The 72089-nt window shown below is 48.2% G+C and overlaps 1 protein-coding gene across 1 annotated transcript; it reads left to right on the forward strand.

Annotated features, from left to right (window-relative positions):
• The first annotated feature begins 9628 nt into the window (after positions 1 to 9628).
• On the forward strand, positions 9629 to 54945 carry UBE2QL1 (ubiquitin conjugating enzyme E2 Q family like 1). The gene is made up of 2 exons (XM_059916078.1): positions 9629 to 10863; positions 53579 to 54945. The coding sequence occupies exons 1-2, from the start codon at positions 10066 to 10068 to the stop codon at positions 53708 to 53710; spliced, it is 930 nt and encodes a 309-aa protein (XP_059772061.1). The 5' UTR covers positions 9629 to 10065; the 3' UTR covers positions 53711 to 54945.
• The last annotated feature ends 17144 nt before the right edge of the window (positions 54946 to 72089 follow it).

The following is a 72089-nucleotide window of genomic DNA, read 5'->3' on the forward strand; positions in this document are numbered from 1 at the left end:
TACGTTCAAAAATGCCATCCTGGGCTTCCCTGGTGGCGCAGTGGTTGAGAATCTGCCTGCCAATGCAGGGGACACAGGTTCGAGCCCTGGTCTGGGAAGATCCCACATGCTGCAAAGCAACTAGGCCCGTGAGCCACAACTACTGAGCCTGCGCGTCTGGAGCCTGTGCTCCGCAACAAGAGAGGCCGCGACAGTGAGAGGCCCGCGCACCGTGATGAAGAGTGGCCCCCGCTCGCCGCAAATAGAGAAAGCACTCACACAGAAACGAAGACCCAACACGGCCAAAAATAAACAAAAATAAATAAAATAAAATAAATAAAATTTAAAATTAAAAAAAAATGCCATCCACTGAAAGATAGAATAAATTTTATCTCACATTGCTTTTGTAGATATTCGTTATATATCTTAAAATCTCTTCTGTTGTTCTTTGAGCTTTGTTTCCTTGGATGTTAGTTCTTTGGTTAGGGTTGCTTTTCCTCAAACATTTGGTGGTGTTTTATTCTCTGTGCATGTGGGATTGCTCAGGAATCCCTGCTCACCCCCTGGGGAAGGCTGATTCTGAATTTGTTTTCCATGATTGAGAGTGAGGGGCACGCTTCCAGAAGGAGTGAATTGGTACTGGTCATCCAGGGAAGCAGCTTCCAACTCATCCTGGGATCTCCAGCTGCACCCATGCTTTCTCCTAACTCTGGGTGCATCTTCCAATGTTGCCTGTTGTGGCACAGCCTGGGTCACCTCAGTGACTGTCTGGAGTCCCCATCCTGTCCTTTGTCTTCATTCAGTCTGAAATAGTTCCAGCCTCTGTGGCAGAAGTTCCACGTGTGTGTTCACTGAACTACTTTTCTCTGACAATCTTCTTCAATCTGCTATTGTCTTTCAAGGATGCCTCCAAGTTTCATGTCCACTAATGATCCTCTTTCTTGTTTTCTAGCAGTAATGCTGGTGGGAGTGTAAAACAGTTCAATCAACATGGAAAAGAGTTTAGAAGTTTCTTGCAGAGTTAAACATATGCCTAGCCTTTGACACAGCCATTCCACTCCTTGTTATAACCTGAGAGAAGTGAAAACATATATCCAAAAAGACTCGCACCTCGGTGAGCATAGAAGTTATATACACAATATTCAAAACTGGTAACAACCCAAATGTCCTTTGACAGGAAAATGGATAAACATATTGTGGTATATTCATGCAATGAATAGTACTGATCAATAAAAACAACTACTGACACATACACGACATGGACGAATCTCACCATGAAATCATATACTGATTATATATCATTGACAGAAGTCAGATATAAAAGAGTACATATTGTATAACTCTATTAATATAAAGTTCAAAAAAAAAAGCAAAACTACTTTATGGTGATAGAAATCAGAACAAAGGGTGCCTTTGGTGGAGGGTTAGGGTAGGCTTGACCTCAAAGAACATAGGGGAACTTTCTGGAGTGATGGAAATACTCCATATCTTGATTGAAGTGTAAGCTACACAAGTGCATACATTTTTCAAAACCCACTGAGTTGTGCAATTAAGATCTGTGCACTACACTGTATGTAAATGAATCCTCTATTTAAAAATTTTTGAAAATAAGATACTATTTGAGTACCAAATTTGCAGAGTTCATTTTTAATTATATTTTTCAAAGCTGACATGAGAGCAATAAGACATTTATTGTCATACACTGCTGTTAAGACAAATAACAAAAAAGGTTCAGAAGATTCCATTATACTCTAACGCTTTGAAAATTCATGAGATAAATATAATACATGTTCTCAGTTTCACCTAATTACAATATTTCACTCACCACCTCTCAGCTTGCCAGGAAGCAGAACTGACTTTTCTTTCTCAGAATACTATATTTGGACCTATATTTAGACCTAATATTTAAGGTAACAGTGAGTAGAGACACCACCTTGACACACAATATCAGCTGTCATTTCACACTTCCACACAACCAGAAAGTAACTGTCTTTGCCTCAAGCAAAGATGAAAAGGACAGGAAAAACGAGATGATTATCTCTGGAAATCTCTCCAGGACCAAGCAGTTTCTTCTTCAGAAAAGAATGCATGACTCATTTCATCGGTCAAGCATGCCTTCAACTGCCAGAGAAAAATCTAAATTCCGTTATTACAAAAGCCATCTTCTCCACTCCAAAAGCTAAGTAGAGCCCAGGAGGAAGCCTTCAGAGATCGTCATGACGACAGTTCACACGGGTCCTCCAGCAGTCCACACGCTGACCCGCCTTTGGACCACCTGACTTTTGGAAGTCATGAATGAACAAAGGGGTCAGGATGTTCTGATAGCTCCTGAAAGTCGCTGCAGAGGGGAAGCAGCAGCGGGCCGAGGCAGCACATGGGGACAGCACACAGCACCTCTACAGCCATTTCTGGCACTGATGGCAGTTCTGGGAGGTGAGCAGCTAAAACCTAAAGGCAGTACCCTTCTTTCTTTTGGCCTCCTCAGCACCCCTGTTTCTTCTTTTGTTTCTCAAACACTTCAGTGGCTTTGTAACCAATTATCTGGATTAAATATCTCCTGTTGAGAACACTTAGCATAGCTCTGTGTTCCTGATTAGACCCTACTAATATAGGGCTTAGGACCAGGAGTGGGTCCAAAGATTGAGATGACCAGCTAATGGCTTTGACCTCGAGTACAATGATGGAATCGATGCCGGTGGAAAATGGAAAATTGGTAGTTAGTGTAAAGCAGCATCACAGTTCCGTAATGATCACCACCTGTGGTTGCCTGAGATGTGGGACATACTTGAAAGGAAGGTTTGGGGAGAGCAAGTAGCTGCTGCACTTGACCATGACGGTAGAAACGCTGATGACAGCGGAAAGGCGGAAGATGAGCTCCTCTGAGCAGTGGAGAGAGAGCTGGCAGAAGGAAAACAACAAGCTCAGAGATCAGAACACTCGGTCCAAGAAGAGTCAGAGCAGGCAGGACACTCCACGATGGCCCCATGAGACTGTCGTAACCCTTAGAGTGGCAGGACTGGTACAGTGCAAGACCAGTCCCCAAATTTGATTCTTGAGGATGCAGAATTAGGATGTGCATTGAATTCACAGCCTTGCCAACGCTCTGATGTGAGACTCTGAGCATCGATTGGGAAGAAATAGCACCCTGAGAACTGAAACGGGCCCATTTGGGTGACTCAGAAAACTTTGAGAACCTGCAACCCTGACACTCCTTGCCTGTGAAAGTAGTCTCTCCACACCTGAGTGAAAATACTAGCTCCTTTGCCTGAAGACCCCATACTGATCTTGCCCAAGGGAGTTGCCTTGCAAGGGAAGGCCTGTTCTCCCCAACACTCAGACACCACCCCTCACTGCCACCAAAGCAGAGCCCAGCTCACCCTAAGACAAAGGCCATGTCTGACCCAAGAGGAGAGAGCTTGTACTCCAAAGGAACTGCAAAACAGTGTGAGCTTACACCCAATCCGAAAGGCAGAGTGAAGAACTGCTCAGGTGCAGGCTAGAGAAAATGCCCGATAAAGATCATGTGCACACATGATCTGAACTTCTTCACTTTGGTTTACTCTCCTAACCTAGCTATTAAGTACAGGTGATAAGGACTTCTACCTGACCCCCAGAATCCATACCTCCCTGTTTCTTTCTAGTGAGTTTAACCTGGCACATGCTATCCAGTGAAAAACGACATCTCCCGTGCCGCCTTGGAGATGGGTGTGGAATTGGCTATGAGTGGTATATGGAATTCCCAGGACATTTAATTACAGCTACATCCAGAATGAGCAAAAGGCAGCAGGTGAAGCCACCAGGGAGGCCATGTGGCAACTGTCTTGTCCTATTACATACAAGAGAAATAAACTTCTTATTCAAGCCCCTAGATTACTTTTTGTTAAAGCAATCTAACCAGTGCTCTACCTAATACAAAACATATTATTTCAAAATAAAAACACTGCTATATATTACTTAAATTTTCATGTGAATTAGTTTGACCGAAGTGTTTTTCTTCCAGAATCCTTGAAGTTAAGTCCAAGATGGCCTGCTATGTGGGATGACACCCAGCCCCTATAGCAGACGTCCTTAATTGATGACCACATTCTCCTCTAAGCCCAACATCAATCAATCCTTCTCAACGCAGCACCTCTGGCAACTCCTACTCATTGATCCAAGTTAGAGAGGAGATAAAACCCATTGGCATATCTGAGTTAGGTTTGGATGGAAACCTCAGACTGGGGTGGTCACTGAAGTGAAGGCTTTGAGAAGCAAGAGCAGCATGAGGGTCCCATGAGTCGGGGAGTGATGGATGGTAAGTCAGGACAAGCACTCACAGAGCACATGCTCTGTGTAGACGTGACTTCCAGCAGGGGCGTCGACATTGGAGAGAAGTTGTATAAGCCAGAGTTCTTGGTAACAAACAACAGAGTTCATCAACCAAAAAGGAACGAGTAGATGTCACTCGAAGAATCTCCAGGATGATCAGAAATTTGATTTGAAAAATAGATAACTCATAAGGACCTACTGTAGAGCACAGGGAACTCCACTCAATACTCTGTAATGGCCTATATGGGAAGAGAATCTGAAAAAGACGGGATGTATGTATTTGTAGAGCTGAGTCACTTTGCTGTACAGCTGGAACTAACGCAACATTGTAAGTCAACCAGACTCCAATAAAACTCAAAAAATAAAGAAATTTGATCTGGAGGCCTCACAACCTGAATGACATATCAAATTATACCACTGAGCCACCCCAAGCAAGACCCTCCTGCTCCACCCCAGGGGAACAAGCATTATAAACGGCACCATGACCCCTGAGCTCGGAAGCCCCATGAGGAGTCGTTGCTCCTGCCTGAAAGCTGGGTCACTAGGTCCACTCACCAGGACCAACCTCTATGGGGCCTCCATCTTCTAACCTGAAGTTCTGCTCTGATGCGTCGGATTGGCTGAGACCAGGTCCCCTGTCTGTGCCCGGCTGCAAGGAATCTGGGAAAGCATGTTTCTGGCTTCGAGGAAGTAAGAATCAGAACGACTTGTACTGTATTGGTTATCTATTATTGTGTAACAAGTTGCCCAAAACAAGATGGTCTACATCAACAGTGTTCCTTCTCATCCCTCACGGTTTCTTTGGGCGGGAAAATCAGTCAGGGCACAGTGGGGGTGGCTGGTTTCTGCTCCTCAGTGTCTGGGGCCTCAGCTGGAAGGCTCAAAGGCTGGGGGTCAGAACCGTCTGAAGACAAGTTCACTCACGTATGGTCCCTGCTGCTGGCTGTCTGCAGAGACCTTAGCTGGGTTGATGGCTGGACACCCACACGTGTGGCCTCTTTAATGAAGGTTGGGCTTCCTCAAAACATGGCGGCTGGGTTCCCAAGGCGAGCATCCTGACAGAAAGCAGCCAGAGTCCTGTCCTCTTATAGCACAACCTATGGAATTTGAAGACTGCATTGTGATAGCACTGGATGAGGCATCAGGCCTGGGCCTCCGGGCTCCCTCTCCATCACCTCCTGTGACTCTGGGTAAGATCCTCACTGCTGTGACTTCAGACGTCTGTGCTGTAAAATGAAAGGCTGAGTTTTCAATTAAGTAAAATACATCTGCATCCATTGTGGGTCTTGAGCAAGTGCAGAGGTGAGTATGGAACATTCCTTGACATCCTCAAGCTCTTTCCTTTAGAGCCTGCTAGAGCAATTCTCTATAGAGTGCTCAGAGGGTGATAAAGACATCCTCCCCAGAACCCCAGCTCCAGGAGGGCAGGGTTTCTTCGCTGCTGTCTCTGCAGTGATGACTGCATGCAGTAAGTGCCCACAGAGCAATAGTGCAGCACCATATGAAACTGCCTGGGCTTGAATGCTGGCTTCACTGAACATTCACTGTATTACTTTGGACTAGTTACTTAATTTCTCCGTAAAGTAAGGCTAAACATGGTACCTACTTAGAAGTTGTTATGAAGATTAAGTGAATATCTATATTTATATAACATATATATAGTGCTTGGGATGACACTTGAGATATGAAGTGCCATCTAAGCACTGGCTTTGATGATCGACGAACGAATGCCATAATAGGTCAGGTGACCTGGTGACTTCAGAGATCAACACTATGCTTCCTGGCAGTGAATTCTAGCAGAAAATGTTTTTGAATTTTGATAGTGATCTTAACACCTTCGTTCAAGGGAATAAACAATGTGTATGAATTGGGGGCTGATATTTTGAGCTAGTCTGGTTGATGCCTTTATGAGACTGGGGCTCCTAAAGAAATAGGACCAACTGGAAAAAAGTGGGATGCAGTCCTTTGAGACAAAGGATAAATGGGCAAACCCAGTTCTGCATCTCTTTATAAAAACTGCCACTGGAGACAGCTGGCCCCTGGCACCATTGATTCAAATGCTCATGGGAGCATCACTGGCAGGTACAACACAATTCCCAGACGACAGACAGACAGACGGCTGTGATAACCAGCTGCCCTCCCTCCCTCCCTCCCTCCCTGCCTTTCTCCCCTTCATGGCAGATTGGCCTCAGCTCTCTCTGCAGAGATCCCCTAGCCATTCCCCTCCCCGCCTCATCACTACTTGCGAAGGGAGGAGGAGATAGAGACCCACAGCTGTCCTTAGAGATTATTTTATTTTGCTAAACGCTCTCAATTCAACTGTCTTAATGTTGTAAACTTAATCGCCAATAAGCTAATTTTTAAAAACTTGCTAACAATGTTTTTCATTGTAACTGCAATATATTCTTTTTCAGAGTGTTTGAAAATCAAATAAAATAGAATAATTTTAAAAAGAAAATGCAACCTCTACACATTGCTAAGCTGGGTAGGTGCCCGTTCATTCCTCTGGTGACGTGGAAATTTCTAGAATCTCCTGGGACAGGAGAAGGAGGGGGCCCTTCTTCTCACTGCTGCTGCTAGCATCCCGTCACTGAAGCAAATGTTTGAGTCCATGGACTGGAGAGTTGAGGAGGGGGTATGTTGAGAATACCTACCTGTACCAACGTAATAATTGTTACCATTTCAGTTTTCCTCCTTCTAGTGTTTTTTCCTACACATAGTTTTATGCAGTTGTAGCTATAGTGTGTATACAGTTTTGCACTCTGCTTTCTTACTTAAAACTATTATGTACATCATAAATATTTTCATTTTTCTATATAATCTTCATAACTGTAATGTTATTGCTGCGTAATATTCTCTCAAGTGGATTAGGTATGATTTACCTTCCACTTACCCTATTGTTGTAAATTTAGGTTGTTTCCAATTTTTAACTAACATTTGCCTTTAGCCCTTTAAAGAGTGGATCAGAGATGCTGAAAGTGTGACAGGTAGATAATAATTAAGATAATCTTTATCTCACCTGTCAGTCTGTCCTGCTTTGGCCTCTTGTCCCAGCATCAGTATTAACTGTGATCCTTTCACTTTTAAAAAAAAAAACAAAAGCCCTGCATTCCAAGAATAAATTAAATGATCACCCTAATAATACTTCCAATCAGAATTAAAGCCCTTACAGATGGCTACCTGGGATTTCAGTTAAACCATTCCCAAACCACACTAGATGACACCCCTGCTTCAGGTAGGAAACGTTTCTCCAAGGCCTCCCCCTAGGTCAGCTGGCCTGTGGGGATGGCAATCACACCTGCGGACACTTTCTCACCTCCACCTCCGGGACTGGGACTGAAAACCAACCCCGGCAGAAACCCTGCAGTGCAGTGTACTGTCTGGGGCAGCTGGTCAACCTCATCACAGGGCTTGGGGGCACAGGGACCGGGATGTAGGTCCCAGCACACGGCTGAGCTGGGCTAGCTGCTGAGCTTCTTTGAAACACAGTTTCTTCACCAGTAAAATGGGTCAGATAAAACCTGAGATGGCTTCTGTGGCCGTGAAATGATAAAACATGTAATGCCTGCCTGTCCCCACCAGTGTCACCTCCCGATCTTCTCACATCCCCTCTTCCCATAGGTTAAGTGAACTCAGGGTACTTTACAGACAGACGTTGTCATCTTCCTGCTCAGCCTCTCTTTAAAAATCAGAGCTGGACAGAACGGGTCACAAAAAAGCCCATGAGACCAGGACAACTAGATCTCAGTCAGTTGCAGCCGAGATTTGGTCACCAGCCACTGGTCTTGCCCACCCACTGGAAAACAGCCTCCAGGGAAAGGCACCTTTATATATAGTCACCGATCCAGGGGACCACGTCCCAGGGTTGCATGCACAACCGGTGTGGATTGGCGGGCACCTCACTCTACGGGGAAGCAACTCTAGAAAACCAAACCACAGGCCCATTACGTCTGAACTTACTTCCGCAGTGATCTGAAGAGTTATTTTTCACAGGGAAAATTTTTAATAATTTATAAAAAGTGAAAATGGTAAAGACGTTTAAAAACGATCGTCACGGTGACATCAGAATGAACGCGCTCTGCTGATGAATTTAGAGGCTCCTCAAGATGAAAGCCAAACCAGGAACAGCGGTGAAGTGTGGAGTCAGTCCTTGGCCATTTGGGTTTTCGGGGTGATTCCTCCTATATTGCGGGGATCATCACCGCCCCTCCCCGTTGCGCAGCTGGGCCTCACACACTAGACCATGCGCGGCAGCGCGATTCCTGCCAACGTTGACTCTTCACGGCTTCCCCGGTTGTTCCAGCTTCTGGGGCTCTGAAAGTGCTTTTTGCTTGAAATTTCACCAGATAAAAACAAGTTTCAATGAGTTAAAGGCAGAAAGGGAGGGGAGGGATGAGAGCGTCCAAGTTGAAGGAGGATCCCCACCCCTTCCGCGGCCAGTCCCGGGGTCACCCGCGGGCGGGGACTCCGGGGCCACAGAGGGCCCGCCCCGCGCCCTGAGCACCGGCTGGCGCCAGAGTCGGATGCGTTTCCCCGCAACCTCTTGGAAACGACTCGAAAGCCAGTGCTCCGTGGTCCCTTCCGTCCTCTTTCGGAACGCAGGGACCCCCTGGCGTGGCGGGGAGGAGCGGAGCCGGGCCCGGTCGCAGGGGTGAATTCGCGGAACGGTCTTCCTTTAAAGTCGGGACTCGAGGGGTTCTTTAGGGGGTTGCGGAGAGCACGTTTCCCGCATCCTCCTCCCCAGGCCCTGATTCGTCGATCAGTCCTTAGGAGAGCACTGGCTCCGCAGACCCCGCTCCAGGATTGCGGTGTGGACGCCAGGCTCCACCTGGTACTCACGGGAATCAATAAACAGCTTGCTTTCCATCCTTCTCCGACGCCCCCTCCCCTCCAACTAGGTTAAGTGAGGTCGGAGGCTCGGGCCGGGGGCCGCCGAGCCTGGATCCGGGCAGAAGGACCCGGAGCCTCTGAGACCCTCATCAGCGCGCGCACACACATGCCCCTTCTCGCCCTGCTCCCCACCCTCGCTCCGCTCCGGCCGGCCGGTCGGCTCCGCGCGCCGCTACCCCGCAGCCCGGCGCGCGCCGATGTCTCCCCCCAGCGGCCGTGCGCGTGTCGCCGCGGGAGCCGGGCGGCTGGCGGGCGGCGGGGGAGCGGCGCGGCGCAGGCAGTCCCGCGGCTCCGCCCCGCGCCCCCCTCCCCGGCCGGCAGGACCGCCCCCTCCGCGCCGCGCTCGGCTCAGACTGAGCAGCCGCCTTTGCAATGTCAGCAGCCGCGGCGGCGGCGGCGGCGGTCGGGGCCCCGCGGTAGCGGCCAGCGCAGCACGGCCCGGCGGGCGCGCACGGCGCGAACCCGCGGCCGCCTCGCTGCCTTCGGGGCGCTGCGGACGGCTCGGCGCGCCCCGAGGCGGCGCTCGGACTCGAAGCCAGCCCGGCTGCGGCCGGTCACAAAGGACCGCGGACACCAGGCTCTGGGGGGCTGCGCGCAGGGACCGGCCGGGGGACGGCCCGCCGCGGCGCGTCCCCTCCACGCTTCCCCTCCCCGGGCGGCTGGAGCCCGAGCCAGAGCGGGCCCCGTCATATGACGGCGGCGACCCAGCGGCCGGCGAGCGCGCGTGCTGCCCACTCGGCTGCGCCACGGCCGCCGGCGCCAGGGGTGGCTCGCGCCGCGCCCCGCTGAGTGGTCGCCGGTCGCCGCCGCCCCGCGACCCCCGCGCCCCGGCTCTCGGGCTCCGGGGGCAGGAGCCGAGGGGAGCCCCGCGCCGGCGCCGAGCCTAAAATGGCCACGCTGCTCCGCAAAATCGGGCTCATCCGCCTGCACAACCGGGACACCGAGGACCCCAAGCATCACCACAACCACCGCGGCGGCGGCGGCGGCCAGCAGAGCGCGTCGCTGCGCGGCAAGGGCGGCGCCAAGAGCGGCGGCCACAAGCCGCAGCAGCAGCAGCATCCCGCCGGGGGCGCGGGCGACGCCAGCCCCGGGCCCGGCAAGGGCAAGGGCAAGCGCGCGGCGGAGCTGGCCCAGCGCGACAAGCCGCCGCAGCCGGCGGCGGGGGCGGCGGGGGCGGCGAGCGGCGGGGGCCCCCGGGAGCGCGCGGCGGGCGCCAGGGCGGGGCCGGGCCCGGCGGCGGCGGCGGCGGCGGCGGCGGCGGCGGCGGCGGGCGGCAGCCTGGTGCCCGCGGCGCGCCAGCAGCACTGCACGCAGGTGCGCAGCCGGCGGCTCATGAAGGAGCTGCAGGACATCGCGCGCCTCAGCGACCGCTTCATCTCCGTGGAGCTGGTGGACGAGAGCCTCTTCGACTGGAACGTGAAGCTGCACCAGGTGGACAAGGACTCGGTGCTGTGGCAGGACATGAAGGAGACCAACACCGAGTTCATCCTGCTCAACCTCACCTTCCCCGACAACTTCCCCTTCTCGCCGCCCTTCATGCGGGTGCTCAGCCCGCGCCTGGAGAACGGCTACGTGCTGGACGGCGGCGCCATCTGCATGGAGCTGCTCACGCCGCGCGGCTGGTCCAGCGCCTACACCGTGGAGGCCGTCATGCGCCAGTTCGCCGCCAGCCTGGTCAAGGGCCAGGTAAGCGGGGAGGAGGCCGGGGGCGCGCGGGGCTGTATCTCTGCCCCTGCCTGCCGAGGGGAGACGTTCCCGGGCGCCTCCGCTCCTCTTTCCTGAGCGTTCTCTTCTTTCCCTACTTTTCCATCCCGTCTCTGCGGGTCTCCCGCTTGTTCCCGGTCGGTCCCCATCTCTCTAGAATTCGCTCTCTCCCTCTCCGCACACCCACTCTTTTCTCCTCTGTTCCTTCTCCCCTTTGGCTCTGCCCCTCTACCCTCTGCCCTTGTCTCCTAACCCGCTGTCCCCGTGCGCTCCTCCCTTTCCCCCATCTCCCTCTCTCCCTTTCCTCCTCCTCCGCCCCCGCCCCAGGCTTCCGCTCTCTCCTGCCCCCCCTCCCGTTTCCCCCCTTCTCCTTTTCCTTGGCTTCTCCCCACCTCCTGACCCCATAATCTCCCTGAGGGTGGAACTTCACGTGGACTTAGGAATCTGAGTATCCAGCCCAGTTTATTGCCCCCTTCCCCACCACACACACAAAGTTCCCCCCCAACAACAACTCAGGGGTACTCTGCAGGTGGGGGGCTCTGCAGAGGGCCTGCTGCCTGCTGGTGAACCTGCCCCCCTGCTCTGCTCCCTCCTGACCAGCATCTAGCGCAAAGGTGAGAATTTTGCTCTTGAGAAATTTCACTGGAGAGGCAGAGGTGTGGTGTGAGTGTGACAAGGCCAGATGCCCTCAAGGAAATGCATGGTACCTGACTCTTTCCAGGACCATCACCTCCTGGATAGTTGTTCAAGGTCTTGGTCTCTCTCAGACCTGTTTCTTCCTTCGGGTTCCCCCTGACCCGGGGGGTTAAATCCATTATCAGAACTAAAGATTTTTAACTAAATACTGAAATCAGGGGCAGGCTTGGTGCCTGAATCTTCTCACCTATTGCACCAGACGGCAGCTTTACCAAAAGAAACCCCAGAGAACTTGAGAGCAGAGAATGAATGAATCTTCTGAAATTTGTTCCCCCGCCAGCTGCAGGCAGAGGCATGATGGTGTTATCTTCCCACATTATATGCTCCTGATCACGTTCAAGTTGGTTGATGTTTTCCCAAATCGCTATTGAACATTACTTAATACAATTATAATTTTATATGGGTGTCTTTTAGATTTATGAAGAATCCCTGTTTTGTTTAGGAGACCCAGAATGACCTTGATTTGATCTTTCTACAGCTAGCATTTCAGAAGCCATCAGTCCCCTGTCACCTGCCTCTGTCCCTTTCATGGCAGGATCTTTCACACTAATCAAATAATGCTTGTTCTGCCAATTTCACTAGAGGTGGAGCCCCTGGGATTCCAAGCAAATCGCATTGTGACTCCAGTGGAGAAAGGCACTTAATTCTTGACTGAGGGCTGTTGTTACCAAGGACTATCTTGCTAGTCCATCTTTTCTGGTGTTTAGCTTCCGCTTATTTCTCGCGTTCAAAATAGGAGGGACCTGGCGGCTCTAGAAAGGTGAGGTTTAATGCTTTAACATCAGAAATTCACTCTGAAGCCTGTGGTTCAACGCTGGCTCTGATGGGAAGAGGCTGTGATTTGATACAAGCCACGGGGGTGGGAGAGGGTCCCGGTTTATGTTATTATCAGGATTTATACAAGTGATGGGGAAAAATATTTTGCAGAAATGCTTCTGTTATTTTTTCTGAAAGCACTGCTAATCAGAACTCTCTGGAACACTCTCTCACCTTCTTTCATTCTTCACAGAGATGACTTTGGGGATGAGGGGCAGAGGAATATCATTTTGCCTTATAATCACAGAATCATAGCATTTAGATTTGGAAGAGATCCTAGAGGTCACCTCAACCACAGCCTGCATTTTGAAAGATGTAGGAAAGTAAAGATTTCAAATGAGAAATAAGGACTTTTTTTTTTTTAGAAGAGATATATCTTAGTAAGTTAAATGTTTTCCACGTTCACATTAATGCTGTGAATGATAATTCTCTTGGTGCCCCTGCATTTCTATTAAATTAGGCAGGTCCTTGTGTATACATTTCTTTTCTTTGTAATCCAAATTGAGAGTCTTCATACAGTCAGCAAGTCAGAGACCTTATTGTTGAAAGTAATTATCAATATTTTTTTTATTAATTTCAAAATCTTACTTAGATGAACTCAGGGCCCTCCACCTAGCATATTGTGTTATATCACCTATTCTAAAGTCTAGTTATGAAATATCTGAAAGGAAGGTGAGCACTCAGCAATTTATAAAAATACCAATTCAGTTTCTTTGCACTTTTCATGCTGACTTCAACATCCAAAAGAGAGTCGTGTAGGAGATACACAAACAACTCGAAACGCAGTGTAAGAACGGGAGAAATGAATGTTCAGCAGTGTTTCACGATTCTGTGCAGGAAAGGGTCCTAATAGTGTCTCAGGGCCCTCAGCGTTATGGTGCCCTTCCTGCTTTTGTAAATTTCCTACCTACAGGTTGTTCATTGCACTTACTGTAGTTACCGAATTATTTCCGTAGTTAAAGGTAGTTAAAGGACTTTGGGAAAGCAATCAAAATACCTGATTATGTATTCAGAGAGAACCAAGAGTGCTACCAAACCAATAATTACTTTAAAAGGCAGAACCGTTCCATTCTAGTTGCATTCCTCCATCTGTTGACGCTTTCGTTTTTCTTAAGCAATGAGATTAGAAAAGGCTCGTTTTCCTCTTTCATCAACTACTAAGCTTAACTTTCTGAATTGGGGATATCCTAAGTTGATTTTGTTTCTCTGCCTTTAGAGAAATCATAAAATACTTTTAAGGGTTTCATTGGTAATATTAAGAAAAGATCTGCTTAACCATTTTGTGTATAGTATTAATGTTGGCGTTTATCTCACGGTGTGACAGATTCAGTCATTTCACGAGACCTATACCTGACTCTTGGGGCCCATGTTATCAAAATCTCTCGTGTGCTACCTTATGGATTGTGGTGGTTTTAAATTAACTTAAAAATTTCTTGTATGATATATTCTTTGTAGAGATAATGACATACATACCTTGCCTATTTGTTTATTACCGAATCCTCTTTTGACTACAAAGAGACATTTTAGGTAACTCTTGGTTCCTGCAATTAAATGAAAAATCCCCGTACCTGGGAGGGTCCTGCCCAGGCCGGGCCTCGGCGTTCACTGGCGTGTGTACCAGGTCTCGCACCTGGGATGATAGATGATGCGACAGAGACCCTCTCCTTGCAGCTGTGTGAGCAGAAGATGCCCAAAAGTGGCTTGAGGGCGCACTAACCCAGGGTTCTACTTTCACATCAGTTCGCCTCCTGAGTGTCCCCTTTTTAATTAGTTAGACATCGCCAGGGACAGGGAACCAGATGACACTTGGAAGACGGTTCCTTACTCCTCCTCTGTCCCCTCAGTGCCAGCCATGCGCCTCAACCCGGCATGAGGACGATGTGGCAATAACAGCAGCGGCATTTACTGTTTGCTCCATGCCAAGCTCTGGGCCAGCGAGGCACTTAGGGTGTGAACCTTACCTGGTTCTACTGTTTCAGTGGTCACCGTACAGGTGAGGAAACCTCAGCTCCACACGGTCAGGTGAGATTAATGCAGCCTCGTGTTCTAACACTAGCAATGAGTGCGAGGCTTTGAATACCAGTGCACATTAGTAAAAGTCAGCGACGGCAGAGTCACGCCCGGGCCACCTGAGCCCCTGGCCGTCTTCAGCCAGTGGTTGGCGGTGACCGGTGTGATCATCATTTGTGTCCACAGAGCACAGGTACACAGTCAGCTGTCAGCAGAAGAATGAAAACAACAGGACTAAAACACCTTCAGGTCTTAGTGTTTGAATTAAAAATTGCTAAGCGATTCCAGAACAGTTATGTTTCCTGACAGCACTAGTTTCTGGAATTTTTGAGCACAGAACACTGGCGGATGTTGCCACGTGTCAGTGTGTGATGAAGAAGTAACAGGCTCTGCAGATCAGCTCTGTTTGATGATAAAGTGCATCTCTGAGGTCGACTTTAGGGCTTAAAGCGTTCTGCGCCATGGGTGTCACTGAGAATCTTGCACACGGGTGCACACACACACACACACACACACACACACACAGAGCCTGTCTTCAGAACCTCTTCCAAAGTACTAGGCCTGGAAATAGCTTTTTCCTTATGGCTACACAATCTCCAGGTCTTATCAGAAAAAAGTAATGAAGATAAACAGCCCTGTGGGTTCCTAAAGTTTATTGGCTTCTGAACTATTATAATTCACACAACATTTTTGAAAGCCCTGTGTGAGTGTGCTAGGGCTGCTGTCACAGAGTCCCACAGACTGGGGGGCTTCAACAACAGACATTTACCTCTCACAGGTCCGGAGGCCAGAAGTCTGAGCTCAAGGTGAGAGCAGGGTTGGGTCCTTCCGAGGGTGTGCAGAAGGATGAGCTCCAGGCCTCTGTCCTTGGCTTGCAGACGGCCGTCTTCTCCCTGTGTCCTCACCTGGTCTTCCCTCTGTGCCTGTCTGTGTCCTAATCTCCCCTTCTGGTGAGGACACCAGTCGTATTGGATCAGAGCTCCATCCTCATGACCTCAGTTTAACATGATCACCTCTGTAAAGACCCTGTCTCCAAATACAGTCACCTTCTGAGGTGCTTGGGAGTAGGACTCCAACGTATCAATTTTGAGGGATCACAGTGTAGCCTATAACAAGCCCAAACAGGAATTTCTTAACCAGTTCAACCTCTCATTTCTCTCGAGGCTATTGCTGGTTTGCAGAGTAACATAAATGATGTCCATCCGTGTGAACACAGGACCACACTGACGAGACCCCAGGAGGGCCTACTTGGAATAGAGAGATGGTGGCCGCTTTAAAGGGAAGCTGGGAGAACCTAGCGTGTGAACAGTGACAGCCAGGGGGTGGGTCCTGCCATGTGACTCACCGAGGAGAGTGGATTTGTGGAGGAGTCTTATGAGTCACCGTGTCGTTGTGTCCTGTGCCCGTGTGTAGGTGACTCGTTGTGTCCTGTGCCTGTGTGTAGGTGACGGAGGTCATTACCACCCAGGATGAGTCTGCAGCTTGAGGTCTCCATGTGCTCGACTGTTCGGAGAAAAAAATAGCTTGTTCTGGTATCAAGTAGGACGGGCAGGAGGACGCAGACAGGACTCTGCATCCTAAAAATAGTCCCACGCCAACTTGGCAAAAGCTCCCACACGCCCGCTCCCTGGCGACTCTGCTCATCCCATGGCTGACGGTGCAGTTAATAATAGTAGTGGCTTACTTTACCCAGAGTTGTAAACCTTTGAGAATGTAAACTTGCAAAAAGAGGATGCAAATGCATTTCTGTTTACTTTTCTGATTTATAGTAAAGGGTGTGAGAGGATTGTTTTCCTTTTTAGGGGTCAGGAGAGTTTGGGGAGGTTGTTTGTTTGTTTAATGGAAAGTGCCAACATGAACACTAAGTGGAAGTTTGTTTTAACCCAGAATCCTGCCCTTTCTCATCCTCACGAACAGGTGTGTATGAGTCCAGGTTTAGAAGGAAGGCAGCCTCAGTGGAACCACTCTGGGGACAGCTAAGGAACCAGCCAAATGGCTTTCATGGTTTTTGTTTTAAGCAGCCACTAGTAGTGGGTTCTTTGAGCCACATTTCAAATCTCCTGAATCCTAGATTTTTGCTGTGTTGATAGGGTCGTGGGGAGATGGGGCGGAGGATGGGGAGGGGGTAACTCCTTTCCTCTCTGCCGGTGGTCCTCAGCCCCAGGTTAATTAGATGCTTCGGGGAACCTTTAAATTATTCCAGTGCCAGGCCCTTATCCTCAAAGATTCGTACTTCTTGAGGCTAAGATGAGGCCCTGGTAGAGGCCTGTTGGAAAATCTCCTACGTTGATTCTAGCAGACAAACCAGGGTTGGAAAAACCACCCTGGACCAGAATTACTCATCACGTCTACCATTTTCGGTACATCCTCCCACCAACAGCCAGAAGAGGGAGCTTCAGGTGATGGTGGGTGTAATGAACCCCTTACCTTCCCCCCTCCCACCTTGGTTGCACTCACTGTCCTGTGTCCACCCCGACTAGCCCTCTGGAAGCCCTACTTTTGTAGAGGAGGTCATCATACAACCCGGTCCTTCCTCCCTGGACCAAGAGGGAGTGTAAACCCTGAAAAAGGAAATGTGCTCAAGAGAGTTCCTCACCCCCGGATCGGACACAGTTGTGAGGACTTAGGGGCACGGACCACCCAGAACTGTGGATAATTAGCTAGTTCACACAGCACAAGTACTGAGTGTCCACTCTGTATCGGGCACACACTGGGCACACGTTGGTGAATCAGATTCACGGAAGGTGCCAGCCACGGAGAACTGACTGTCTAGTGGGGATAAAGTGAAACCCACTCACATTTGTCTGTGATGTGGCAGGCAGCTCCGCAGTTGTCGCTTGCTTAGTATTTGGGTGAGTGCCCGTTCACTGGTGCGAGCGGACTGGACACCAGGCAGTGGCCTGCCTGTGTGCCAGGGACTTGAGAGAGGTGGGGTCCTGGGGTCAGCAGGGTCTTCAAAACTTCTGGGTGACGTTCCCAGAAGGAATGCTCATTGCAGGAATGCTCGTTGTTACGTGATTGTAACACTGAGGGTTAGCCTGTTTTTCTGAACATAGTTTCACTGCTAATAAATGGGAGGATCTGGCATTTCCCAGAACAGACAAAGAAGTCATTGTAATGGCAGAAATATTTCCAATAACATCTACGCTTTCCTACCCAAGGAGTCAGCAACCTAAGATAAGGTTTAATTGTTTTTTTTTTTAATTTATTAATTTATTTATTTATTTATTTTTGGCTGTGTTGGGTCTTCGTTTCTGTGCAAGGGCTTTCTCTAGTTGCGGCGAGCGGGGGCCACTCTTCATCGCGGTGCGCGGGCCTCTCACTATCGCGGCCTCTCTTGTTGCGGAGCACAGGCTCCAGACGCGCAGGCTCAGTAATTGTGGCTCACGGGCCCAGTTGCTCCGCGGGATGTGGGATCTTCCCAGACCAGGGCTCGAACCCGTGTCCCCTGCATTGGCAGGCAGATTCTCAACCACTGCGCCGCCAGGGAAGCCCAGGTTTAATTGTTTAATTCCCCATCATCACACGCTTCATTCCTTCTTTCCCTCCTTCATTCAGGACCCGTTTGCTGAGGGTCTACCATGACTTGGGCACTGAAGACACATGGTCTTCAGCATTCCCGTGGCGACCTTTCCCCCTTTTGTGTGTCACCCCTGGTCCTCCTCCTGGTCCTTTCCGCTAAGGGCAGGAGGAAGCAAGCCGAGCGGGAGGACCAAGGCCCCCAGATCGTGAACCTCTAGGGAGGAAGCAGAATTGGGACCAACCAGGTGGCAAAGGCTCGGGAGAGGAGGGCGGGGTGGGAGCAGGGCGCCGGGGGGAGTGGCCGGAAGGTGCCCTTCCCCACCCGGCAGGCCTAGGTGTGGTCACGGAGCAGGACTAACCGGGCCTCCTCGTTCACGTTCCCAAGCCTGGCTTTTCCTCTCCTCCCTGTCCTCCTGCCTCCTTAGAGGCTTGTCATCCCCTGCTTGGATCCCTGTGATGCCCCCGTCCAACCTCTCTGTCCCTTTCCATCCTCCCTGCTGCCACCTTCCTGGGTCCTCTAGATGCACACCTGGCTTTCTCACACCCTTGGTTATGACGGTGACGGAGTACATCCGAGCGCCCAGTCGCTGCCCAGCCTGGCTGTGGCGCTTCCACCTTCCACAGCCCCCAGGAAGCCCTTCTCCCGCCAGCCCCTCCAGCCAGGGCACACCAGCAGGCCTCCACGTTTGCTGAGGTCACAGGCCCGCCCCCATCGGGGAAGCACCCCGTCATGCATCAGTCGGGCCCTGCCATCCCTCAGAACCCTGCCGAGCCGCCTTAAGTCCTGCAGAAGGCCCCGCGATCACTCCTCCGGTGGGGGCAGTGGCTCCCTCCTCTAAACACCTCTGCGTTGTCTGGAAGCTGTTCGTTTCACGCTCATCCTGCTAGACTGCATTTACCTGTTTATGGCTCTGGTTCCCCTTCCCCTCGCCCAATGCCCAGTACATTGTATGTGCTGAATAAATGTGTCCGCTGTGCAACTTGCTCAACTGCACACACACCCCATCCCCTCCTCTTGTCCCTATTTGGAATACGGTAAGATTGTGAACTTACCAGGTGCTTACCGTGGGCCAGCTGCTGTGCAAAACACTTTAGTGGGTCATGTGATTAAATGCTTTCAGCAGCCTATGGGGTGAGTGCTGTTGTTATTCCCATTTTACAGAGGAGGAAACCAAGGCTCGCTTAGCCTGGGGAAGGCAGAGCCCTGCCAATCTGCGGGTTAGGGTCTCCGGGAAGCCCCTTCCTCCAGTGAATGCCTGAAACTGACACAGATGAGCTAGCTGCCCACAGGGGCCACTGTGATCCCTCCCCTCACAGAACGGCTTGTTTTTCTTTTGATCACCTTTATAATGTATCCTATGAAGGATCATCATCTTAGAGAGCTCATGAAAGACAAAGTTTCTCTGACTATAGGATCAACCAGTAAAATTACATAAAGCTTAAAGGAGGTTGGTTTAATTCATAACTAAAACTAATCTAATAAAAAGTGACTTTGAATTCTGCTGGATTGAATTACAGTGATTTTTGTTTTAGTAATTTTATTTAAAAGAGGATCCCGGCATCTGCCTTTTCATAGACAAGAGAGATGGACGCCTCTTGGTCATTCTCGCAGATCCGAGAAGAACCAGAGGCCCCTTCCTGCCACCTCTGACCCCAAAGGCCACCCTCAGCATCTGGGGACATCTGAAGACCCCTCCTCAGAATAATGCTTTTAAACGCACAAAATAAAATTCATAGGCTTTCAAAGGAAAACAGTCATACTTAGAAATAGTTATTGCTATTTTTAAAAAGTGATGAACTAAAATATGAAATTAAAAAGCATGTCTTTAACACATTTAATATCAAGGTCTAGTTACTGCCCTAACTGGACATAGGAAGGAGAACTGATGACATTTCAAGTTGTCTACAACAACTGTCATATGATTTTTTAAATGTCTGGGGTTTCTGTTGGTGACAAAATCAAGGCAATGCTAAATCTCTGCTTTGTTACTTCCAATCACAGTTAAATGAAGTGCTGGACTACAGTTAGAGTTAATGAAAATAAAGACATTTTTTTTCCATCCAAGTTTGTGTTCCCTGGGGACGCATGGCCCCAAGAACCCCAAGGTGGTACGTAGCTCTAAGTGTTGACAGCTGTCTTGGGAAAGAACTTAAAGTTTATCATGCAGCTCATGGCCAGAACCTCTGGGAACGAGGTTTAGGAGCCCAACATACAGCTCAGTCCTACCGTGATCTTGTTGGGTGGGGTTAGGATAAAGCCATGGACCTCGAGCAGGGTCAGGGCTCCAGTACCACGCCTCCTCCCAAGCCTGCTTCCCTGCTGGGCAGGTAGCCGCCTCCCTGAGCCTCAGGTGCCTCATCTGAAGATGAGGAGCATAAACCCACTTCACGGATGTGTCGTGATGCTCAAAGGAAATGATGTGTGCAGGTGCATTGCATAGAGGAGATGATCAATAGGTGTTCCTTCTTTTTCTAAAAGTAGAATTGTATTGAAATAAATGCATAAGAAAAGTACGACCAAAGACCCAGAATTGGGTTTACGTTCAACATTCATTACATGAAGCGTTCTGCTTTCGTAACTATTAGTATTTCAGAGCAATACTGACATCCAGTTGGCTCAAAATTTTTTTATACTTGACCAGAATTTTATAAATATTCACAAAAATCACAGGGTAGCCTCCTCTTCACCCTCTCAGAACTGCCACCTCTCCTTGTGGACTCTTGTCATCACCTCTGTTGACTCTCCATCGTCAAGTCATTTTGCACCATCAGGTGTCAATTTCAGATAATAACCGCGATCATGTTATTGACCAAGCACAGATTTGAGAGCTGTTTTGTCACCTGTACAGCCTTGGTCTCTAAGAATCCTATTTGTTAGCAGTATCTTTAAATTAGCTTAATTTTTTGCTGCTGCCAAGTTAGAAAATTACATAGAAGAATATAATTATTTCAAACATTTACCTTTATCACCTCTCAACACACACATTGATACTGTTCCATATTGTTGAGATTCTTTCTGTTTTACAGAACACAGTGGCCACTTGAAAACTTTTGAGCTACCATTCTGTTTCAAGATGAAAAGCCGGTTCAGAAATCAAACGTAAAATTTTTTTCAAATGCTGTGGATTCCATCAGTTATCACAGGTCACACAGAATGAACACAAATTGCCTCAGTACAACTGAAAGAGAATTTCACTGAGTCAGTGATCCTTTGCCTGACTGATAACCTTTAGGAAAGTCTTTTTTCTGTAATGAAATTCAAGAGAAATCTAGTTGAAATGTTTGACCTACATACATATATATGATATTATGACAATTGGAGGCTAATCAACAAAGAACACCAATCTTCTCTTATTGCTTAGCAGTTAAGGCCCTGAGCATCTAGGGTAAGGCTTCCCGCATTTGGTAAGAAAGTGACTAGATGTCTTCAGGGTTCTTTCCAACTCTTAAGACTTAGATGAATGGAGCCAGCATTCTCACAAGGAGCGGGAACAGTATACAGTTCATTGGTCCTCCAGGATTTTTATGCTGTTTTTGTGGTACGCTCACTGATTTCCCCACAGTTTAGCAATATTGAAGTCTGGAATTCCACCTCTGAGATCACTAGAGACATGAGGCATCCTCCTGTCCCCCGGGGTTCTCAGCCCGCAGTGTGTATCATTCTGAGAAGCGGTGTTATCTTCCTCGTGGAAGTGCAGTCTGTAACAATATCTAAATCAGTGCGTGGGCCTGGGTGGTGTTGCCATAACTACCACGTTAGCTTGGTAAAGTTTTCAGCGTCATAGTCAGCAAATAGAAACGTTCTACCCAGCACTGCTCAGATTGTTTTCTTCACATTTATGTATGTCTCTTTTTCCCACCTGTAAACTAATTATTTGGCTGTCATCAAATCTTTTGATTGAGATCATTTCAGTCGCCCTACCCTAAGAAAAACATCCAAGGCCCTCAGTCTGCAGCTTGGCCCTGACCATGTACCACTTAGAGTCTCAGAGGCTGGCTGGTCGCCCCATTCAGATAAGGATGCGCCCAGCAGCTGTTTGTCCACACCTGATCGGATTGCCTCTGGGGCCAGGATGCTGCACAAGAACAGGTGACCCTTGTTTAACCCTTTCAGGCCATTTGAAGAAAGGATAGATGGTCTCACGCCATCTCTGTGGCCAGAAGACCCCCGGAGACTTCAGAACTGGGTCTTGGTCAGTGCCCAACCCAGAAAGACACCCATGGCCCAGAACTCTAAACCCAGATGTGGGAGGAGATGTATGAAGGATGCAGCCAGTGGCAGGACGTAAGAGGCATGGGTGTGTATGGAGGAAGGAGTGAGGGTGCTGCCAGCAGGTGCTGAATGGGGGTCTGTGATTGAGGTGGGCAAAACAGACCCCCGTCCTGGAGCAATACTTGCATCCACTGTTGCTGCTTACAAAGCACTTTACTTGTGTGGTTTCCTGGAGGTCCGAGACAAGGGGGAGTCCAGCTGGGGAGCAGGGCAGGCTGGCAGCCCGGAGGGTACAGCAAGTGCCTGTTTTCTTGAGCTCCCAAGGGCAACGTGATTGAACCAGACCATTATTCCTCAAGTAGGAACTAGGGGCTTAGTGAGAATTTCCAAGGGGCATCTTCTCTCCCTATTGTCTCATTCTGTAGCATCATTAAGTAGAAGTTGTTAAATATTCAAGTCTGAAGGACCACTAACTAGAAAGAAGACAGTCCACCCTGAAGGGCTGGGCAGAATGAGCTTGTTACAGAACTCGGGGAGGTAAAAGAATGCCCTTGCTAGTGTGCGTTCAGGACAGAACGAGCCTCGTCCAAAATTCCTGGGGACAGTCCCCAGAGAGTCAAAGAAAACTTACATACTGTGCCATTAAATTAAGTTGCCCCAAAAGGCTGAGGGAAATGTTAAGATTTCTGCTGCAAGGAAATGCTTCTGACATGTCTGCCTTCGAAACTTATAGTGAATTTTGTAATTTGTTTGGTCTTTAGAACAATGCAGTGATACTAACAAGTCTTATAAGTCAAGCATAGTTTGAGTGAGTGATAAAAAGAAGGGAGAGTTTTTCATAAGTAATCTTACCTTTCAGACATATGAGTGTCTAAATCATCCATTTATTTGCTACTTAGTATTTTCCTTTCCTTTTCATGTTATTTTCTTTACATAATTACAGTGAATATTGGTGCATTGTACCCAATCTTCATTTTCTTCATTTCTTGCCAGTCTCATTTATCCCACTACTTTCTGCTACTCTTCGAAGTCAGTAAGTCACAGTATTTACAGATCGGTAACATTTTAGAAAATTTTAGAATGTTCTAGAAGGGTTTACTCTGAGGTTGAGTGAGTGAACCCTTTAAAATGTATTTCTTGCAAACCTTGAGCATGTACCATGTGTTAAATTTATAATACAGTGATTCCAGTAATTTTTTTACTTAAACAATAAGACTTTTACTATTGCACAAACCAGAGCCATGTGCAGCAGACAGTCTGGAGAAAGAATACGGGTTTAGTAGTGACTGGAAGGGAAAAGAAAGCCATCAATGAGGAGGAAGGTAGTGTTTCCTCCGTGCTGGGCCTTGGGTGGGGTGCCCCTCCATTTCTCTGCACTGGTGTAGACTGCAAAATTGTAGGCCTGCAGTGTGGCCATTACCTGCTCCCACACTGCCCGGGCCTCAAGCCATGGTCAGGCCATAGAGACCAGGTGCCAGGCCTTGATCCAAAGATCTCCCCAAACCCAGTTAGGCTTAGCATTTGTGCTATGATTTTATACTGAATTTTTGTTCCAGAATATGCTAAGGTTTTTTTTTTTTTTTAAACGAATTTGTGGAATCTTGGGATTAAGCAGAGCTAGGGAAACACATAAACCCAGATTTCAGTGATGCTTACTGAGCTGTGATAACATTGGCATTTCCTTGCCATGCAAAGCAAATTCTGTCCCCAGTATAGCATGGTTTAAAATCCTGTGTTAGGAACACCGAAGCTACAAGAGATTTGAAATCCTGCACCACACAAAATTCCAAAGTCAAGGTGGTGAGTTGTCTCATCAGTGAAAAAGAAATGGGAAATAGCCCCGGTCAGTTCCAGGAGAACTGTTTAGCACACAGATTCTCTGTTTGTTTGTTCATTTGTAAGGTTCTGAAGTCCTTTATCAGAAGTAGCTGATTTCACTCTCTCATGTGTGAGGGCCCTTGTCCACTTCTGGCTGCTTTTCTCAGCTACAGCTGGACTGGCCTGGTTATGTGGAGGTCAGAGAGAAAACAAACTCCTACCAGCCCTCCCTGGGGCTCAGAGGGTCTGGGGTCTGGGAAGGCCGACTTTGCAGGCCTCACTGCTGGGCTGCACAGCCCTGCCCCGAGTGCACACACAAGCCTCCGGTCACAGCCGGTGGGATGCTAGCACCTCCCCGGGAGGAGCATCTCCCCACAGGGGGAGCAACTCCCCATGGGGGCAGCAGTTCCCTGTAGATGGTGCACCTCTCCTGGGGCGGGGGGGAGAGCAATTTGGTGGGGTGTGTGGGATCCAAGGGGACTAGCCCAGCCCTGGACCCTAGTAGGCAGTCCACAGCTGTTGTAGAATGAAGTTGAGTTGATGACCTTCAGGTACCGCAAGGCCATGAATCATCAAAGAAAGATTAAGAGTGATGAGTGCACTGTAATTGCAGTGTTGGGAAAATGGACATTTTTAGCAAAAGACACTCAGTCAAGATGGTGTTTTCTGGTTGATGCTAAGTACCAAAATAATTTTACCCTCTGCACTGTGTCCATCCCAAGTGATTTAATTTTTTTGTTTTTCTCTAAACACTGAACTGATTGATCCTGGTGTCTTAGTAAGTGAGAATTCATTTTATGGGGTGTTGTTTTTGATCATGTGCCCTTGAAATGTCATCATTCTATTTACCAGAAAAGACAACAGGTGAACACTGGATGGAGGCTGGTACTTAGGGTCCAAGAGATAGTGGATGAGGGATCATGCCCGCTGCCCTCAGATGATCAGTCCACACGTAGGGTTCCGTGATTATTTTGTCAAGTAATTTTAATATGAAAGAGCTTCCCTGTAACCATCTCTTTTGTTTCTCTGTGGTCTTATCCTGATTGGAGGTTTCCGTGTTGCCATGTAAATTCATTCTCTCCTCTCTCCCTTCCTGTCTCCCTCCTTCCGTTCAGCTTACCGGAGCCTGCAATGGCCTATATTATTATTGGAGGGCTCACACCTAGTCAGGGTGGCTCAACAACAGACATTTATTTCTCACAGCCCTGGAGGCTGGAAGTCTAAGATCAAGGTGTCGGCAGGGTGGGTTTCCTCTGAGGCCTCTCTCCTTGGTGTGTGGATGGCCGTTTCTTCCATGTGTCCTCATGTGTTCATCCCTCTGTGTGTGTCTGTGTCCTAATCTCCTCTTCTTACAAGGACACCAGTCAGACTGGATCAGGGCCCCCTCTACTGACCTCATTTTACCTTAATTACCTCTGTATAGACCCTGTCTCCAAACAGTCACATTCTGAGGGGTTAGGGCTTCAACATACAAATATTGGGGGGCACAATGAAACCCATAACAGATTCTTCCTTTCAAAGCGTGTGAGTTTTAGCCATTTGTTTTCCTCTCCTGACATTGATCTCCGATTTCCCATCTTCCCGTCATTGTCCCGGGATCTGGCTACCTCCAGGCCCCTTGACTGAGTCACCAGACATTTCTCATCTAAGCAGCCCCTTTCCCTCCTGCCGCATCCACACGTTCCTCCCCATCAATGTTAGGTTTCCCACGTTTCTTTGTTTTTCCTGGCATTTTCAGAATCTTTCTTTTCTACTTTTCCCCAAAGACGGCAATTGCCTTTGCTTTTTCACGCTTTCCTTTTCTTCTCCACCTGAAGGATTTCTTCTGGCTTTGTTTGCTGTGGGCTTCTCCCCCTACTTTTATTAAAGCCAGTGATCAGGGGCCCCCCGTCTTCTCCGGCGCCCTCCCCCAGCTCCCCCTTTATTCCTGCATGCCTTGTGATTTTTGCTCCACTTTCCATGTCACAGCTCCTATAAATCTCCCCACTCCTGCCCCCACGCTGCTCCTCCCGTTTGTCCACGGTTGACCGGAGTGTTCTTTTCTCTCCGTTCTTTGCAGCCGTCACTGTCTCCAGTATCCCCGTGCACACTGGACCAGCCGCGCATCCTTTCGCCTCTCTCTGGTTCAGTGTTTCCTCTCCTCTGCTTCACCGGGGTTCTGTGCCTTCTCCTCCCCCCAGTCATCGCAGCCCTGGGGGCAGGTGGCTGAGAAAAGGGATGCTCTGCTCTGTGCATTTTCCTGGGGGCCTGCAGACAAAAAGAGGACTCTGGGCAAAGCCACGTTGCAGAGGGGATGGTGTCAGGCAGGCAGTGTAGACATGCCGGGTGGACCAAAAGGGAGAGATGCTGTTTGGTTGACGATTATTTCAAACAATGGCTTGGGATTCAGTGATCCTGGAAGGCTGCACTAATGGACCAGTTGAGGTCAAAATTATAGTGAATGTGCTTTAATCCAATTGATTTTTATGCTGATACACCCAAGCTGATGCATTTTTCTAATCAAAAGTGATTTTTATCATTTTAGATGTCTTTAGATGTAGGATGCTTTCTGAAAGCCTCATTTCCATTCTTAAGGTAATTTTATTCATTCAATTTAGTTATGTAAGAAAACAATTCTTCACGGGTAAATTTATTGATTATGTCTGAAACAAGCACTTAAGAGTTTGAGGGATACTCAGATCGCAAGGTTTATAAGGGAGAACAGTTTTATTCTGCCATTTGCACTGTGCATGCATTCTTGTTTTATTGAAAAGTAGAGGAATTCATTAAAATATCCCACAGTATCTCCACCAGCCTGAGAACAGGCTAGGACAGCCCTTCATGATGATTCCCGGAAGAGGCGAACGTGATTTATACACACAGCCATCCTCGTCTCCTTCCAGCGTCCTTGAACTCCTCTTGTTCAGCTCCAGTCCACCTAAACGATCCCTCCTATCTCTCTGGTCCTCTTGGAACCTGGAATTCTGTAGAGCAAGACATGCTTGGTTTTATCACAAGCCTTGACAGAGGACAGTAACACTGTTTGAGCCCTTCCTGCATCTCTTCAATCACAATTTTGTTATTTCTGTGGGTCCAGACGAAATGCTTTGCAGATGACACTCAGCATCTTTGCCACGATTGATTGCCAAGGCCAACTGACCCCAGATGTTACTTGAGTGGAGGGATTTTTCCATAAACTTCACAAATATCAGAGTCTAACAAAATATCATAAGACTGAGCCCTTAATACATATAATCCAAGGTTTCTTATAAAATAAAAATGCATGTTTAAAGTATTAAGGTAATTTTCTTATTCAAACAGCATACACTTAGAGGTTTACATTTTAATTTCAGGATGATATCGCTGACTTTCACAGGATCATAATTAAAATGATCTGTGGGGTTTTTTTCTTCCACTAAATGCATTTAACCACAAAAAAGCCAGTTAAATGAGAAATAACAAATGGGTTTTCTCTGTTGCTGCTGACTTTGATCTTCCCCCATGATGATAATGATTTATTAGAGAAGTAGATGGCTCTAATTCGGTTCAACTTAACAACAGTTATTGAGTTGGAATCAAATGCCCTTCTGCGATGAAAGTGAGACCAGGAGATGTTTTATTTTTTTACCTTTATTTTATTTTATTTTTAGTTGAATTTATTGAAGTATAGTTGATTTACAGTGCTGTGTTAGTTTCTGCTGTACAGCAAAGTGATTCAGTTCTATATATGTATATATATACATATATATGTGTATATATATGTATATATATTCTTTTTTATATTCTTTTCCATTATGGTTTATCATAGGATATTGAATACAGTTCCCTGTGCTCTACAGTAAGACCCTGTTGTTTATCCATCCTATATATAATAGTTTGCATCTGCTAATCCCAAACTCCCACTCTATCCCTCCCCCACCCCCCTCCCCTTTGGCAACCACAAGTCTGTTCTCTATGTCTGAGAGTCTGTTTCTGTTTTGTACATAAGTTTATTTGTGTCGTATTTTAGATCCCACATATGAATGATATCATATGCTATTTGTCTTCCTCTGTCTGACTTACTTCACTTAGTATGATCATCTCTAGGTTCATCCATGTTGCTGCAAATGGCATTATTGCATTATTTTCAATGGCTGAGTAATATTCCATTGTGTATATACCACATCTTCTTTATCCATTCATTTGTCAATGAACACTTAGGTTGCTTCCATATCTTGGCTATTATAAATAGTGCTTCCATAAACATAGGGGTGCATGTATCTTTTCAAATTAGAATTTTCATCTTTTCCAGATAGATGCCCAGGAGTGGGATTGCCAGGTCATATGGTAGCTCTATTTCTAGTTTTTTTGAGGAAGCTCCATACTGTCCTCCATAGTGGCTGCACCAATTTGCATTCCCACCAACAGTGTAGGAGGGTTCCTTTCTCCAGGAGACATTTTATGATAGAGACTCAGGTAAGAGCCCGCATTGGTCCATGGCCATCACAGGCCAGCAACGCCAAGGGGAGCCGAGGTGCAGGTGTGTTTCTGTGCAGCAGCGCTGAGTCCAGAGACTCGAAGGTCCTTAGAAGGAAGCACGTGGTGTAATGCCTTTGTCCCCTAAATGCAAGATGGTCCCTCAGAAGACTGTCCTTCCCAGAGGGCAGTCCGGGAATGGCCTGTGTCCACTCAAGGCAGGGATTGTGATGAGATGGTTATCAGATGCTATTACAGCTTTATCATCATCATCATCATTAATTTTTTCAATTCCTACCATGACTGTCAGGGGCGCCGGATTTCCTGAAGGGGCCACGAAATGCATAGATTTTGTGGTAATGTACAAAATGTTAATGTTGTATGTTATTCTGTTTAATGTGTAAAAGTCTTAAGTTTTTTCTGATTATAGAAAGTAGTACATGCTTATTGTACAAAATTCATGCAGTACCAGAAAGTACAAAATAGAGAATGAAGAGATCCGGAATTCCACCTGCCAGAAATAATAATTTTTCACACACACACCCCACACACACAATTACACCAGTGTAACAACTTAAACAGTAATGGAATTATGCTCTGCGTGATGGTCTGAAGTTTGCACATCTTTTCTCGCCAGTGCACTGTGGATGTCTGAATATTAGGTCAGCTGATCTAGATCGAGGTCACTCTAAAAGGCCACGGAGGACTTCCCTGGTGGCGCAGTGGTTAAGAATCCACCTGCCAATGCAGGGGACACGGGTTCGATACCTGGTCCGGGAAGATCCTACATGCCACGGAGCAACTAAGCCCGTGCACCACAACTACTGAGCCTGCACTCTAGAGCCCATGAGCCACAACTACTGAGCCAACGTGCCACAACTACTGAAGCCCGAGTGCCTAGACCCCGTGCTCCACAACAAGAGACGCCACCGCAGTGAGAAACCCATGCACCGCAACAAAGAGTAGCCCCCGCTCGCTGCAACTAGAGAAAGCCCACACACAGCAACAAAGACCCAATGCAACCCAAAATAAATAACTTTATAATAAATAAATAAATAAAAGGCCACCGAGCACCCTGGGTGTGGAGTCGTGCATTCCTGGTCCGTCCTCTGGGCAGTCTTCCTTCTTATCTTTCCTGTACATCACAGTCACTCACTTGCGCTTCTGCTACCATGAAAGACACTCCCAGAAGTGGGTCACTGGATCACAGGGTGTGGACCCTCACATACTGATGGGAGAATGTTGTCAAATTGCCTGTCATCAAGGTTATGCCAGGTTACATCCCATCAACAGCATGAACTAGAAGTCTCCCCACACCCCGGTAACTATTATTCCAATCGTGCTTCCTAATCTCATTGACAAAACAGATCTTTTATTTTCTTAAACTCTACACTTAACTGCCTCCCTATTTATTTATTTATTTATTTAATCTGTGTATTTGTGTTTTTTTAATTGGAATATAGTTGATTTACAATGTTGTGTTAGTTTCAGGTGTACAACACAGTGGTTCAGTTATATATATATATATATATATATATATATATATATATATATATTTTCTTTTTCAGATTCTTTTCCCTTCTGGGTTCTTACAAAATACTGAGTATGGTTCCCTGTGCTATACAGTAGGTATATAGAAGTGTATATGTTAATCCCAAACCCCTAATTTAGCCCTCCCCGCCTTTCCCCTTTGGTAACCATAAGTTTGTTTTCTATGTCTGTGGGTCTATTTCTGTTTTGTAAATAAGTTCATTTGTATTTTTTTTTTTAGATTCCACATGTAAGTGATGTCATATGATATTTCTCTGTCTGGCTTACTTCACTTAGTATGATAATCTCTACGTCCATCCATGTTTCTGCAAAAACAGATCTTATTTTTAAACTTATGTATTTCTTATTTTATTGAGGTATAGCATCTGTATTCGTTTGCTAGGGCCACAATAACAAAATACCACAGACTGGGTGACTTAGACAACAGACATTTATTTTCCCACAGTTCTGGAGGCTGGAAGTCCAAGATCAAGGTGTGGGCAGGGTTGGCTTCTTCTGAGGCCTCTCTCCTGGGTTTGTAGATGTGTTTCCTCCGTGTCCTCACATGGTCGTCCCTCTGTGTGTGTCTGTGTCCTAATCTCCTCTTCTCATAAGCACACCAGACCTATAGGATTAGGGCTCGCTCTAGTGACCTCATTAACCTTAATTACCACTGCAAAGGCCCTATCTCCAAGTAGAGTCACTTAGAGATTAGGGCCTAGATCAGCTGAGGAATCTGAGGGCCTGATGGGGCGAGGACCTGCTTCCAAGATCACTCACATGGTGTTGGCAGCGTCCAGGGGCCTGGTGTCTGCTGGCTGGGGCCTCCCCTGTTCCCTGCACCTGGGCTTCTCTCTGGGGCAGCTGGCTTCCCTCAGAGGGAACTGGTGAGAGAACGAGAGAGAGCCCAAAACACAGAGGCGTCATCTCAGAAGGGGCACCCCATCTGTTCTACCATAGTCTGTTCATTAGAAGCAAGTGACAGGTCCTACCCACACTCAAATCACAGGGGCATGAACACCAGGAAGGGGATCATTGGGCCCAACTTAGAAGCTGCCCATCACAGGATGGGCAGTACTTGCTGGTTTTGTCAATATGGCATTTTTTGATTATATTTTCTAAACATTTATTATTAATATATAGGAAAACTATCAAATTTTCATATACACATAATGTACTTACATAGATATGTATCAATTTACACCTCATTTTTACTGTGACTTTTTCTTTTTGCCTCAGGTGCAGAGAGAATTAGGTTAATCATGACCCACCAGTCTTTCTCTCTCTCATCTTTTACTGAAGAAATGATTGCTAATTTTGAAGTAGTTTCATTCATCCATCTTTTCACGGCAAGAACTGTTAAGACCCATTTCCTCACCCTATATCACAAGATACACCCCTATATGATCTTCCATTGGCTTTATAACTTTACCTTTTGCATTTTAGGTGTAATCCGTTTGCTTTGTGTGCCATCAGGTAGGAGCCCAGCTTCTTCATGTACTGAAGAACCACCTGGCCGTCTTCCACTGTCTTACTTTTTTGCCATTTTTATCGTGTACAAGTCCCATACAGATGGCATTCTCTTCCGTTCCACTCATCTATCTCCCTGCTCCTGCACGAATATTATTCTTAGAAATACGGCCTCCTAGTCTGTCTAACATCGGGTAGGACAAGACCTCCTCTTTGCTCTTCTCAGCTCTTTGTGGATCATTCATGCTCCATGTGAATTGTTTTCAATTGTTTGTCAAGAATTTTATCATAGTAGTGAGCTCTCATTTCTGCAAGAGAGCGTCACACATCACACATCAGTACCACACAATGAACGTGTATTTCCTGCACACAGTCTGATGTGGGCTGGCGCCCCTCTCCATCTTGTAGCATCTCCATCTGGAGCACGTGAAGCAGATTCACAGATGCCCAGCAATGGAGGCTGAGGATGGGTGAGCCCAGCAGCTCTTACTGCCCACACTCAGAACGGATATGCCCACTTCTCACCGCCCACTGGCCAGAACTAGCCACACGGCCACAATCTGATGCCAGGGAGGTGGGAATGTAGGAGAAGCATGTGGCTGTTTCTGGAGAACCAGTGCTCTCTACCACATCAAGTTCCTCAAAAATAGCCATGTCTCAGACTCACCAAGTTGTACATGTTTAAATACGTACAACTCTTTGCATGTCAATCATACCTCAAAGTGGTTGAAAAAAATTGCTAAGCCGTTAGGATTTTCTGCGTAGGCAATTGTATCATCTACAAATAATGAGGTCAACAGAATCCCATGGCACAGAAAACCTCTTAATACCATGAGAGGCAGCAAACAAAGCCAGAACGAAACGACTATTTTTGCCGCTTCAAATATCAAGATTGAATAAGCTTGGGCTTCCCTGGTGGTGCAGTGGTTGAGAGTCTGCCTGCCAATGCAGGGGACACGGGTTTGAGCCCTGGCCCGGGAAGATCCCACATGCTGTGGAGCAACGAAACCCGTGCACCACAACTACTGAGCCTGTGCTCTAGAGCCCGCGACCCACAACTACTGAGACTGAGAGCCACAACTACTGAAGCCTGCACGCCTAGAGCCTGTGCTCCGCAACAAGAGAAGCCACCACAATGAGAAGCCTGTGCACCACAAAGAAGAGAAGCGCACACGCAGCAACCAAGACCCAATGCAATCAGAAAAAAAAAAAAAAAGATTGAATAAGCTTGATTTTTGTATATTTGAATCTCAACACAAGCCAATGTAAATATTACATAACAAAGCCAGGAAGTTTTGAAAAATTGCCCTTGTACCATTTAAAATATCACTGCAAAATATACCTGGGATTAACTTTCCTATTACTGGGAAAAGGGCAGTTTTGCTGATTTACTCCTTCACTCCCTTTGACGTGTGATTAGTGCCTCCAAAATAAACCCTCCCCCAAATTATTGACTGTAAACATGTCAACCCATTTTATGAGGTACTTTCAGTAAAAGTGAAAGATTTTACTTTGAAATTTGTCTTCTGAAAATGTCGACTTTGTTAAAGATTCCTATTGGAAAACTCTGATCAGAACTGGCGCGCTGGTTGGTTTTGAGTCTGCAGGGCTAATATGGATGTTGGTCTGCGCTCACAGTATCTGGCTGGTACCATCCACCACCACAATCTGTGACTCCATGGAGATCACCCATCCAGCATGGAACGCTAGTTCTTAGGCTGTTACTAACAACTAGTGCAAGCAGGGAACAGTATGGTAGGAACGGGGTATACTGAGGTCAGATAAGGTTGGGATATCCTGGCTTACTCAGAGCCATTAAAACTTCTTAGAGCCAATAACATGGTGATATTTCTTGTGAAAGTTCAGATGCGGTTCTACGATGCAAAATTTGGCATCGTGGGTTTCAAGTCTAATTCCAGCAATAGTTGCTGAGGCACACTGCCGTTTACTACCTCTGCTGCCACAAAGAAGTGATTTGCCCCTTCATTCTCCACTGGATCATTTGCCAGAGGACGAGTGTTTCCACCTCCCAGGTGAGGATTAGATGAGCCAGTGTGTGAAATACCGCATGGGACAGGTTTGGGGAAATGGCAACCTGTGTACTACCTTTTCTTTGGAATTCTGGCTGGGACGTAAAGGAGCCTTCAGATCAGTGCTGATAATCCTGTAAGATTCCTCATTCCCTCCTCAGGGAGTGTGCCGGTGCACACGCTGGGTGCCGGTTATGTAGTTGTGTGATGCTTTCATTGAGGCGTTGGGTACCCAAAACAGTGAGTAGAGATGCCATAGCCTCACATGTTCATCCTGACACATAATGAGAAGTGGTTTTGTTCACCTCCAGCCTGTGCCCTGTGTTCACAGGCGTATGAAAACAGGTGACTGTGGGAATAAAATACATAATCATAGCTGAGCTGAATTTGCCTTAGAGACTAAATCCATACGTTATATCCATGGTAAAAATTAAGTATCCAAAATTGAAATATAATTCCCTTAACTTACAGTAGGCTAGCAACTGACAGCCAGCATGGCTTTCTCATTCTTCCCACAAATGTTACCGAACCAAACTTGGGTCTGCTCACCCACATGCAGTAAAGCCAATCCACTGACACCGGGTTGTGGTGAAGGAAAGCACCGTGTTTTTTCCAAGGCATCCAACATGGGGCCGAGCAAGGAGAATGGGCAGCTCATGCTCAAAAGGCCCGAAGTCCCCATCGGCTTTCAAGGAAGGGTTTTTAAAGACAGTGTTAAGGGTGAGGGTCGAAGGGTGCCTGATCAGCTCATGGACATTTTTTTATTGGTTGGAGGTGAGGTAACCAGCTGGTATTTCGGGAGTCAACATCATCAGCCTTCTGGTTCCAACCAGTCTGGGGTCTACGTGCTTGTGGGCAGCATGCAGTTAATTTCTTCTACCTGGTGGGGACTTCAGTATCTGCAAAACAGCTTAGGGATATGGCTCAGGATGTTATCTATAGCTCTTGAGAAGGAACTAAAGGTCCTTGACTTTGTTTTATGGCTAAACTATTAGTATTTTGTCTTGCTTGACTGTTTTCCTTTGTTTCTGCATTTTTCACTTCTCCGATTAGATTTGTTCTTTGGGACTCGGGGAGGGCCTAGAAGGCTAAAGCTTTTCTATAAACAAGAGGTGGGGCTGGGGGAGAGAAGTCTGTCCCCCAGAGGGCCCTGCAGTGTCCAGCTCGGTTTCAAAAACTTAAAAGTAAGAATCTTCAAAATATTTGATGTATGCTGTTGTTTAATTAGAAATCTAATTCATAAAAACTGCATTATTTAATTTTATTACATTTTAGATGTCTTGAGAATATATTGGTACTCAATTTATATAGTTTTTATTAGGCTTAATATAAAGTCTGTCATTTAAAAAGAGTTCATGTATCTGCAAAACACAGTTTGTATGCATCGTGTGTGCAAACATATCTCTAGGATTTTTTTCTCGAATGCTGTGTCTTTATAGAGGCACCATTGGGCTCTCTGTGGCTAAATCAGTTTTCTTGGCTACATTAATTGTTATTGTGTACAATTATATTGACCAAATAGTTACCCAACTTGATCTTAATAAAGAAAACTAAAGTAACTGGATTTGCCATGGTGTAGTCTTGACCTTGAGATTATGTTGCTAATGATGTATGAATCCGAGGTTCCTTTTGGTCTCACTTCTAAAATTCCCCCAATCTGTGGGGTTTGGTAGCACCTAGGAAGCTGCTGCTTACTGCCTTAGATAATGCGGGAGGAATGTTTAGGAATCCGATGGGGGTCCCAGCTCCAGGCCTGACTCCAGCATTTCTTGATGGGGTGGCCCCATTCCCCACCTGCCAGCACCCACTTCCACCCTTTTTATCACGGAAGGTAATAGTTGCTCTCTCTGCCACACCAAGGAGCGAAGATGCAAATGAGAAAGGTCAGTTGAAAATGATGTAGAAACCATAGCAAGCTTTGTAGGGATTGTCCTCAATTTGTAAAACGGGTTTCGTTTACACAGCATTGTAAAGCAGAAGTAACCCGCAGGTCGATCATAAGTCAACCTGGCAATTCTGTCTCCATTACAACGCCCGCCCTTTGTGCTTTGGCGTGCTCCTTCAGCAGGATGTGTTGCACACGCATCCCTGCGGGTCTGTGGCTGCAGTTCTCAGCACTCACGCGGGTTTTGATAAAAGACAAGCCCCCCGACCCGTCACGGGCAACAGCAGGTTCGTAGGCCATGGAAAAGGACTGGAGGGAGGGAAAGACTTCTTCCTCTGGCTCCAAAGCTCAGGGCCTTCGTACAAAAGAGGAAAATTAATTTGGGGAAAAAATGAAATGGCACAAATATAATCCTGATTGAGATGAGAGGAGGTGGTGGGGCTAGGAAAGGACCTAAGGGTCTGCTATAAATAAATAGTCTGATATAAATAAATAAAATCATCTTTTTTTTTTTTTAAAGGAAACTATGTGTTTTTTTTGTTTGTTTTTGTTTGTTTTTTTAAAATGGGAATTATTTATTTATTTACTTATTGCTGTGTTGGGTTTTCGTTTCTGTGCGAGGGCTTTCTCTAGTTGCGGCAAGTGGGGGCCCCTCTTCATCGCGGTGCGCGGGCCTCTCACTATCGCGGTCTCTCTTGTTGCGGAGCACAGGCTCCAGACGCGCAGGCTCAGCAATTGTGGCTCACGGGCCTAGTTGCTCCGCGGCATGTGGGATCCTCCCAGACCAGGGCTCGAACCCGTATCCCCCACATTGGCAGGCAGATTCTCAACCACTGCGCCACCAGGGAAGCCCAAAATGATCTTTTTTTTTAAAGGGACTGGCACAATTGGGTGTATTGCCTAAAAATTCTATTTAGCATTTAAATACGATTGTGAAATGCTCAATTAAAAATTGGACCAATATCGTGCAAACCTGCTGATAATCTAGGCATATGTGGAGGTGAGCCACTGCAGCAAACCACCCAGTATTTATGTTTCCATCACTGATGGCTGCTTTCTCTAGTACAGCAGAGCACTGAGGGGCAGGGACTCTGGAATCCAACTGTGTGAGTTCAAGTTCCAGCTCCACCACCTACCTGCTGTGTGACCTTGGACAGTTTACCTCCGAGCCTCAGTTTCCTCATCATGATGGCGGGTATAGTGATCTCTTTGTGGTGTGGATTGAGCGAGTTCATACATGTAAATCCCTCAGAGCTGTGACTGGAACAAGTTTTACCTATATTGTATTACAAAGTATGCGTTGTTTGAAGATTCCCAGTGATGTTTATAAAAATCACTGACTGAATTCTTTTCTCTACTCATATTATGATTCTGACTTCATCAAAAGGAAAAGATTCTGTAACAACACCCTTACACAAATACAAGAACTGAAATCAGAACATCCCTAAAGTAATGACCTAAAAGTAATAATAGCCATCCCAGGTGCTTGTAGAAAATCACTTTTTAATTTTTATTAGGTCAACCAAAATCAGCCCCTCAGTTTTCTAAGCTTTTCCGGCAGAGACCAGAAATTTGAATTTAGAACCCACTTCCTTTCTTGATTACAATCTTGAGACTATTTTCTGGGAAGAGAATACCACGTTTTCCAGAAAGATCCCCAGCCCCTTGTTTCTCAACACAGAGCAAGCTACTTCATGCCATATTGTTGGCCTGCCTGTTCTCGCAAACAGAAAAAGCATGTGTTGGGTTTCCTCTGCACCGGGACCAACACCTGTATGACACCAGCAAATACGGATGACAGTATGTAGCCCTGAAATGGTGTGCATGCCTGACTTCTATCCAGGTCTTCATAGCACATGGCTGAATGGGCTCTTCCTACTCCTAGTGCTTTCTTAATTTAACAAGAAAATGATGTAAGGAAGGCAGTGTAGGGAGGTGGGGTGGGGGAAGCCAGGGGAGGCAGGGGCACGATGCAGGGAGCAGTAGACTCCAGCCTTGGACGTGAAATGCTGGCTTGTGATGGATGCTCGCGGGGCAGAAATGCACAGGCTTCCAGCACCCGCCCCAGTTATGGGTGCTGCATTTCACCCCAAGACCCTCCAGAAAGTACGCCTGATGAAACACATGTAGCTGTTCAGATGAAGTGCACTAGGATTCCTGTGTTAGGATAAGGTCTTCACACCCATTGACGTGGCTCGTGGGGAACTGCCTGCTCGGCTATCTGGGGAGTATCTGCAGCCTCGGAGGCAGGGGGTGGGGGAGTGTTGGTGGCGCTCACGCTTCCCTCCGTCCAGCCTCCCTGAGCACTGGCTCTGCCCCCAGCCCCGCCCCTCATTAGCACGGCATTGACAGCCAGTGCACAAGACGGTCAGAGTCCGTTCCGGGGCAAACACACCAGGCGTGGCTCAAGTTTACTACAAAGTGCTTGCTTACTAAATGCTTTCCAGCATGTAGCTGACCACTTTTCCCACGGGGGGAAAGCACCCCATTTTTTTAATTGGAGTATAGTTGATTTACAATGTCATGTTAGTTTCAGGTGTACCGCAAAGTGATTCAGTTACACATATTATTGTTCAGATTCTTTTCCCTTATGGGTTATTACAAAATACTGAGTAGGCTTCCCTGTGCTATACAGTAGGTCCTTGTTGGTTATCTCTTTTATATATAGTATTTGTGTGTGTGTTCATCCCATCCTCCTAATGTATCCCTCCCCCGCTTCCCCTTTGGTAACCGTAAGTTTGTTTCCTATGTCTGTGGGTCTATTTTGAAAAACCCCATTTTAAGACCATGGGGGGTGCTCGGGGGTCAGGGAGCTGCTGTGTAGGCGGAACCTGAGGAAGGATGGGGTGCAGGCCCCCGCTTTGACTCATTATGGGATGGGACGGAAACTTGGGGGCCCCCTGAAGAGGCACAGGTGCATCTCACAAGTGTGCAAAACCCACCCCAAACCTACATCAGTGTGTGCGGACATGCTGAGAAAGGAAAGGAGCCCCGTGAGTGACACGTTCCTGGTGACACTTTTCTGGCTCTTTTCGTTGCTTGGAATAATGTTTCAGGTCACATCCTCCTAGGCTGAGGGAGGGGCTCTGGGTGACATTCCAGACTTTGAGAAACGGTTGACTAGAAAGTTGGCGGGTTTTGTGCAAATTGGGGAAGTGTGAGGTACAAGCTATGCAGTGTAAGATACACTCAGGGGATGTATTGTAGAACACGGGGCATATAGCCAATATTTTGTAATAACTATAAATGGAAAATAACCTTTAAAATGGTATGAACAATAAAAAATTTTTTTTAATTTATGTAGAAATAAAAGGTCAAAGTAAAACTAGGGACGTTAGAGAGCAATTCTTTAATCAGGAAGGCAGTGAGTTGGATCCTAGCAGTGTCCACGCAGAGGCAGCAGCGGCTGGCCTGCGGCACGTGTCCAGCAGGAAGTGACCGGCATCTGGAGGGAAGGGGAGGCTGAGCTGTGGACTCCAGAGACCCCGCACAGGGCATGTGTGAACCGTGACCTGTGGACAGGAGACCAGTCTGTGTGGCTCTTTAGAGACAAACTGCGCGTTCAGGGCTATTGTCCGAGGCTTCATCCACGTCCCATCACAATCATTTCCATCTTTACCCAGTGCTTCAAGAAAGAAAACCAAGCCGACCACAGACCCTGCCCTCTTGTACCCGTCCTACTAGAACCAGGTGAAGGGCAGGAATGAGGCCTCTGCAGTGGGCAGAGCCGAAATTTCACATCTTTCTGAACACCACTGCTTTACTCAAAATCAGTGAAGTAGCAAAGAATAAAGTAATCCACACAGAGTCTTTGTCTTGCTGTGCTTTTTCAGCAAAAACAGACTTTTCTCAAAAGTAATATATATTAGAGAATTTGTGCTCAAATCATAACATTTTCACCTTTGAATTTTTCCTGAAAATACCTCTTGCGACTTCCAGTGATTCCAGAATCTTATTTATTTTTTTAATGTTACAGAATTTCCTTTAGCACTTTGACGTTCCTGCACCAACTGTGTCGTGCGGTGGGAACTTTCTCTGTCATTATGTCACATTGCTCGTGGAAAACATTGATGCTGGGAGATGTCACCGTAAATCGCAAAGACAGACGTGCCTCCTGAAACTAGAAACCATCAAGCCATCCTGAGAGTGAAAGCATATGTTACCTTGGTTGTCTGTGAAAGTCTTGGGTTACTTCTTGATGTAATTTTTCTAGAACAACACAGTTTGGGATTCTTTCATCAGGCTCTTGAAGCTTCTGCTGGCAGGGCCGAGGGCAGAAGGCAGCTGCCCTCTGTTTTGACAGGTTAATTCCCTGAGCCGATTCCTGTCACCTTTCCTAGTGACAGTCTCAGCCTCCTTTATTTCTCTGGACTTCCCACCGCTGGCATGGCCGTAACTACTGTCTGTGCTCACACAGAATTGCTTCTGTCGACGGGAGTGGGTAACGAGAGTGTCCAGGTCACCTGCTTACTGAGCGTCATAAAATCAACAGCAGACCCCCCAGAAGGGCATCGGCTGGAAGCAGATTCTCTCCCCACAGCCCTGCGCACGTGGGGTGAAGCTGCAGGGGTGAGCGGCCCTTGTCAGCATGGCCCCTTTCTCTCGGGAGGGCACGGGGGCACGAGGCGTGGGCAGCGGGTGTCTCCTCCCGCTGGCAGCCGTGAGCTCTGGCCACCGCGGGATAAAGGAAGACCCAGCCTCTCCCACAAAGCCCCCCCACCACCCCAGCCCGTGCACCCCTTCTTGCATCTCCCCCAGGCAGCAGCAGGAAGGATCCGCGTCCCCAGTGCCTGGCCCTTAAATCAAGGCTACGTGGCCGGACAGGGGCAGCCTCGCGTGTCATGGGGCCCCAGTGGGTGGGTGGCCGTAGGTCGGAGTCGGTGGGGTCCCACCCCCAGAACAGGGGGCTGCCGGGAATGGACAGGTGGACTCCAAAGCCAGCGGGGTGCTGGGGGGATGAACCACAATTCTCGTCCTTCTCAAAATGTGTTCCCAGAAGGGAAGACATGGTGCCCTCGGAAGGTTGCCTGTGTAGGACGGAGGGTTGGATTCGGACCTGAGAAGTCCAGTTGGGTAGGAGAACACCACCCATCCCTGTTCACTCGCCGGGCGCAGGGCAGACGTGGAGCTGTCCCAGTAAGAAGGCTGCTAGGTGACCGCGTGCTTGTCAGTGGAGACAGGTGGGGAAGCGTGTCCATGCTGAAGGGCCGCCACCGCGGGGATCGTCCAGCAAGGCCCAGAGGGTGCACTCAGGAGCTTTTCTAGAACGCCACATGCCGGTGGCTGGACTCAGCTCGCAAGTAGAAAATCTGGAAGCGGCGGCTGTGTTGTGGTAAACAGGCACTTCAGCCTTAAGAATGGAACACGCCGTCCTTGGCTCGGCCTGTGGCCAGCAGCTCCCCCTGCGTTCTGCAAACGGAAACCACAGATGGCCGGCGTCCCAGGGAACAGGGCGCGTGGCTGAAGGAGGCCTCGCTGAGCGAGGCCCCCGGGGTTGGGCAGGGGCCCGAGGTCCACACGCCTGTGGCCGGAGGGCCAGGCTCTTGGTGCTGAAGGCAGATTCGGTGCTGAACGGCTCGGGGTTTCCACGGGGGATGGAGGCCCGGAGCTCCACGTTGAAAGGAGTCTGCGGTGCAGAGGGGTAGAGGGGTTCAGTGACCCCGGGGCCCACACCCAGTGAGGGAGGGCCAGGCCGGGCAGCGTTCGTGCAGTGGAGGGTCGGTATCTAGTTCTCTCGCTGACACCTGCGAACCTTCTCCGTGTTCTGAGAGGCGACCTGGCCTTGGGGTTCAGAGCGTGGCCTCTGGTCCTGCGTGGGGCTCCTGTGTGGCTTCGAGCACGTGATTGGCTTGTCTGTGTCTGTCTCCTCATCTATAAATCAGGGTGGACGGTAGCGGAGCCCAGCTGGCGGGGTTCCAGAGAGGGTTTAAGGGGTCTGTTCAAGCCCAATCCTGAGAACACTGTCCAGCACACAGCAAGGACGAGCCACCACCACCGAGACTGCCTTTAAAGAGTACGTCCAGCTGCCACTGCCTGTGTCCCCACACAGCTAGTGGAACCCACTGGGACCCAGCCACTTAAGCAGAATTATTAGCGGAATCTCCAGAAAATATAATTTTGAAATGATTATCTGATACAATTTAAAGTTTTAGCAAAAAGTTCCTTTTCCCCTGCTTGCTTCTTCCAAGAAAATATAATCTGTCTTAAAACAGATTCCATAATTGCTAGAACTTTCTTTAAAGTGTAGAAGAAAGAGATGCTTATGTTTTGCAAGAATCAAAAATATCCATGAGGTATGTCTTTGATGCTGCCGGTGGCTTGAGGATTTTTTAGTGATAATGAAGTTGTCCCTTCGTATCTGCAGAGGATTACATTCCAAGGCACCCATTGGATGCCTGAAACCGCGGGTAGTACCGAACCCATATACTATGTTTTTTCCCATATACTACGTGGAGATGCTGGACAAAGGGATGACTTACATCCCAGGTGAGATGGAGTGGGACAGGCACACTTCATTTTATTGCACTTCATAGATGTGTCTTTTACAAATTCAAGGTTTGTGGCAACCCTGCATCAAGCAAGTCTATCAGTGCCATTTTTTTTCAACAACATTATTTTTTAATTAATGCTGTTTTTAAATGTTTAAATTGTTTTTTAGACATAATGCTATTGCGCACTTAATTATATAGTGTGGTGTAAACATAAGTTTTATACGCACTGGGAAACCAGAACATCTGTGTGATTCACTTTACTGCGATATTCGCTTTATTGCGATGGTCTGGAACCAAACCTGAAATATCTCCAAGATCAGCCTGAGCATGAGATTCCGTCTCGCTATTCAGAACAGTGTGCAATTTAAATCTCATGAATTGTTTATTTCTGGAATTTTCCATTTAATATTTTTGGACCATGGTCAACCGAGGGTAACTGAAATCACACAAGGTGAAACGGTGTCTAAGGGGGACTACTGGGTTAAATAATGTGGTTTCACTTGAATTTCTATTAAATATTAATATTATCCAGGTTATATAAAACTGATGCTGACTTTGTCATCCTGAGAGGTTCACAAAAATCAAAAGGAAATATCTGAGGACATTTATCACCTAATAATTGGGAAGCTATTTTAGAGACTGTCACAGAGAGTCTGTCCTTCCATAAGGTTTCTCAATGGATAATTCTAGAATGTTCCACCAAGGAAACATTCCTTCCTGACTGCAGTGGCTTTGCATCCTGGGGATTATTCTCATCCTTCGCCCAGACGAGCGTCAGTGCCGTGGAAAGCTGGCCTGTGGTCCTGCCGGGGAGGGAGCGCGAGTCTGGCCCGTGGCGCTCATGTGTTTACTCCTTCATGCATTCCCACGGCTGCCGCCCATGAGGCCCGGGCCAAGCCCCGGACAGCTCCCTCACCTGCCCTCACCTGGTGTCTCCAGCAACCCGCACGAGGTCTGTTCCGTGGCAGGCACTTATTAATCTGTGGGAAATACAGGTTGCTCTTTTGGGACTTTCTCATAGCTAAGCTGCACTTTTCCAAAGAACCAGATTTTTTTTTAACACGCAGTGATTGCTAAAAAATAAGGTCGAGAAGAGTTTTTAAAGTTCTGATTTTATTACGAATCAAGCAAGGATCACACTTCTGAGATGACTCTTGCTTCCTGAGGGCTGGACCATGGATGCTCTTCTCACGCTCGCAGGCACCCTTCGTGGGCCGCCGTCTGTGCCCCCCTCCCCAAGGTCCCCTTGCCGAGTCCAGCTGCTAAGCCCTCCACTTCCTGCTTCTCCTCTTGCCTCACCTCCTACCCGCTCCCAAGGGCTCGTATCTTACCCTGGAAACTTGTTTCCTCCAGGGTCAGAACCTGGCTTCCTTCCCTCAACGACAGATCCCACCCAGTCCCGCAGGCGTCGCCCACCCGGCTGCTCTCAGCCCCTTTCCCTCCCCCCGAGTTGCCTCTGTCCTGGGCCAGGCCCTTGCCCATCTTCTCGGGGCGGTGGCAGTAACGCAGCTGGCCCCCACCCCGTACTTGACGGCCACCCACCTCCCAAGTGACCCATCCCAGAGGAAACCCAGACCCTGCGCTCTGTCCCCTCCAGGAGAGATGCAGGTGCTGACCTTTCTGTCAGCCTTACCTCCTACAGTGGGGACAGTTGTGCCCCAAAGGTATATTGAAGCCCGTCCCCTCCCTCCCCCACCTCCCCCCCCCCCCCACCTGTGAACGTGTCCTTATTTGGACACAAGGTCTTTGCAGAAGTAAAGAAGAGATCATCCTGGGTCAGGATGGGCCCTAATGCCATGACCAGTGAGTGTCCTGGTAAGAAGAGGAAGTGTGACACAGAGACAGACGCATAAGGAGAAGGTCACATGACCTGAAGGCAGAGATCGGGGTGATGTGTCCACAAACCCACGGACGCCTGTGATTGACAACAGACCACCAGAAGCCAGGGGGAGGCATGGGACAGATGCTCCCCTAGAGCCTCCCGGATCAGGCCTGCCCACACCTTGGTTTTGGACGTCTGCCCTCCCCACACCTTGGTTTTGGACGTCTGCCCTCCCCACACCTTGGTTTTGGACGTCTGCCCTCCCCACACCTTGGTTTTGGACGTCTGCACTCTGTTACGGCAGCCCCAGGAACTAACCCACCTCCCGTCCCTGCCTGCTCCCTCTCTATCCTCCCGGGAGCACCTGGACACGTACTCCCCGTGCTCCCCCTGGTCTCCCTCCCTGTGTTCTGGATGGATCATTCCACTTGTCCTTGAGTCCAGCTCCCGAACCACCTCCTCCAGGAAGTCTCCCCTGCCTGGCCCCCCAGGCCGGGTTTGGCGCTCCATCTGCACCCCGCACAGCACGCTCCTTGCACAGACTAGAGCAGGCTATCTCAACAGGGGGTGATTCTGCCCCGACCCCCGGGGACACTTGGCGGTATGTGGAGGCATTTGTGGTTATTACATCGGGCACAGGGCTGCTATTGCATGCAGCGGTTAGAGGCCAGAGATGCTGCCAGACCTCCTGCAATGCACAGGACAGCCCCACTACCAGGAATGATCCATCCCCAGATGCCATCCCCAGTGCCCGGGCTGGGACTCTCTGATCTAGAGAACACTCGCTTCTGCGGAGATGTATCGTATGTTTCCCTGCTTGTCTACTCCAGTCCTGGTGGAGAGCACCGTATCACCCACGGCTCTGCCTGCCGCATCACCTCCCTTCTCATAACTGGGCTACAGGTCGTAACATCAGACAGCCTTGTTGGTATCCATGGGAGAAAGTAAGCGTTTAACCTCTTGGGTACAGTCCCTTCCATGTCGACGACTTTGATAGACCCAAGCATGTCTTTAAGGATGGGTCAACCACAAGGGTGACGCCCCTGGATGTGTGTGCAGTGAAAGGTTGTGTCCTGATGGGCAGAGAGTCACAGCTGCCTTCTGGGTGTCCCCAGGGGTTCACTCAGGCATCTTTCCAAAGCACAGCATCACCTGCTGGTGCCCTGCCCGCCTCAGGTGGACGCACGCAGCCCACGATGCACTGTGAGAACATTTCCGCTCAGGAGAAACTGCAGTGCCTTTCTCCAGCAGACGGTGTATCCACGTGTACATGTGCACAAAGCTTTCATCCTGGTCCCTGAATGGAGGATCCTGGCCTTTTCCACCTAAAACCAGCCAAGAGTGGCTCCATTCTGTCTACCTGGCAGTGCGGCCGCTCGTGCTCCTCACCACAAGTGCCCTGTCCCCAGCATCCTTTGTTCCTATGGAATGTTCTAGTGGTCTGTCTTGAAACTTGCTTTTCTCACAGCCTTTATGTGTGTGACTATGAATTAGTGCCCAATGTCAGAATTATAAAACAGACATTGTGTCCTCAAGGTGTAACTTCCAGAAAGATAAACTTAGCTTTTTGTTTCTGAGGTGAATATTTTGAGTTGACGATTTCTAGAATCTGCCTTACAGTCTTTTTTTGTGATTTATATTATAAAAATAAGGCCTTTAATATATAGTAGAATCCTTACAACATTTTGTAACGAGGATATAGAAGTTTGATTTTTTTAATTGTAGTTGAGGTACAATATTATATGTTACGGGTGGTCATTATAGTGATTCACAATTTTAAAGGTTATACTCCATTTATAGTTATTATAAAATACTGGCTATATTCCCTGCATTGTACAATATATCCTTGTAGCTTATTTTATGCATAATAATTTGTGTCTCTTAAACCCCTACCCCTCTCTTGCCCTTCCCCCACACAGTGATAACCACTAGTTTGTTCTCTATATCTGTCTCTGTTCCTTTTTCGTTATATTCACTAGTTTGTCTTATTTTTTAGATCATACAGTGTTTATCTTTCTCAGTCTGACTTATTTCATTTATCACGATGCTCTCCGAGTACATCCACATTGCTGCAAATGGCAATATTTCATTCTTCTTTATGGCTGAGTAGTATTCCATTGTATAAATATACCACATCTTCTTTATCCATTCACCTGTTGATGGACACTTAGGTTGCTTCCGTATCTTAGCAATTGTAAATAATGCTGCTATGAACATTTGGGGTGCATATATGTTTTTGAATTAAAGTTTTGGGGTTTTTTTCAGATATACACCCAGGAGTGGATTTGCTGGGTCGTATGGTAGTTCTATTTTTAGTTTTTTGTATCTCACAAAAGATCTTATCAACAAAATCTGGGGGACTTCCCTGGCAGTCCAGTGGTTAAGACTTCACCTTCCAATGCAGCGGGTGCGGGTTCGATCCCTGGTCGGGAAGCCTAGATCCCACAAGCCTTGTGGCCAAAAAACCAAAACGTAACACAGAAGCAATATTGTAACAAATTCAATAAAGACTTTAAAAGTTGTGCACATCAAAAAAAAAAAAATCTTAAAAAAAAAACAAGATCTGGAACTAAATTACAAATAGTTAGAGTGGGGTGAGGGGATGGCGTTAAATAAGTTTGCTATAGGATGTCGAAATAATGGAAGCAAATAGAAGCATGAGCTTCTGCTTAAAACCCAAGGAGGGCACAGGGACCTGAACGCCCAGCAGAGGGATGGGACGCAGGGAAGGGCTGAGCCTCTGTGGCTTTGGACACACTGATTGCCTGGGGGGAGCCCGCCAAGCCCCTCCCACCCCCACTAGCAAAGCCCTTTCCCTGGCGGGCTCTGTGCCTCCTGCAAGACAGGCCATGACGCATCTCTCCCTGGTCCTTCGACCTCGAGGGGCCTCCGGTCATCACCCGGTGGTCTGGAGGAGGCAGCTGTGCTTGGGGGGGATTAAGCTGACCAGTGGAAGCCCACTTTCCTGACCAGCCCTGATGATCAAGCCCAAGTAGAGCGTTGTCTGTGGGAGTTTAATGAGATACTACGTGTGAAAGTGGCCACACCACTGCAGCACTTCAGCAGACGTGACCGGACGTGGACCAGATGCCATTGCACTTGTGGACAGAGGCCACGTGGGGATTCAGGGCGTTTCACGTCGGAACCTGACACCAGCTCGTTAGCCGCTCAGTTGGCCTGATGGCCTGTCCCCACCGTGTCATTCTGCCCCCTCCCCTTCCTGCTCTTTCAACACCCTCTGCTTCTCCTTCCCCACCTTGGCTGGTGCTGGGTGGGACCCCTGATGGGCAGCAGGTCTCCCCCCTGTAAACTCACCGTCCTCCTAATCGACGTAGGAGGCCTGGTGTTTCCCTCGGGAAGGTTACTCTTGGGTTCCAGTCACCGCAAGGACCCTCACATCTCTCCCAACACTACAGTCACGCACACAAACACACACACACGTGTGCACATCCAAACGCACATGCGAATGCTCATGTACATACAAACACACACATGCAAGTGTGCACTGGTATGCGCACACCTGAACATGCATGCACGCAAGCACATACACACATACACACATTCTCAGACCCATGGTAAGGGCTGCAGAGTCACATCAATGCATTTCCACCCGCCACTGCTTCTCTTTGATGCTCCATTGGAGAGGTCCAGCAGGAGTCCCTCCCTCACTGGTCAGTGGCTTCAGAGTCGTTGTTTTGATTTGGGAAAGCGTTTCTGTGAAGTAGTCTCATCCGTTGTGGAGTTTTATCTGTCCTTCAGAACTTGTAAGTTGATCTACTTTGAACAGCAGACCTTAAAAGAGAAGCGAAATCACTGCTGTCTCTCCGGGCAGACCTCCTTTCAGAGATGCTTGTTCCTGTGCTTTCCTCAAGCCGAGCGTGTGACCCAGCTGAGCTTCCCCTCCACAGGCAGCGTCCTGGAGGGGGTCCACACTGAGCACAGCACAGGCCTGAAACCGGCGTCGGAGGGGTAAGGGTGCGTGAGTGCTTTTAGACTAAAAATTACACTTTCCAAGACTTTAAAAACAAGTAGCAGCCGCTCTATAATTCAGCCCAGGAAATGAGTGAGGAGCATCAAAATTTTACATGAGGAGTCTGGAAATTCTAACTAGTTTTAAAGGAGCAGAAGCCTGTAATTCACGGGCAAGTGAAACACAAAAATGTCATGAAAGTATGTTTGCAAAGGAAAAAAACAGTAAGAAGGACAATCTAACCAAGTGACAAATAATGAATATGTTTATGTCAACAAGTTAAAATGACATTATCAAAAAGGCTGAGAAATTAGCCCTACAAATGCAAAGTACTGGATTTGCCTGAAGATTTTTGTGACCAAATAAGCCAAGTCACAATATCCGCACGAAAGACAGAGAATTCTGTGTGTTTTTTTTTTCCAAGAGGGCAGAATGAAACTAACTTTGCCAAAGAATAAGGATGAGATCCTCTGTGATAATTTTAAAAATAAAAATCCACATTTATTGTGTTCATCCTGTCCCTGGCACTGTGCCAAACATCTTATACGTTTTAACATATTAAATCCCTATAAAAATTCAGTGTCATATAATACTGTGACTATGCTTATTTTACAGATGAGGAAGTTGAGATTCAGAGAGGTTAAGTAACTCACCTAGGGTCACACAGCCAGGAAGTGTTGGAGCAGGGATTTGAAGTCAGGTCTATTGAATTCTGTACACTCACCCAACACACAGACACACAGACACACACACACACACACACACACACTGTGCCCTAGCTTCACCAAGTGTCTGCCCATCCTTCTCTGAATACAGCTGCATATTTCAACCACCACTTTTGGACCCCTTATCTTCACCCACCATGACCTGATAAACATTTACTACCCGTATTTCAAGGCTCAGTTCAAGTGTCTTCAAATGGGGAAATCTTTCTGACCACACAGACAACAAACACTACCCCTTCTTTTTCCTCTCCCGCAAGGTAGAATCCATCCTCCCCTCTGAGCTGTAAGTTCCATGAGGACCAAACTCGTTTCCAGTTTAGAAAGCCCTGCAGTCCCAGTAACCAGCACAGTTCCTAACCCGGGGAGGACTTGTAGCGGTGAATAGAGATGGACTATCTCCTCCTTGCTCTGGGCCGTCTTGATTCCATTCACCAGTGGCTCTCATTCAGGAGTGATTTTGTCTCTGAGGGGACATTTGGCGATGTCTGGAGACAGTTTGGATGTCATAGCTCAGGAGGTGCTGCTGGCATCTAGTGGGCGGAGGCCACGGATGCTGCTGAACATCCTGTGGTGCACAGAACACCCCACAACAAAGAATTATCCAGCCCACGCTGTCAACAGTGCTGGGGCTGAGAAACCCCAACGTACCCCTGCTGTCTCAGCAGCAACAACACCCCCGATTCTCTCCCCATAATGATTCTAAGGCCCTATAGGCAGGGGCCAGGATCACTTTGTCTTTCTAAACCCAGCACCCAACATACTGAGTGAATGAATGAATGAATGAATGAACAAGAGGTGAAGAAGTGACAGAGCCAGACTGAAATTCAATGTGCACAACAGGGTAATGAAAGCCACGTAAGACCAGGTGGCCTGTCCGAGGACCTGAGTCTGGGGTCGCTTGTTAGCTGTGTGGAAATGTTTTCATGTTGATCATTGTGATTGGCCCCCCAAAAAGCTATAAGCAAAAAAAAAAAAAAGGTCAAACCAAAGCACCAACTAATGATTTTGTTTGACAGATGCAGCCCCAGAGAACTGTGTTATCATTAGAATTGCTTGGCATCAATATTATGGAGAGATTTTGAGATTTTTAAGATTTGTTAGGTCAGAATCCTATGGTTGCACTTAACCCTACGTTTACAATCTGGAACAAGACAGATTGATTGTAATCAGGAGAGAGAGTTTACTTTTCTAACCTCTTAATGCTTGCACAGAGCTATCACAGTGGGCTAAGTAAACTGTCACATCAGGTCCTTTGGCATTAAATACAAGTAGAGGTATTTTAGGGAAAACAAGAGTTATTTGAAGGAAAATCTCCAGAAAAGACTCTCTATTAGTTACATGGAAATAGATGAGAGAAATATCAATGTTAGGAAAATAAGAAAAACTGTTCTTAGTTTTGGTTGTACGCACCTTAAAATTCTCAAAATGTTTTCAAATTCAATATCTTATCTGACATTCATAATGATGCTGTAAAGTGGGTTTTGTCCCTGATTTATAGAGGAAAATACAGAGGGTCAGAGGAGTTAGGCTGAAGGTTTCCCCGAAATCCAGACTCTAGGAGACTGTACCCTGGAAGGAAGAATGGGAGCTGCAACATCACTAATTATTAGAGAAAAGCAAATCAAAACTACAATGAGGCATCACCTCACACCAGTCAGAATTTCCATCATCAAAAAGTCTACAAATCATAAATGCTGGAAAGGATGTGGAGAAAAGGAAACCCTCCTACACAGCTGGTGGGAATGTAAATTGGTACAGCCACTATGGAGAACAGTATGGACGTTGCTTAAAAAGCTAAAAATAGAGCTACTCTATAATCCAGCAATCCCACTCCTGGGCAGATATGCAGAGAAAACACCAATTCAAAAACGTACATGCACCCCAATGTTCATAGCAGCTCTATTTACAAAAGCCAAAACATGGAAGCAACCTAAGTGTCCATCAACAGACAAATGTATAAAGAAGATGTGAGATAGATAGATAGATAGATAGATATAGATATATATATGCAATGGAGTATTACTCAGCCATAAAAAGAATGAAATATTGCCATTTGCAGCAACATGGATGGACCTAGAGATTATCATTCTAAGTGAAGTAAGTCAGACAGAGAAAGACAAATATCATCTGATATCACTTATATATGTGGAATCTAAAAAAATGATACAAATGAACTTACTTCCAAAACAGAAACAGACACACAGACATAGAAAACAAACTTATGGTTACCAAAGGGGAAAGGCAGGGGAGGGATAAATAAAGAGTATGGGATTAACAAATACACACTACTATACATAAAATAGATAATCAACAAAGACGTACTGTACAGCACAGGGATCTATATTCAGTATCTTGTAATAACCTATAATGGAAAAGAATATATATATAATACACATATTCTGGGAATATATATATATATATATATATAACTGAATCACTTTGCTGTACACCTGAAACTAACACAACATTGTAAATCAACTATACTTCAATTAAAAAAATAAAGAAGTTCCCTCGTGACCTAGTGGTTAGGATTTGGCACTTTCACTGCCGAGGCCAGGGTTCAATCCCTGGTCAGGGAACTGAGATCCCGCAAGCTGCATGGCGTGGCCAAAAAAACAAAAAAGAAAAAGAAAAAAAAAGAATGGGAGTTGGTTCAACGTGAGAATGGCCCTGGCCCATCAGAGGCCCTGGGTGGACAGAGTGACCCTCCCCTTCTTGGTGCAGTGGGCACCTCAAGGGCATTTCAGCAAGAATAGCTCAGCCGCCCCGGTTTTCGAGCCCAGTGTGTCGCTGGGTGATGCTTAAACAGCCCATCAGAGGAGGACAGGTGATCTATGGAAAGATATTTGTTAGCTGCAAACTAGGGCGTAAGACAGGGGGCGAGAGGGGAGTGCTTTGTGGCCAGCTGAGTGCAGTGAAGATGTTAAGACCTCCGAGTGCCACACAGGGTCTCTGTCTCCCGGCTGCTGAATTGACCAAGTGCTGGTGCTTTATGTTCATAATTCTTCTCGGGAAGAAGAGGCAACAAAGACTGGTCTGTTCATTTGGGGGTTTATCTGTTGTCTTTTGTAACAACTGACACTTTCACAAAGAATTAGCAAAGTATATGTTCATGCCAAGAGCGTTGGAATATTCCAAGATTATTGTGAGCTTGTATTTGTCTGGCTGCTTTTAGTTCAGAATTCTCAAGTCATACCATAAATTTTCAGTATTATAGAAAAGAATGATAGAGATGGTTAGAATTTGCATTTTATACAGAACAATAGCCCTTGATACTTGCTCCCACTTATGTAAAAACGGATGCCGACATTCCTGCAAAGATGCATTTGCCTGTGTTTAATGAAATAACGTTGGACTTTGATCTTGACCCACATGATGATGATTATAAATGCATTAGCTTTTCATAGTCTCTTTTTATAAGTGTAACTACACCACATAAGCAAAGCAGGAGAGACAGGGGGAAGTTTCTGTAAGTCAATAAATGGTGGTTTCCTGTCTTCTTTTCCAGTTTTCCTTCACCCTTTAGCAGCGCATTTCTTGTGCACCAAGCAGCTAATTAGAAGAGGTGGTCTTGCCCTTGATCGGCGGATGGAAAAGCTCAGCCAGAGTGATGTCCAGAGCAGCCAGAGCAAAGCAGTAGCTCTGGGTTTCTGAGTCGCCCCCCCCCCGCCACCCCGCCAACTGGGCTTTGCTCTGAGTCTCCACTGTTGAAAAGACAAATGTTAAAAAGGAACCATAAGCTCTGAATTTAGATATGTGAAACAGCCTCCCATTCCCAGTTTGTAGGGATCCGGTGCCATTTTCCCCGTGAATGAAGACGTCTTCCCAGGGGAGTTATGGGTGGGTTATCAGAGAGACCTAAGATGGGAGGACCTTGGTCCCCAAGCCACACACACCGGGATGGCTGCTGCCCTCAGTTCCTGTGCAAGGGAACAGGTATGCGGTGTAGCCCAGCCAGGCCCTGGGGGTGAGGTCCAGGTCCCGTTCAGGTCCCCTTACACAGATGGCACACGCCCGCAGTGTGCTGCAACAAAAATATTACATGCCGAGGGCCTGTCCGGAGAGCATTGTTAGCGAAGGTTCATAAACAACAGGAGACTGCTGAGAACGGTGTGCACGCATTTGCTAGTGGGTGAAACTCAGGGTGTTTCCATCCCGCCCACAAAACACGTGCGTGGGACGCTCGGGAAGACAAGCAGATCTTCCAGGACGGGCGAAGGGGAGTCAAGTGCGAGGAATCGTAGCTGAGAGGCTGAGAGAGCGTGTCCGTTGATGGGCCGCGAGGGGGCGTCGTGGGGAGCGGCTGAGCCGGGAGCAGTGAGAGTGGTGCCGACTCATCTGATGGAGGGTCCAGCCCCGCCCACCTCCTCGTGGTCCTCTGTCTGCCCGTTCCCTCTGAGGCCGAGTGAGCCTCATTCCCCAGGGCTCCCTGGAGGGGTGGTGATGGCCTGAGACACGGCCACCTCGGCGGTGTCTGCTGGTCCCTTCTCGCTCATGGTCTAGAGCCTGCGTCCATCCTGAGCTGAAGCAGACCCTCTGGTCACTGCAGACCCAAAGGCTCCGTCCTTCAGACCAGAGCACCCCTGGTCACTGCGAGGGGCGTGGACCTCTCCCGGCACCAGCCCCCCCACCACCGGCGATCGTGTGAGGAAGCACTGGCCTCCCCTGGAACCCTCGCTGGGGACTCGAGGACAGGCTTCCGCCTCCGTGTAAATGGCCCTACCATCTTCTCAGGAACTGGTTCCCTCATGGCACGAATTACAAGAAAGTCACTCATCGCTGCTGAGCTTGAACATAAAAAGTTGGAGTTTTAAAGTGTGTGCATGAATCTATAAATATACACATCTATACATAAACATGTGTCTCTAAGTTATCATTAAAGGCATTCTGTGGTGGGAGGGAAGGGAAGTTAGAACAGCATTTTGCCTCCGGGATGACGGGCTCCGTTTTGCATCGATGCTCCTTTGATAAAGCTGGTCCTCCCAGCTTGGGCGCGGGACCTGGAGCAGTGGCCGCCTTCCAGCATCCTGGGATTAGCTCGTTCCAAGGACGCCAGCAGCCCGCGTGTCTCTCTCTCCCCAAAAAGCTTGCCCGCCACTGGACTCCTCCATCCATTTGGTAACAAAGCTGTGATGTTCCGTATCTCTCCTTTCATCACACTGGTTCAGACATCAGAAATCCCCGCCACTTTGTGTGTTCTTAACGCGGGTGGGAATCGGGATTGCTGACGGGTCCTAACCCGGTTTATCTTTTCCTCTCATTCAGGGGCGGATCTGCAGGAAAGCGGGCAAATCAAAAAAGTCCTTCAGTCGCAAGGAAGCCGAAGCTACCTTTAAGAGTTTGGTGAAGACTCATGAAAAATACGGCTGGGTCACCCCGCCCGTCTCTGATGGCTGATGTTTGCAACGTGCATTAGACGCTTAAGCCGCCTCTGCACACACACGGATACCCGACATCTCCTCCTCCACGCTGAGCATCCTTCATCCTTTTTCACTCCAGCCGGAACTGAATCCTGAATGCCAAGGAGACGTTTAAGTTATTTATGACCAGATGTGTTTACAGAGAGAAAGAGGGAGCCAACGCTCTTCGGGATTAGGTTTCGATTATAAATGAATGATCATCTCTAAGTCACTTTAGAACAAGCGTCAAGATGGTGACATTCCCCAGCCCTCCTGCCCCTCCGCCCGCCCCATCACTTTGGCCCTTAGCTTCTTTCCATGACAGCACCTCCGAAGAGCAGGCAGGAGACTCAGTGCCCCACGCTCGACCCGTTTACATGTAAAAGGCGCCGTTCGTAGGTAACAGGGACGCCCTGCATCACCAGTACCTGTCTGCTGTGCTCTGTATCTCTGTTTCTCTCCCTGGCAGGTCAACATAACTTGAAGACCTGTCTTCCTGTGGCCCCATGTCATGACATGTAGACCTCATTTGTGCTATGACCTTTGGCTCATGACAACAAAAATTTAACATCGCCAGGTTCTAGTGATTTAAAACAACAACTGCCCACTTGGTTAAACCGTGCTCCCAACGCTGATTTTGCAGCGTGTGTGTGTGTGTGTGTGTGTTGTCCACAGCTCAGCCCGTGCCCGTGGGTGAAGCGGGGCGTGTTGTGGCCATGATGGGGCACACACGGTGCAGACGCCAGGGGCGCCCTCCCTGGGGCTCAGAGCAACGGTGGTGAGATGCGGACAGTCTCTGCCGATATCCTGAGATGCTCCTACGACATTTGTGTTCCTGTCTTCTCTCTGCTGGTCAACCCACCACCAAAAGCAAAAGACAATGTCCCATTCACTGAAGTCACCTTACTCATTTTCTCCTGTGTGCTCGTGACAGGGAATGCCAGAACTGCCAAAGGAGACCCAGTGACCGTACGATGATTTGCATGGCCCAGTAGTCACTTGTGTGTCCCCGAGGCTGGGATGCGTGAGCACCCTTGCTAGGATATAAACTTCTGTTATTTAACTCCCCACAATTTCATTTTTCTCTTCTGTTAAGTTACTTAGAACTTTCTAAGAAACACCATGAATTGAGGAAACACTGTTTATAATAATATGCGGAAAGAGGTTAAAATGTTCATTCCAAGTGGAAAAATCTTATTGGACACATTTTAAATAAAATCATGCATACCTGAATCCAGTCATTGTGGGCTATCCTTCCATTTAAAATATTTAATCTATTTTCAAAATTTAATATTTCAAATACTACAAATACCACGACAGCATTCTGCAACAAGGTGCAGGAAAAGAGTCTTAGGAACCCATGGTCTTTGCAAAAATCCAGTGGATTAAAATCTCCCCCAGAAGCAACCAGAGAGACAATTAGAAACTAACTGGAAGCATTAAGGGAATGATTTGGCCAAACTTGGATGTTGCCAATTGTATTTTGCCACTATGAAGGAAGGGGAATTTTCTTTGCTGATTATATTAAATTCTTCAGGCAGTTTTGGGTATTCAGAGACCTGTTCACTCACCCAGGTGATCAGAGATCTGAGACACCACGCCTCAAAGGACGGGGGTCAGCTCCTTCCAGCAGGTTTGGTCATTCCCCTAAATCTACCCTTTATTGCTACTTTTATTTTTTTTACAACGTTCTGATGTGCCCCAGATACACATGCAGTTCTGTGCATGCAGCCAAAATGCTTGACCTCCTGCTCAAGTTCCCTGTGAGTAATAATAGTCATGAAATTTGATGACAATGAACTTAAATTGTCCATTCACCTGATCCTCCACAGCGGAATTCTCCATCCTGGAAACCTGACGTTTAACCCATGGTCTTTGGGCCCCTGGGCTCCTGGTTGTAATGGAATTACACGGTGGATGTTGAAGATCTAGGGCAGAAACACCGGCTCGGCAGAGCACCTGAGTTTCTTTCTTTCCAGATAGTTTCCTCTTCCAAATTTTAAAATAAAAACAACTTTCTTTTAGAAATGTATGTATATATTTGGACATATGTCTGTATATCCAAAGCTGGGTCACTTCAGTGCTGCTTATTAGCTGATTGAAGAGCTTGGCCAAGAGTTGGTTCAGGTGTAGCCAGGAGGTGACTTATAACCTAAGGGTGGGAGAGATTACTGCCAACAGCAAGGGGAAGGGAGACCGTTGGCTCAATTCCAACCTCTCTGTACACCCTAAACTTGACTTTTTTTCCATGGCATTTCCAATAGGTTTTTTAGAAACTGGAAGTTATAGAAAAAATACTCTAGTAGAAGAAATATTATTTTTCACTGAAATTGGTAAGACTTTCTTATTTTAAAAGCAGCAGAGAATAATTTAAAATTCAACTACTGCTTTGACTCTTAGTCTGAAGCAAGAACTCCCTTTCTGGGGGCTGGAGAAAAACATGGCAGTGTTGGCCAAACAGCAGAGCCCGCTGGCCATGGAAGTTTCCCGATGACCCCGCATGTGGGTCCTGCTGGGCTCACATTCCCACACAGGCCAAGAAATCCATCCCTCTCCAGGCCAACAGCAGGGGAGTAATTGGACGGGCCTGCAGATGTCCACGGCCCACCAGCTCCACACGCCCGCTTATGGACAGGAACTTGAATCCAGCCAGTGGCCACAGAACCAAGGGAAGGGAAAAGTACAGACTCACAGGTGCCTCCTTTCCATTCAGCGGTTTTCCTGGACTGACTGCCCTTGCTCCTGGGTGTGCCCTCCACAGCGGGCCAAGGGCTGTGCGTGGGACTGCACGTGGCTCATCGGCTCCATGAAGATCAAGAATTACTTCCGCTTAGGAAGTTCTCCGTGAGCAGTAAGGTTCCACACTCACACACACACACACACACACACACACACACACACAGTGCCTGGAAGACTCACAATACCTAAAATTCATTACTCAAAACCAAAGTAGGCCTCAATTTTTCAGCCCCCAAATTTACTCCATTTTTCACAATTCAGCCTTATCTCATGAGAGGAAAATCCGTGGCCTCGTGAGAAAGACGCGGTATAGAAAGACAAATGCCCACAGTGTCTGTGTGATACTGGCAAGTCACGTCACCTGCTTGAGCCTCAGTTTCCTCGGCCGTAAACTCCTACCAGGTTGGCATGAGAATTAACTTAAACAATGAGGGAAAGTGCTTGGGAACCAAATATTGTCATATGAACTTTATGTGTCATTTTTATAGTATGGGGAAATTATAATAACAACAGGATTTCACTAGAACATACTTGGATAAAGACTCAGATTGAGCAATTACAATGGTTCAAATACAATTATCTTGTAACCCTACACTGGCTTTCTGTCCCCAATCCCTTACTTTAAGTCAATCAACCAAACTTAATGAGCATCTCTCTACCCACTCAGATACAGGGAATGTAGAAGTTAAAGACATGGCTCCTTCCTGGAGAAACTCATAAGACAAGAATAACACACAGACAGCTCAATGCTAAATTGCGTTGCAGCAGTTGTCGACGTGGTGCAAGGCCAGAGGCTCCCTGACTGATAACCAGGGAAGATTTCAGAGTGAGTCAGGTTTGAGCTATGGCTGGGGGAGCGGGAAGGACAGGAGTCGGACACGGTCTCCATCCACACTGGCTCTGGAGGGGGGAACTGGGCAGCCACTTGTCACTTCTCCCATGCAGGGACCCTGTCTGCAGATCTGATTTCAGGAGGCAGGACAGAGTCCAACCCCACAGCCTAACATGGCTTGTGGAGCTGGCCCCTTCCCTAAGAATTGGATTTTCCGTGTTTTATCTGAACCCTCCTAAGAGCATGCAGAATTTTCATGGAATTTTCTTTCTAGAGAAGCAGGGCTGCTTCCCAACTGCAGTGAGGGCAGACCCACTGAATCTAGGAGACATTTAGTCTAACTTCATACACCCTACAGTGGAGGCCATAAACCCAGAGAGGTTGAGTGGCTTTTCCAAAGTCAACTGGAGAGGTGAAGATAAGCCCACTGTCTGGGTGGTGCTTTCTGGTCCTCCCTGATGCTTCCTATGGACCATTTGGCAATTCACATGGACCACATCCAAGCGCACACCTTTTAGCCCACTGTTGGGTCAGAAGATCCACAGATCTTCCAAGCTGGCTGGGAATCACCCAAAGTCATCCACTCTGCATTGAAAGCAACTTGGTGCAAAGGGCAGTTTCCACTCCCTACTGTTTTGGGAAGCCATGGCGAGGGGCTTAGAGCTCAGTCCATGTGGCCACGATCAATACTTTTTTTTCCCTCCAAAGACATTAAAATAATGTACAGCTTCATTCCTTAACTTTATGCTATGATGCTATATTCTATCTTATCTGTCTGATTTTTGCAGCCTCCAGTTTACATAGTATTGAATATCACTCAATGCCAGGGCCCATCTGACCTGCAGTATGTGACCAACGAACTGGGAGAGCCAAACACTGTTGTCATAGGTAAGGAAATAAGCAATGCTAGCTCTGTTCCAGAAGAAACACAGGAGCAAAGTGTGCTGGCCAAAGAGACATAATCAAGGCAGAGTATTTGAAAAAAGTGTAGATCCAAAAGTAACCCAGATTTTATCACAAGGTCATAATAGTGCTAAACAAATAGTAGAGTGGACCTTGAGGAGTCTGGTTCCAAGGTCATCCTCTTGGGTCATGAAGGCAGTATGCGGTGAGAAAATAAATACCTGTACTCCTTCTCACTGCAGATTCACCCTGTTTGTCCTGCAGAGTTAAAACAAGGAGGTGCTTCCCCATTTCTTCTATGGGAGGTAAATTGGCTGTCCTGCTTTGTAGACATGCAATCACTTTGTATCTCTAGATCTTGGGCAATCACTTGTGATGACACTAACTGAGCTAAAATAGAACCGTTGTAAACTGCTATGCTTGGTTTCACTTCCTGCTTGTCTCTTTTACCGAAGTGATTTTTTTCATGAACGTTGTCGCCATTTTGACCATGGTAGGATGCTAATCTACATGCCGTAGGCTACTGGAAACTTTCAAACTATCACCACAGTTGTCCTAGTCTGTGATGCTCAAAAGGGTGGGTGGAATTGCATGTGCCGTAAAATAAATAGGAAAGAAATATTGACTATTGAAAGGAGGTGAATGCACGGGTCAAATAATCTAGAGGCATTGTCCTCGTGGGGAAAACAATGGTGCTGAAAAGACTTTAAAACCAATAAATGTCTTTCCACGGAATGTTTGTTGTGTTCTTGCATAGTCTGTGTTCAGGATTTGTCGGAATTTCTCTGGGTTTCCATATGTGTTATCCTCTGTGGTCCACTGTGGGCAGCTCTCTGTCACGTGGTCCCCTCTGATTTGCTTTGATTTATTTGTGGTTTGCCCAATGAAAACTTTAAAGCATGTCACAAGTATTCTCTATAAAAGTCAATGAAGGGCTTCCCTGGTGGCACAGTGGTTGAGAATCTGCCTGTTAATGCAGGGGACACGGGTTCGAGCCCTGGTCTGGGAAGATCCCACATGCCGCGGAGCAACTAGGCCTGTGAGCCACAACTACTGAGCCTGCGCGTCTGGAGCCTGTGCTCCGCAACAAGAGAGGCCACGATAGTGAGAGGCCCGCGCACTGCGATGAAGAGTGGCCCCCGCTTGCTGCAACTAGAGAAAGCCCTAGCACAGAAACAAAGACCCAACATAGCAATCAATCAATCAATCAATCTTTAAAAAAAAAAAGTCAATGAAATGTAATTGAACCAAATCTAATTAAGCATTCGTGTGATTTAGAAGATTTCTCCTTCAGCTGCCATATGCATTAAAAAGATTTGTAAACATGTTTGCTGATGATTCCCATTAAAGTTTCTCAACATAATTGAAATTGTGTGCTTAGCACAATACTGTAGCCTAAACTAATACTGAATTACAGAGACACTTCTCTGGAAAACTCTTATAGAGTAGTAATTCTAGAAAGCAACAATTTTCACATAACCTAAGTTCAATTTAAAAGATACTTCAGCCAACTTTTCACACTAGTTGGCTTTCAGTTTTTATTTTATACTGTTTATCAGAGAAACTTCTCAGCCCTGTGTCAATATTTGGAACTGTTTTCCAATCAAGAGCATACTTTTCTTTTAAAATCTGAAAATATGACTATTTTGGTGTTGAATAGGCACGGGCTTTGGAATCAAACAGCCTTGAATCCCGTCTGCCTCTCATCACGTGTAGATAAGGAACTTGGCCACTCAGACACTGTTTCCACTTTCTAAACTAAAATTATGAAGCTACTCTTTACAGCTGAGGCTGCTGTGATGAGACAAGCAGCAAGTCTTGAAGCCCTGTGCCTGGCAGGTAACTGACACTCAATACATTCTTTTGGAAACAACAAAGAGATTGATCTGGTACGGTCGAGCTGACAGCTTGAGTTGGCTGTTAGGATCTACTTTAAGTTGTTCACTTCATCCCAAGTAAATGTGCACCCTTTCCTTTGGGCAAAGGCATGGAAGGTCCTCCATCAATTGGGCACTGGCTCTGCCTTTCTCTTGGCGACGGAGATGGACGTGTGTCCAGTCACACCCTTCCCTGAAGCGTATCCAACCCCAGCTGGTGGGGGAGCTGACTGCGGTGGCCTGGGTAACCTGTGTCCAGGGGCACGGTTTCCTTAAGGCAAAAGTTAAAGACCCAGAAGGATTGCAACTGACCCATCACCCTAAGACGTCAAGGTGTGGTCTGTGTCCGTAGGATAGGGGCTCGTCAAAACTACATAAAATGCGTGCTCTTGACCTCTGCTATGTTTGTCACTTAGGTGTTTGTCTTGAGTTCTAGTTCCATGCTAGAATAACTGTCACATGTTAATGGAAACAAGTTACTTTTACTTAAACACAAGGATAAGGTAGAGATATTGAGGTAGATGTGTACACAATCTGCTGGCAAAAATGAAGTTTAAATCAATCGTGTTTAGTCTGGTCAGCCTTCAGGTGTAGGGATTGTGTATAATCTTTCAAGGATTGGTCCTTATAGAAGCAACAGGGTCAGAATATGGTAAGTTTTGAAAGCAAAACTTTTTTGTTTAAACTTATCCCATAGCATTTTTTAAAATATTTTTTGAGTCATGAAAAGTTTCTTTAATAAATAATTTTGAAGGTTAAATCCAATCAAATAATTCTAAACAACATGAATAAACTTTCCCATGGGGAACTATTCCTTTTTTTTTCCTTCCTCTTCTTCTACATTCTCAAAGTTTTTAATTTCTTAAAGACCTTTTAGAACTATCTTCCCATATCATCACCTTAGGCAACACTTTGAGGTAGATTTATAGGCAGTACTATGCCAGGCTTACAGATAGGAAGCAGGGGTGAAAAGCTTAATTGATTTTTCTAGTCTGATTTTACTTAAACGTGGTCAATTACTTTCCTGTGTCACTTAAACATTATATTAAGTTAATCCTAAAGCAACTCTTAAATCTCTAATTTCAAAGGATATTTCTAGCTACAACTTTCCAAAGTTTACTGCTTTTAAATGATACAGATCATTTTGCATTAGAGAGTACTTATTTTTACCAAATTCTGTGTGTCTACACACACACACACACACATGCACCTGATTTATGTAATCTTATTCTCATTGTTTCACAGGTTTTCTTCTTCCTTTACTCTAGTTTCTCCATTTTATGGTGTTGCTTTTCCATAAAACATGCTAATTTCTGAAACAGTACACAATTCCATGCCCCGCCACCTCCTCTCTTCCACAATCTGGAGCCTCTGGGGGTCTCCGTTCTCACCTGCTGGGGGGCTTGTGTCCTCTGTCGGCTGTCCTCAGAGACCTGGACTTCGTGGCATCCAGGGTCCAACTTTCCCACATTCAAATCGTGGGAAAAGAAACTGTTTTTAGTAAATGATAGCTTGGAGCTTGCTCATATTTACTCTAGAAAGTTAGTGCTGGAAATAAAAGCAAAGGCTCTGAATTCTAATCTTCATGCCAATCATTTATTTAATAAATGAACTGGAAAGGACCTCAGTGGTCACTGGGAATGACTCCGGCATTTAATTTGGTTCAGTCGGCCCCAGGCTGAGTCCTCAGCTCAGAGCCCGTTCAAACACTTCCCTCCGATCACATAGGGTTTTTTTTTTTTTTTTAAATGGCACAACTTTTTTTTTTTTAACTTTGGGTTTATTTATGTATTTATTTATGGCTGTGTTGGGTCTTCGTTTCTATGCGAGGGCTTTCTCTAGTTGCGGCAAGTGGGGGCCATTCTTCATCGCGGTGCGCGGGCCTCTCACTGTTGCGGCCTCTCTTGTTGCGGAGCACAGGCTCCAGACGCGCAGGCTCAGTAGTTGTGGCTCACGGGCCCAGCCGCTCCGCGGCATGTGGGATCTTCCCAGACCAGGGCTCGAACCCGTGTCCCCTGCACTGGCAGGCAGATTCTCAACCACTGCGCCACCAGGGAAGCCCCATAGGGGGTTTTAAAACTAGCCTGTCCCAATGACTTCAACTAGTGAAAGGACTCTTTACAACAAAAGAAGTGTAACCTAGGGACCTCACTTTTCAGAAGGGTGTTTTTAAGGCACCGGAAGTTAAATTCAGAGCATCGTGAAGGTCCTCGTCCAACACATCGTGAAGCTGGGACCAGAGATGAGGGCCTTGCTATTCCGGTCGTATTGTCTTAGATGTGCAAAATATATCTACACTCGCACATATGTGTGATGCATCTAAGAACTAGGCATTGTTTTGGAACATAAAAAAATATATATATGCTTATAGACATATAAAATATATATATATATATATAAATATATATGTAGTGGTGAGTTGAATAGTGGTCCCCCAAAAGATATGCCCAAGCCTTAACCCCCAGGACCTGTGAATGCAACCTTATCTGAAGTCTTTGCAGATGTAATTAAGTTGAGGACCTCAGGATGAGATCACCTTGGATTTAGGCTGGACCCTAAAGTCAATGGCAGGCGTCCTTATAAGAGAAAGGCAGAGGGAGATTTGAGAAACTGACACACGGGGCGGGCACGGGGGCGGGGTGATGTGAAGACGGAGGCTGCGACTGAACTGCTGACTCTACCGCCCAAGTAATGCCGATCGTACCGGGCAGCACCAGAGGCCAGGAGGGAGGCGGGGAGGGATTCTCCCTCACAGCCTCCGGGGGGAGCCAAACCCTCGTTTGGGCTTCATGCGTTGCCAGATTATTAGATGCTGTCCTACTAGAAGCCGTCCCCTTGAGCTTCTCTCTTTAAATCTCCGAAAATGTAAGTGCCACGACGTTCACGACATCGGCACTCTCTTCCCTCGGGGGCAAAGATCACAGTGGTGTGATGGTGCCGGGGTGGCAGGTATGGAAGGAAGCAAGCGGGAAAGAAACGGAAAGCTTGCGAAGAGCAGACCCAGGAAGGAAGACGCTCCAGGTGCGTCAGCCACCCCTGAAGGCGACCCCCCAGTGAGTCGCACTCTTGTACAATCCCCCCCCCACGGTGGAGGTGGGGCAGACCGACAGAACATGGCAGAGGTGACGGGGTACAGCCCCTGATTACGTTCCGTTCCCTGGCAAGAATGAAGCAGTGGAGTCTCGTCTTTACCTGAAAGCAGAGATTCTCCTGCTGGCCTTGAACAAGTCCACTGCCAAGTTGTGAGGGTGCCTCGTGGCGGGAGACTGCAGGGGCCTCTAGGAGCTGGAAGCGGCCCCCAGCTGACACCTACAAGAAACAAGAGGCCCAGTCCTACAGCTGCAAGGCCTGGGCTTGGGGGAAGACCCCCAGCTCCAGAAAGGAACACGGCCTGGCTGACCCCTGATTGCAAACTGGCGAGGCGCCGGGCACAGGATCAAGCCCAGCTCTGCCTGGACCCCGCACCACCGCACAACGTTGAGACGACAGACGTATGTTATTTTAACGGCGAACACCTACAATAAAACAGCAATAAAAAGGTAATATACCAGGCGAACCTCACGTTTTTGTCCTCCTCTTCCCCGATTGAGAGACGTTGAACTCTGTGGTGAAGGGAAGGTTCTGGTAGAGGACAGCGGGCCTGCACTTGTCCAGATGTTAAGTGATGCTTTCTTTGGGGCCCTTGGGCATCGCCGTCGTTTCCTGGGGCTGCCATAACAGACCACCACAAAGTAGGTGGATTAAAACAGCAGAAGTGTATTCTCTAATAGCTCTAGAGGCCAGAAGTCCAAGATCATGGTGTTGGCAGGACCACGCTCCCTCGGAAGGCTCTGGGGAGGCTCCTTCTTGCCTCTTCCAGCTTCTGGTGGCTCCTGGCATTCCCTGGCTTGTGGCTGCATTTTGCCAATCTCTGCCCCTATCTGTGCCAGATTCCACTCTGCCTTTTCTTATCTGGGCACTTGTCGTTGGATTTGGGGCACACCCAGATAATCCAGGATGATCTCCTCACCTCAAGATCCTTAATTTAATTACACCTGCAAAGACACTTTTTCCAAATAAGGTACCAGGGGTTAGGACACGGACATACCTTTCGGGGAACTGCCAGTCAACGCGCTCCAGGCTTCCCTGCCCATGATGTTGAAATTCACACGCACGCCATATCCCAGCTCTGTCTGCCCTTGACTCTGGGGCACAGCCTCCCTCCTCTGAGCCTGCGGATCTCCCTCTCCCGAGAGCACCGTCCTGCCTGCTCCTCCATCAGCCCACACTCGGCACTGGAAGCCGGAGCTCTCAGGTCCCTCTTCTCAGCGTCCTGGGCCTGGGGAGGGGGAGGGGACGGGGGCAGAGCTGGCAGGCCAGGGCACCCAAGGCCCTGCAGCGGGAGGGACAGGGGGTCCGCTGCTTCTCCAAGTGAGACTTTGGGGAGAAAGCAGGAGGAAGGCCGCCATGGTTACGCTTGGTCTCCACAGAGGACAACTCCGGGTCAGCGCATCTCATTAGGAAACCCCGTGCTGACTCCTCTGGGAGAGGCAGTCACAACCTGCAAACTGCACCTTTCCCCTTGAACTGGATTCTCCTCTCTCAGATCAGCGCTGAATAATGAACACCTGCGGGGAGCTGTGCGCTGAGTCACCCGCTGACACACCCATCCTGCCATTCGGTCCTGCAGACGCCTCCCCGCAGTCTTGACTCATCGCCCTCCGCCCTCCCGGCTGACAACAGACGGACGTCTTCCGGGACCACAGAGCATGAGAAAGAGAAAGGGAAGATTGGTCTTGGGATAAAAAGGCAAATCTTCTCCAGGAAGGGAAACCCCCAGCCCTGTAAATTCATCACCAACAACTGTGAAGAGGCACCACCACCCTCTGGGAAGCAGCTCTGCCTGGAGCCGACAGAGGAAGCCCCCCGCCCTTCCCTCAGCTTCTCCTGGTCACCTGGGGTACCCCCTCCGCTCTCTCCATTGGCTGGAGGTTCAGACTTCTCCCGAACGAGTCTGTATGGGAGTTACCCCCAGCACTACATTTCCCCGTGTTGGTTGTTCCTGTAGCCTGAGCCGCAACGGTTCAGCCCCAATTCTGCTGCGTCTGACTGGTGCAGAGCAGAGGCTGTAAGGTCTGCTGGCGGCTTAACTAGAAAGAGAGAGTGTTTTAATTAGAGGAAGATGGGGAACAGAGACTAGAGGCTCAGCGTCACCCCCTTTTCCGGGCTGGCAGCTTCTGAACGGCAGGTTCAAACGGGTGGGGGGTTCCGCGCGATGTAATTCCTCTCCCTTCCAGAGCTCCTCCAGGCTGGGACTCAGTGAGACACCAAGCGGTGTGCGAAATAATCAATCTGCACTCAGACGAGATTCTCTACGGGGATTAGTTGGACCTGATTCTGACGGTTTCCACTGGAACCGATGATCCTGGAGACCAGGCCCCCTCAGAGCCCCGGGGTCTGAGGGGCGAGTTTGCTGCAAAGGATTCGGGGGTCAGCTGGTGAGATGAGCCTGCAGGAGGACTTGTCCCTTCCGATTCCAAGCCTGAAACAGAAGACTGGCATTTCTCAACCACAAATAGGACACCAACCAGCAACCCAGGCAGGACCTGCACAGAAATATCCGTCTGGAGTTCACCCTATAATTTACTTTCTCTGTCATGGGGAGAACTATATTTTTTTCTTGCAAGAACTTCCTTCCCTTCCCCATAATTCTGAATGTTGGACGGAACCAGGAGATGCACCAATAAAAGATTCCTGTCCTGCCCCAGTGCCTGGCCAGGATCCACGTTTCAGTGGGCCCAGCGGGGCCATCAGAACAAAGAGGCCTCGGCGGGCTGGGGGCTGGGGGGTGGCCTGCTTGGGCCCCGAAGGCATAGAATTCGCACAGATTGGTCCAAACTGCCCACTCGAGCTTCCTAAGCTTCCTTCTATTTGTGTGGGTTCTTTTTTTATCATTTTTTTTTCCATCTTGGTAGGGAGGGAAAGCCATATATTTCCTATAATCTTTACTTAGAAAAAAGAGGAGAAAGCAGGAATGAAAAGGGAAATGCATGGTCAGAGAGAGTTGCTGTGAGCAAGAAGAGGGGGCAGAAGTGAAAATATTTAAGGTGCTGTGACTACATCAGGCCAATCGAGGGGGCAGACGCCGGGTTTACCTGGAGGCTGGGGACGGGGTGGGACCAGGGCATACGGACAGGAAGCCTCCAGCCAGGGCGCCCACACCCGCCTCTCTGTGTGCCCTTCTCAGGGCGTGCGGTCAACCCGGGGGTGTCTCCTCAGATCCCACACTGAAGGCTCAGGCCGGCCTAGGGCCCACAGGTCTCAGTGCCCCGTTGACCCAGGAGCAGTGCCTTCAGGTGACCCAGGAGCAGAACTCAGCCATGAGGACGAATCAGACAAGATGGCTTACGAGCGGGGGCTGGGCTCACTCAGGAGGGGGTGGGGCTTGGCAGAGGACACACCTGCACCACGTGTCAGGCGTGACCTGCCCGCAGATGGAGAGCCAGCACCGGGTGGTGAAAACCTAGGCCTGAACTAGTGTGGCTGGCAGACCTATGGCCCCCGAAGACATCGAATGGGCGTCCTAACCCCCTGGACCTGTGACCGCGTGACCTCCCTTCCGCGGCAAAAACAACTTTGCCTATGTGATCCGGTGAAGGACCTGGAGACGGGAGATGATCCTGGACTATCTGGGTGGGTTCAGTGTCATCACAGGTCCTTATAAAAGGGAGGCAGGAGGGTCAGAGCCAGAGAAGGAGATGTGAGGCCCGCCAGCAGAAGCCGATCGCTCTGGAAGCAGTCACAGGAGAGGGAGGCAGGCGCCGCTAGAAACTGGACTCGTGACAAGTCCCCAGCCTCTGTTTCCAATGAACGCGGCTGATGAAAGTGCTTCTCAGACGAGGCTGTGGATGACTCAGGGGCGTGTCTGACTCATCACGCTTGGAGCGGAGTGCCGGCGAGGGAGCAGAAGTTAGCACCAGCACGGTGCCTGCCCTCGGTGGAGCGCCGGAGACCCCCAGCCCTCGGAGTCGGCAGGAGACAGGAAACCGAGCCCTCGGCAGCGTCTGGGGAGCAGAGCAGCGGAGAGGCTGAGTCTCTTCTTGCCCAGGGGGGCTGCGATTTCCCCCACGGCCCCCACACCCCTAGCCCAGCGTGGTCTCCCGCCAGCCTAGGCCTCCCAGCAGGACCCTCACACTGCCGGAGCACCCTGGGACCGAGGGTCTCCAAAGAGCCTCCGTGCTGCTCAGGGAACTCCCCAGAATCAGGAGCAGCGGGAGAGGCCGTCCGGAAAGGGAGAAGCTGAGGGCACCCTGCCTCAGGTCCCCCAGTTACGTTCTGCAAACGGCTGCCTGCAGGTCCAGGGCACAGTTCTGAAACCAGCCCTGCCACCGTCGAGCCTGATCTCCCAAAGGTCCGCGCGGTCGACCAGCAACGTGTCAGGGCAACACGGCCTCCTCTCCTCGAGGGGACATGCGTCCGGGACAGAGCAGAGGCCAGCGCGGCACATCTGGTTCTGCGGCATCGTTCCCAAGCCTCTCACCGTGTCCCGTGGGCACAATTACAGAATCCAGAGCGGGCAGTAGCATCGTCCCGTAGATTCAAACCACTGGACGACCGTCCCCCGAGAGTGTTGATCACTGGTGAGACGCCCACCCGACGCGAGCTGTCCACAGCTGAGATGCCCGCGCCCCGGAACCTTTCTCCATCCCAACGCCAGGATGAGCCCTGGACACCTGGAGGGGTGGACGGAACCATGCCCTGAGAATCACCTCTGCAAGTATCTCCCCTGGCCAGCATCTTGGCCGGTGGCCGGGGTGAGCTATGGCTGGAATGCTTATGAGATTTGCAGAAGGCCGGAGTCAGGAGGGAAAGTGATTCCACACATCATGGACTGAAGGCCCACAGGCGAAGTCAGCAGGCTGAAGTGCTCGCCAAAACAAGCTAGGTGAAATTTGACAAACACCACTGTGGAATCCTGGATCCGGGTTACACAGATAGAGGCGGAGAGGCTTTCTCTGTAATTCACGGAAGAAGAGGATCCGGGATTCGACACGGTGACACACTTGCTGCCACCAGCGGCAATGCAGGCGGCCTCGTTTAGATCCGTGGCTGTCCGGGGACGGCCGCCATGTGGGCGTTGCTGGGACCACAAGAAGCGAAATGATTTTAATTCCAGACTCCACACTTCTCTGCTTGACAAAATCTGGGAGAAGTGAGAAATCTGAAAATCCTGCCTTTCCAATGGACCTATAAATCCCAGGTTTTATATATATATATTTAAAATTTTGCTCATGTTTAAATTCATAGTGAACAGATGAGAAAGTAAGGAAAGTTCTTAGAAGAAACAAATAAGGCTGGACCCCAAATCCCGAGAAGTTAGGGGTCCCTGAGGCCAGAGGCTGATCCAGGACACGGTGATTCCTGTCCCCAGAGGTGTCCATTTGTCTGGGTATGTGGGGATAGGACACAAGCTTTTAGTGACACACTTCCCATACTTTTATACAGGACACCCGGGTTGTTTGTTACCGGAGCTATGACGTCCTCCAGTCAGGTGAGTGTTAAGGATCTCCCAGAGAGGCGGGCACAATGAAATAAATATTGGGGTGGCATTCGCCAAACTCCACAACAACCGTGAGCACCGGGGCAAGCAACAGCACGTGCCTTGCAGGACGAGGCGCCGACCAGCAGCAGCAGGACAGACGCCCTGGGGCGGCCTGATGGGGACTCACCTTGGACAGAAGAGGTGAACTTGGCCCCCCGGGGGTGTGGGGGGGAGAAGGAAGAGGCGGCAGGTCCCAGATACGTGGCATCCTGTCACCTCCATCGAAAATGCATCGGTGTTTTAACTAAGAACCACATCTGGCCTTTTCTTGAAATGTAAATCAGACCAGGCCGCCCAAGCAGGTTTGCAAACTGAAATCAACCCCTCTTCCTGGGGTCCCGATGTCACAAGGAACTCCTTTGACCTTAGGTGATTCCAAGCTGGAAGGAAGGGAGCCACCACCCAGCAAAGAGCAACAGTTAGGCCAAAGACACAAAGTCCAAAATAGGGAGAGAGGTGAGCACCTGCCAGGTGAGTTCATGGCAGCGTGGCTGGCTTGGGTGCCAGAGGCCGAGGTCAGGAGTGAGTTCTCCCAGGGAGGGCCCCTCAGGGCTGAGGACCTAGGCTCCCTCCTGCATCCCCGGGCCCTGCCTCAGCCCACTCACCACTTAGCCCCTGGAAGAAGCCTGGTGTAAGTTGCACCAGCCAACGCAGCAGCCATGGGCCACACGCGGCCAGTCCAAACTCAGATGCTCCGGATTTCAAAATCTGAGTGTGCCAGGAGGAATGTGAAATATCCCTTTAATGATTTTTATCTTAATTACATGTTTAAATCATATTTTAGATACATTCGATTGAATAAAATATATTATTGAGGGCTTCCCTGGTGGTGCAGTGGTTGAGAATCTGCCTGCCAATGCAGGGCACACGGGTTCAAGCCCTGGTCTGGGAAGATCCCACATGCCGCGGAGCAGCTAGGCCCGTGAGCCACAACTACTGAGCCTGCGCGTCTGGAGCCTGTGCTCCGCAACAAGAGAGGCCGCGATAGTGAGAGGCCCGCGCACCGCGATGAAGAGTGGCCCCCGCTTGCCTCAACTAGACAAAGCCCTCGCACAGAAATGAAGACCCAACACAGCCATAAATAAATAAATAAATAAATAAATAATTTTTTTTAAAAAAAATATATATTATTGAAATTAATTTTATCAGTTTATTCTTACTATTTTAACATGGCTAAAGAAAATTTAAAATTACACATATGCAGCCTGCATTGTATTTCTGATGGACAGCGCTACTCTAAGGCGTGTGGCAGCAGCCTCTAGGATGGCCCGAGGATGCCCACCCCCTGGTACCCACCATCCTGTGTAATCCCTTCCCCTCAAGTGACTGCTTCTAGCCACAAGGACACGACAACATTAAGGGAAAGCCACTTCCGTGATGGGGTTACAAAAGCCAGTGACTCCATCTTGCTGTCAGCCTCTCCCTCTGGCTCTGGAGGGGCCCACATGACAAGGCCCTGAAGGCAGCCCCCGGCCAACAGCCCTCAAGAGACTGGACCCTGCCAACCACCACCAGTGGGGGCCGATCCTTCTCCATTTCAAGCTTGAGGTGAATGAGGCCTGGCCGATGCCTTGATGGCAGCAGAGGACCCAGCCAAGCGGGGCCCCAATTCCTGGCCCACAGAGACTGTCGTGGAATAAGCACATGTTGCTTAAAGCCACTACATTTAGGAGTAATTTGTTACGCAGTGACAGCTGACTAATAACCGCCCTCCACCGGACCTCACACGAGAACACAAGTTCCTCTGGTCTCTGGCCTTTGGACTCTGCCCTGTTTGGGGTTAAATTCTCCAGGCTAATGGGGCAGACCCAGCCCTGATCAGGAAGAAGTTGGTTCCCAGAGTGATGAGGCGACCCAGGCACAGCACTGCCATTAGGTGGAGCGTGAGAAACAGCCATGGCTTTGGGGCAGCCCCTCAGCTGCAAGAAAGCCGCCTCTCTGTGAGCGTGGCCCCCAAGCATCTCTGAGGTCTCAGGTGTCATAGTTATAATGAGATAATTAAACTGCATTAGGTGGTCCACCCTGTCTGTAATTTTAAAGCAGTCAATGAAGACTCCCACCTGAGATGCTCTTGTCTGGAGGCTGTGGGAAGTCCATCCCCACTCTGGTTTTCTCTCCTTGATGGTGGGTGGCCTGGCCTCACCTTGGAGCAGGTTCAGCTCCACGAAGGGGCGTGTGCAGAGGGCAAGCCCCACCTGGTCAGCATCGTGTGGGGCCCCCAGGAGAGTGATGCATCAGACAGGAGCGGAGATCCTGCAGGGCTCCAGGAGGGCTGCAGGCTGGGTCGGGGCCTGGGATCCCTGAGGAGATCCGGCACAGGCCTCCCGGACAGCCCAGGCCAGCCGGCTCATCAGTTGTCCCACCCTGAGTCACTGGGTCACCACCCTTGAGGGCCTGATCCAGTACACCAGTGGAGGTCCCCAGAGAATGAACATGCACACACACACACACACACACACACACACACACCCAACACACACACACACACACACACACCCTAGGCTCCTCCCCACCCCTGGGTCATTTTGGAGTTCTCAGGAGTCATTTAATGACACTCAAACCCAAGGGCATCCTCAGGGCCTCTTCTGGCTTAAGAGTCTGGCCTCATAAGCTGCTGGTGGAAAGGTAAAAGGATGCAGCCACTTGGGGAAACAGTCTGGCAGTTCCTCAAAGAGTGAAACACAGAGTCACCATGTGACCCAGCAATTCCACTCCTGGGTGTATACCCAACGGAAATGAAACCATATGTTCACACGAAAAATTTTACAGCATCATTCTTAATAGCCAAAATGTGGAAACAACCCAAATGTCCACCAAATGATGAATGAATTTAAAAAGTGGTATATCCATACAATGGAATATTATTCAGCAAACAAAAAGCAATGAAGTATTGATGATGCTCTAATATGGGTGAACCTTGAAAACATTACGCCAGCTGCAAAAGACCACATGTATGATTGCATCCATAGGAAATGTCCAGAATAAGCAAATCTATAGAGACTGAAATTTAGATGAGGGGTTGTCAGGGGCTGGGAGAGGATTAGGGAACTTGAAGGGGTGATAGTTAAAGGTACAGGATCTCTTTTGGGGATGATGAAATATTCTAAATCCGACTGTGGTGATGATTGCACATATCTGTGAATATACCAAGACCACTTGCATTAGTCAGGGTTCTCCAGAGAACAGAACCGATAGGATGTGAATATAGAGAGAAAGAGAGAATTATTTTAAAGACCCTGTTTTACTCAAGTGACTTAAACATTAATCTCATCCAGAAAACACCGTCACAGACACACATACCTGGACACCGTGGCCCAGCCAAGTTAACACAGAAAATTGTCCATCGCACCATTGGATCGTACACTGTAAATGACAGACTTGTGTGGCATGTGGGTTATAGCTCAATTCAGATATCTCTTGAAAAGGACTCCAGCCACAGCTCCCA

Source organism: Balaenoptera ricei, chromosome 3 (assembly GCF_028023285.1).
Source record: "Balaenoptera ricei isolate mBalRic1 chromosome 3, mBalRic1.hap2, whole genome shotgun sequence".
In the NCBI taxonomy this organism is placed as follows: Eukaryota; Metazoa; Chordata; class Mammalia; order Artiodactyla; family Balaenopteridae; genus Balaenoptera; species Balaenoptera ricei.

Excerpts from the sequence above, each read along its gene's own strand:
- UBE2QL1 (XM_059916078.1), top strand. The coding sequence starts at position 10,066 with ATGGCCACGCTGCTCCGCAAAATCGGGCTCATCCGCCTGCACAACCGG. Across the intron at positions 10,864-53,578 it reads CCAGCCTGGTCAAGGGCCAG|GGGCGGATCTGCAGGAAAGC; the intron begins GTAAGCGGGGAG and ends CCTCTCATTCAG.